At 45.5% G+C, this 72,089-nt stretch overlaps 2 protein-coding genes across 2 annotated transcripts; both read left to right on the plus strand.

The window, feature by feature from the left end:
- Positions 1 to 23,585: 23,585 nt before the first annotated feature.
- On the plus strand, positions 23,586 to 30,255 carry LOC133906704 (uncharacterized). Its single transcript, XM_062348678.1, has 3 exons — positions 23,586 to 24,280; positions 28,510 to 29,046; positions 29,707 to 30,255. Exons 1-2 carry the CDS (start codon positions 23,748 to 23,750, stop codon positions 28,769 to 28,771), a joined length of 795 nt encoding a protein of 264 aa, XP_062204662.1. The 5' UTR covers positions 23,586 to 23,747; the 3' UTR covers positions 28,772 to 29,046; positions 29,707 to 30,255.
- Positions 30,256 to 51,299: 21,044 nt separating this feature from the next.
- On the plus strand, positions 51,300 to 52,769 carry LOC133905948 (predicted GPI-anchored protein 58). The gene is made up of 3 exons (XM_062347767.1): positions 51,300 to 51,448; positions 51,531 to 51,804; positions 52,695 to 52,769. Exons 1-3 carry the CDS (start codon positions 51,300 to 51,302, stop codon positions 52,767 to 52,769), a joined length of 498 nt encoding a protein of 165 aa, XP_062203751.1.
- The last annotated feature ends 19,320 nt before the right edge of the window (positions 52,770 to 72,089 follow it).

The following is a 72,089-nucleotide window of genomic DNA, read 5'->3' on the forward strand; positions in this document are numbered from 1 at the left end:
CATCCAAGGCCTAGAGAGAGTTATTACCAATTATTGCTCCCTAGAGAGAGTTATTACCAATTATTGCTCCCTAGAGAGTGGACCAAGGAGTTCTCTTAGAGTGCACCAAGTGGTACGTCGGCACCTTAGAGTCTTGGTGACTCGTCGGCACATTAGGTCTTGGTGGCTCAAGCTTGTTAACCCTCTGACTTGGTGTGGAACAGTGGCAAGACTCTTGTACGGGGACACGGAGACCCTTGCTTTGGTGGCTCAAGCTTTGAAGTAAAGACGATGTCAACTGCCCGGAAGATAGGGTTGTGGTGAGACCTTGTCTTGGTGGCTCTACTCACTTGAGTCCTTGGTAGCTCAAGGGTCATGACCGGGTGCTGTCTAAGAGTATATCCTTGGTGAAGCTCTAACGTGGACTAGGAGTGATGTTTATGTCATCAATATCACAGGATAAAAATCTCTTGTGCCGAGTTTACTCTCTCTACCTTGTTTTTGTTTCCTCATTTAATTATTTGTAATTTACCTTTCTAGATATGTTGCAATATCTTTTGAATGGTAGAGTAGATACACTAGATAAATCTAGAGCATATTTAGATAGAAATTGATATCGGTATATCTTATAAAGTTTTTGGAGCATATTAGTTTGAAGTGTCCTAATTCACTCTTCTCTCTTAAGACGTCACCGACCCTTTCAATTAGTATCAGAGCCCCATGCTCTTGATAGATTTAACCGCCTAGAGTTATGACGTCCGGGTTGGGATAGATATCGGTAGGGCTCCACTTTTCGATGACACTAACTTCCCCCATTGAAAAACTCTAATTATTTGTCATTTGCAAGCTAAATGTTTAGATGTTTGAAGGGTCACCGAAGAAGGGATGAGACCGCGTATCACAAACAAGGAGAGATAATACGATGATGCTATTGCAAAGAGTATTCATTTATCATCTCTATGCATTGATACTTTTAATTGTGTTTATTATCTCATTAATGCACATGATATTTGTATTAGTCTCATTGAAATACATGAAGACACAAAAGATGTGCGCAATGAAAAATATAATATGCTAGTCTCTAAACTCAATAGTATAAAACAACTTGCCAATGAAAGTGCTAATGATATGTACTCACGTTTGAATATTCTTATCAATAAGATAAATGGGCTAGGTTTGACACAACTTGGAGACAATCAAGTGGTGAGAATGGTACTTCAAGCTCTTCTTCTAAAGTATAAATTGATAGTCTCGATCATTTATGATAAGAATGACATCAAGAAGATGACTTCAAGTCAAATAATCGACAAGATCACCACCCATGAGATGACAATGAACATGGAGGTGGAAGCTTCTTCCTCATTCAATATCAAGAACCTTACTCTCACAAGAAAGCAAGCATCCTGCTCACACATGAAATCAAAGATGAGGAGACAAGAGCAAAAGTCAAGCTCAAACGAAAATGATGGTGATGAAGATGAAGAGAGCGATGAAGAAGATGATCAAAGCACCTAAAGTGATGAAGAGATTGATACTAAGGTCATCAAGCTCATCTCACAAGTGAAGAAGAACAACAAGAGGATTAATGTCAAGATTGATCATCGAATCTCCATAAAATACTTGCTCAACATAATTGATCATATCAAAAAGGAGAAGAAGATCAAGAACAAGAGGGCGACAAGGAGAAGAGGCAAAGAATTTGCAAGCATATAAAGATAAGTGAGTGAAAATGAAGATTCAAGCTCAAGTGATGAGAGATTCACTATTCACTCCTCCAAGAGAAGCTCTTTCTCAAGGTCATCATTACATAAGTGCCTTATGGCCAATGTATGGAAAGCGATATAGGTGATGATGAGTTGGATGAGGATTCACCCTCTCAAAAAGAACTTCTTAAATTGATCAATGAGCAATAAAGAGTCTTAAAAAAACAATCTAAAGAACTTAAGACATTCCATTCAATACCCTTAATGATATTCATGTTGCATTTATGTCTAATTATAAATAATTATGGAGCAAATTTGAATTGATAAACAAGGAGTATGAAGATCTTAAGGCAAAATTTGAGTGCATTGATTCTCAATCTAATGTCCCTTTGAAGCAATCTACCTCTTTTTAATTTCAATCATAAGGTAGATGCTTCAACTTCTTATGATAATTTAATCGATTTATCTAGCTCACCTATTTGCAATGAGACATGTGTTGAGAATTTTATTGTAGAATCATCTAATAATCTCATTGCACAAGAAAATGATGAGCTCAAGCAAGAATTGGAGAAGCTCAAGAAGGACTTGGCAAGATTAAAGAGCAAGGGACATGTCCAACCTCTTTAAGATAACCGTGATACCATGGTGAAGAAGCTTGCGAAGGGGTCAACTGTGATATGCTTCAATTGTCATCAAGAAGACCATAAGTCATTCCAATGCAAGCAAGTCAAGAAGGAGACCAAGAAGAAGAAGAAGAAAATGAATCTCTCCAAAAAACCTCCAACCTCTACATCAAACCTAACTACAAGATCAAGACCAAAAGAAATCAGTACAAGCTCAAGAAGAAGGATAATGGCAAAGTGGTTGCGCACATGGTTGGAAAAAAAGATCAGAGATGGAACCAACCTATTTGGATTCCCAAGGAAGTCATCACAAACATGAAGGGGGACAAATCGATTTTAGTTCTAAAGGCTTGAAATCCACAGGTTGGCATGAGGATTTGGAGACTTGACGTACAGGATGAAGTGAAGGTTCAACTAAAGAAGCCAAGTATACAAGATTGGGCACATTGATGAAGACCTTAATCATCATATACCCAAATCCCATATCCAAAGATAAAAGAGGTAATGGTAGCTAGATTTTTGTTCATACATTTTGTTTTGCATCTTGTATCTTTGTCGTGTCTAGGATTGCATATGAATATTTCAATTTATTGCAATGTTTAATGTAAGTATTTCTTATGGTAGGTTGCTTGTGTTTCTCTCTAATCTATGAACAACCTACATGGTTTATTAGTTGTAGATTCTTTACATAGCATATTTCTTCAATTGATATTCTTTGTGTGCTATGAGTCCAATCTATAAGATAAATTCCTCATTGTTCTCAGTGACAAGTGTATATCTCTCAAAAGTATTCAACACTTGTCTGCACTCATTTAGGGGGAGCATATCCTATGGGTTGTGATTTTGAGACTAACATGTGTTACAAGTGATATCTTTTGTAGTCTTATGGAGTAATCTACATGTCTCCGGATGTATACAATACTTATTCATTAATTAGTATTATTGTTAATTCTTTCGTACATTTAAGCTACCTATATGCATAATATGACTTAAACTTCCTATCTCTTCATATTATCTAAGTTGGCCGCAAGCTTTATGAGCGGGAGGAGTGGCCCGTGCTAGAGTGGCAAAACAGTATCATAGTGAAGACGATGATGAGCATCTGGGAGAAGCCTAGTAGGAGGCCCATTTGCTAGTGAGGAGCTCTAACGGCTATCCTTGGAGTTATCCAACCGTAGAGTTTGGCCTTTGCGAAGGGCTCCAATGTGGACTAGGGGTGGACAACAATCCACAGATACTATGGGAAAAAGTCGTTATGCTGAGTGTTTGCATTCTCTTTACCCTTTACATTACGCACTTATTTTTTGCACTTACTATTTTGTATTTATCTTTCCTAGAATTGTCATCAAGATTATTGAGAAATTGGATAAGTATATGAAGAAAATCAAATTCAAGTGATATCCAATTTCAATCAATAACCTAGCCTTGAAAGCTAGAAAGCACAAGACGACTTGTTTTGAGTGTGGAGAAATTGAGCCATTCGCATTTGATTGTCCAAACAAGTCCAAGAAGAAGGCTAGGAGCGAGCTCAAGAAAGATAAGAAGGAAGAGAAAGGAAGGAGAAATGCCTATGCATACATAGTGAAATGGGTGGATGAAGATTCAAGATCAAGCTCAAGTGATGGTGAACACCGTGGCAAGATGGCCACCCTCTCCATCAAGAAGGAAACTTCATCTAGTTTATCATCATCACATAAGTGCCTCATGGCTAAATGTAATGAAACCAACGCAAGTGATAATGACTCCCATTCTGAATCTCCCACCTATGATGAGCAACAAAATACCTTAGGGAAACTAAACGAAAGGTTTGAGATCCTTAAAGAAACTCGTGCTCCATTTGTTGCTAATTATGAAGATTAATTAGCAAATATAACTTGCTTAACAAGGAGCATGAATAGTTTAGTGCAAAATTTAAGGATCTTGAGCTACAATCTAAGGCTTCAAAGAAGTCATCCATTTCTTTTTTTATATTAAATCTAAAACGGATGCTTCTACTTCTTATAATGATTTATTTGATATATCATGCTCATCCACTTGCAATGAAATTAGTTGTGTTGAGACTAACATTGCAAGGGAGAACAATGAGATAAAAAAAGAAGTGGAAAAGCTTAAAAAAGACTTGGTAGAAATAAAGCAAAGCAATGTCAAACCTCATCAAGATATTGCTGGACATGGGCACAAGTTTGAGTCAGCGATTCATTGTGATTGGCTTAAGGCAAGCGGAGAGGTCTATCAAGAAGAAGCTTGTGGAGGGAACAAATGTAATTTGCTATCTTTGCCATGAAGAAGTCCACAAGTCTTATCAATGCAAGCAAGTCAAGAAGGAGGAGGAGAAGAAGAATACCTCCAACACCTACACCAAGACCAACCACAAGAACAAGCACAAGGGAACCCCCTACATTCTCAAGAAGAAGATCAATGACAAGGTGGTGGGCTATAAGGTTGGCAAGAAAGACCAGGATAAAATCTGCTTATTTGAGTACCCAAGGACATCATCATCAATATGAAGGGGTCCCAAAAGATGTGGGTTCCAAAGAGGACTTTAATCTACGAAACTAGGGATGATTTAGAGACTTGACTCACAATATGAAGTGAACATTCAAGCTAAAGAAGCCAAGTACAAGAATAGGGTAACTATGCATGATTGCATGAGCATGCATATTCTTCTTGCTATGTGCATGTAATTGATGTATTTACAGTTTGACGTTCTTTTCCTTCATGCTATGCCTAGTTGTCTCACTTATATGGTAGGTTGCTATGCATAAATTCTTATTATTGAGCAATCTACATGCTTTATTAGTTGTAGGTTAGTTTGTGGCATATTTGCTTAATTCACATCCTTTTGTGCCATAAGTCTAAAATATAGGGTATAGTTTGCAATTTGTCATTCATGATAATATGCATGTCTCCTACAAGTAATACAAATACTTATACGCATAAATCTAGGACAGCCTATCCTATGTTTTGTGATTTTGAGACTATGCTAGCTTATATTTGCTTAGTCTCATGATGAAATGATGAGATCCCCGAAAGTATTCTATGCTTACAACTTTACAATTGATATTCTCTCTTTTGTATCATTTATCTAGCTATCTTCCATAATATAGCTTAAATTCCCCTCATTTGACTTAAATGTTAAATTGTGCATATAATTTGCCTTCCACTACATGCATACACAAATTTAGGGGGAGTTTAGTCTATAATACGTTGCTTCATGAATTTTGATCCACATGCCTTCAACATCCAAAGGATCATGATTTGTGAAGACCCCCCTTGGATTTTCCCTTTTAGGTGTTTGATTCCAAAGGGGGATAAATTTTAGGACCAAAGCAAGCCTAGGGCATAATCAAGTGGGGAGAAATCTTTGGGAACAAAGGGAGAGAAGAAATGGTCAATGGATTAAGGGGGGCCTTGCATTCATCATGGCTATGAAATAGGGATGAAGGTAAGGTAAGAGCAAGCTATGTACATTTTGAATTGGAAGCAGCTCCTCTTCTTCTTTTGTTTATATCTCAAGAAGAAACAAGTTGGAGTTTTGGTTCTGTTACAATAATGAGAAATTCAAATAGGAATTGGAATGTTTTGAATTGGATTATCAGGGGACTTAACAACAAAGGCAAATGGAGGGCAGTCAGGTTGAAAATAGAAGAGAGTTCATGTACTATTTTTTGTCCACAAGAAACTAAAAAGGATGTTGTAGACATCTCTTTCATGAAAGAATTGCACTAATAAGTTTGCTTATGCAGCAGCCGATGGAGCCTTATTTTAGTGGGTTGGAATGGCTTTGTTTTCTCTGGTCATGTAGATTTCATCTCCAAATTTGTGATCACCATCACATTCTCATCTCTCCTCAATACGAAAAATTGGATGTTGATGATGAGTAGTATACATCTACTATATACAATGATCTTATTCGTATACGAATCTCTAGGGCCTCCTACATAATCAGAGCATACAATTGTATCTAGGACATGAATCCTTGGATGTATGGAAACTATTCGCATGTATCAAGGTATCCCTTAAACAAGAAAGGTTATCCCTAAGTTTAAGTATGACAAAATTCTACTTGGAAAGGAGTCCGGGTGCCACATGGAAACCCCTCTATTTATGGAGCCAGGGGACCCTACAGAGAAGAACAATCCGATAATCAAAAGCACAATCAAGATCAAAATCATGATCTACATCGACAACTCGCCAGATAATGCGCAAGGAGCCTTCGACTAGATGCAGATTCCATCTAGGCTAGACACGACACCCCTTGTAATCTATCACGAGATCAATACAAGAACACGTGACGTATGATTTTTATTCTTCAGGAGGCCCGAACCTGTATAAATCTTCGTCTTTTGGAGCTTGATTTGGCACGAGGTACTATCCCCTATATTCATCACATATTCGTAAGATCAATGGTTCACTGATCGTTGACAGCTGGCGCCGTCCATGGGGATCATTACCAACGACGCCAACTCTTTGTTACCAACCTTCGCCGACTCCACCAAGGACCATGTCAAAATTCGGCTACTCAGAAGAAGGGTTCTATGACAACTTTGTCCCCTCGCCCGACAAAGATGCGATCACCGAACAGGTGGATCTAGGTGACACCATCCCTGATGATGAGTCTAGTGATGATGTAAATCATTTTATGGATGAGTATGCCAGGGCTCATGGTATCAAGCTTGAATCAGCCAAGAACCAAGACATTCGCGCAAGCAATGTATGCCACAAGTCTGGATCTTCCCTTGCAGCTTCCAACAACTCAGATTGTCAAAGATCTTTTTCCCGAAGATATCCTTCGAGGATAGGTCCATCATGGACATAGAGTCCTCTTCTAGCAGAGCATACCCCCAATAAATTTTTACCATCAGGGATGAAAGCAGTTCCCGGTCCAACCCTCTTCAGGATGATGGGTTGGTGGACCCAAATACCATCGTTGATTTGGCCGAGGGGAATTAGACTCTTCCCCCACTGATGAAAACACCTCATGATCAGGTGCAAAACCCTGGCATCTGGATCCTAATACCCCATAGCACCAACAAGGTGCCGGACGCTATAGATTTGAAACTGCTCAAAGGCTCTTAGGTGTCCAAAACCTACTCTGACAACCTCCCATGGAGGATCATTCTAGCCCCAAGGGAAAGAAGTTGCTCCATGATGTGGATGATGTCATTTGACAAGCACAGGTGCAGGCCAAGTCCTCCCATCTAGCGGCAACGGCCAATAGCTCCACTATAGGGAAGGCCCACACCAACCCTTCTCATGATGAATCAGATCAAGAAGGACAACATCCCTGGAATTAGATTCTTCGGGAAGTCGATTGACCTCTGCGTTGTCGTAGGGCCTCCTTGATCTGAAATCACCCTAACTCGGATCTACGTGATATCATTGATGAGCGAAGAAGCTCAAGGACCCCTCAAGACCGATCACCCTCTCCATGATGACCTAACTGGAGGACATCCCGACATCATAGTCATTCAGGTGATGGGCGCGGCCAATCTCCGACCCTTGCAAGTGGGGCGCCCATGGCCACTTAGTGTGCCATGAACGGGTGCCAGACTTTCTCGCTTGAGCTCAGGAGGGTCTATTGGCTGGTCCAGTTTCGAACCACATCATTAGAGAAGTACAATAGTACTACTAATCTCATTGAGTTCCTCCATATCTACACTATTGTTATACAAGTGGTTGGTGGGGATGAGAAGGTCATGGCTAACTACCTCTCCACCGCCCTTGAGGGTCTGTCTACGACTTGCCTGACCAACTTATAGATGGGGACGATCTATTCATCAGAGAAACTCTACAATCTATTCCAGGGAAACTTCCAAGGCATGTACATCAGACCCGGTAAGAACAACAATCTCTTCTGCCTCTTCTAGATATAGAAAGAGATCCTGCGCGAGTTCATCTGATGCTTCAACAGCACCCAGAATACTATCCCTAAGGTAACCAATGCTGATCTTATCCAAGCATTTTCCTGGGGTTGTAGGAACCATAGTGTGCCAAAGACAACGCCATTGCCGACCCCCAAATAGTCAAAGAGCTGATGGACATCACTGACAAGGCAGCCAATGCCGAGGAGGCCCTCTTTTTCATCAAAGAAAGGGATCAGGGCGTGCAATGCCCTCTACCCGGACTCGATGGTGACTCGACGAAGAACAAGCGCAAGAAGAAGCCCTCCAAGGAAGCCAATAGGAAGAAGCCTAAGACTGAGGAAGTCATGTCCAACCTTCCAGACAAGCGTCCCAAACCACCTCAGGGCAAGACCATGCAACCGGCCACCACCGAGCGTTCTGGCAAGACCTGGTAAGATATCTACTAATATGATGGCCACAACTTTCAGCAGTGCCATGTATTCCTAAAGAAACAAGGAAGGCTCCACAAGTCGCAAGTCAGAGTAGGAACTTCAATTCTAGCGATGACTCATATCATATGCCTTTTCAGAATGAAGCAAGAACTGTCGACCACATGTTCGGCGGCTTAGCTTCCTACGAGCCCAAGAGGCAGTACACGATTGTGGCCCATAAGGTATTAGCTACCATACCTAAGAGTCGCCAGGCGATCAAGTGCTCAAATGTTGAGATCTCCTTCAACCAAGGCAACTGTGCTGAGAACTTCGTGCAACCCATCCGCTTCCAAATCATGGTCGAGCCCACCATAAATAACTATGCGGTTTCTCAAGTGCTTATGGACGGAGGGAGTTGTCTGAATATTCTCTTCACCAGTGCACTTGGTGCGATGCAGATATCTTGATCTACCATCAAGCCAGTGTCTCAAGCGTTCCATGGCATAGTACCTGGATCCTCGGCCACACCAATTGGCTAGATCACGCTTCATGTCACCTTAGAGAGGCCGGATAATTTCCGAATGGAAAAACATTTGTTCAATGTGGTTGACTTTGAGATAGCATACAACGCCATCTTAGGATGACCGACTCTAGACAAGTTCATGGCTGCCGCGCACTAGGGAGTCATCATTGTTCGGGGTTATGCTAAGTTAGGCCTACACTGCGATAAGCGGAGTTTAGACATGGCGGAGTAGCATCAAACCAACAAGGAGACCAATAACTTGAGGCCCATGGTAGTTGTGAAATCTCATGGTGAAGTAAAGATGATTTCTCTGGACCCAGCGGATCCATCCAAGACTCTTCAGATTGGCTCCTACCTGAGCCAAAAACAGGAATTCAAGCTTATCACCATCCTCTGGGCAAAAGCTGACGTTTTTACATGGCATCAATCTAGCATGCTCGGGAACCCCAAGGAGGTTATTGGTCACAGGTTGGTTGTCAATCCTAATGCCAAGCCTGTCAAGCAAAAGATCTAGCGGTTCGCCCCTGACCAAAAAGAAGCAATCAATGTGAAAATCAAGAGGCTCTTGAAGGCAGGATTCATCGGAGAGGTGGAGCACCCCGAGTTGCTAGCTAACCCCATCATGGTTAGAAAGTCAAACGACAAGTGACACATGTGCGTGAACTTCACAAACCTCAACAAAACAAGCCCAAAAGACGCCTTCCTTCTACCTAGAATAGACAAGATGACTACATCTCTGGGTGTGACTATCTAAACCTTCTCGATTCTACTCTGGCTATCACCAGATTAGCATGTGTCTTGAAGATGAGGAGAAGACCTTATTTATAACCCCCTTTTGGGGTATTTTGCCATGTAAAGATATCATTCAGATTAAAAAGCGTTGACGCTATGTACTAGTGTGGTATACAAATAACTCTCCATGACTAGATTGGCCAAAGTATCAAGGCTTATGTCGATGATCTTGTTGTCAAGTGAAAAATGCAGGAGGACCTTACCTTCGACCTACAAGAAACCTTCAACAATCTACGCAAATATCGGGTCATGTCGAATCTAGAGAAGTGCACATTTGAAGTCGATACACTACTCAAGTTCCTGGTGTCGCACCATGGAATTGAGGTCAATCCCGAGAAGATAAAGACCATCAAGGAAATGTGGTCCCCTAGGTCAGTATGAGAAATTCAAAAGCCAAGTCACTTTATCTCCCAGCTCGAAGATCAGGGGCTTACCTTCTTCAAGCTACTGCGCAAACATGACGGGTTCGAGTGGTTGGAGGAGGCAGAAAAGATTTTTCCAGATTCTCAAATGGTATCTTTCACCCCCCTATGCTAGTCGCTCTCATCCTAGATGAGGAACTCATGATCTACATAGCAGGCAAACTATGGACAGTGAGTGGAGCATTGGTTGTAGAAAGAGAAGTGTCTAAAAAATGGGAGAAGATCCATAGACCGGTATATTACATCAGCAAAGTTCTTCATTGTTCGAAGGAACGCTACCCATAAGTGTAGAAATTGCTATATATAATATTGATGGTCTCCTATAAGTTAGGACACTACTTCCAGGATCACAAGATCACTATACTAACAACTTTTCCACTCTGAGAGATCCTCCACAACAGATATGCCATCAGAAGGATCGCAAAGTGCGTCATCAAACTTGGGGAGTTTGACATCCGTTTTGTCCCTCACACATCAATCAAGTCGCAAGTGCTTGTCAACTTCGTCGTTGAATGGACCGAGCTCGAGCAACCCCAGAATGCCCACAATGACATGCACGATGTATGAACTCCGTACTTTGACAGGTCGCTAATGCACAAAGGCTTGGGGGCTGGGATAATCCTTATCTCCCCAACTGGAGAACACCTGCAACATGCCCTATAGATTGAGTTTCCTTCCACAAAGGTTTGCTTGGCGGTCTTTGAGTATCTTCTACGCTTGGCATACGCTGCCTCCTCGTGAATGGGGATTCATAGCTGGTGTTGAAGCAAGTTAGCAAGGAATATCAAACCTCAGATAAGACCATATCAGACTACTTTGTGGAGGTGAGGAAGCTAGAAAAATTTCATCGTACTTGAGGTCAGGTACATCCCCGAGAAAGGACAACTGCCTCACTGATAGTCATGCCTGACTAGCCTCCTCACGATCTCCAGTACAACCTAGGATCTTCGTTGAAAGACTCTCAAAGCTGTCCGTGACACCAAAAAATGATACGGTCAAAGGAGTGGTTGTTCAAGAGGCCTATAACCAACTCGAGATGTCACCAGGAATCGACACTCCAAAAGGAGTTACGGGGGAACTTGTAGCTCCGCTCGAATACGAAGATACATGGATGGATCCAATATGCAAGTTTCTTTAGGATCTAGTTGAACACGAGGATGAGGCACTATCTGAGTAGGTTTCCCATAGGACCAGGATGTATACTCTGGTTGAGGGTATTCTCTATCGAACCAGGATGTATACTCTGGTTGAGGGTATTCTCTATCGAAGAGGTGCCCATGAAGTGCACATGAAGTGCATCTCTCGAAAGCAGGGTAGCGAACTACTCGAAGAAATTCATGGAGGGTGTGCGGAGCAAATGTTTCCTTCCGAACCCAGGTTGGAAAGGCCTTCAGACAATGTTCCTACTGGACTACGACTCTCCACGATGCGAGCAATATGGTTAAAAAATGCACTAAATACCAATTTCATAGCAGAATTGTTCACCAACCTGCTTAGGCTTTACAGACGATCCCCTTGTCATGGCCTTTCTTGACATGGTGACTGGACATTTTGTGGCCCTTCCTAGTAGCACATTGGGTCTTCAAGTACCTTTTTGTCACCAGTGATACCTTCACCAAGTGGATCGAAGTTGAGCTAGTCGGAAGGATCACCTTAGAAGCTGCCAAACAGTTCATCATGAAGAAAATCATGACAAGGTTCAGCATCCTGAGTAGGATCATCACCGACAATGCAACATAGATCACGAGTGCGACATTCATTGAGTGTTGTCAGGGGCTAGGTACCATGGTCTATTTCTCATCGGTTGCTCATCCATAGAGCAACGAACATGTGGAGTAGACCAACGACCTTGTGATACAATGAACCAAGACTCACATTTTTAACCACTTATCCACCCATTGTAAAGCCTAAGCGTCCGAGTTACCCTTCATACTTTGGGCACTCCAAATCACAACCAGTAGGGCGATGGGTGAAGCATCTTTCTTCCTAGTCTACGGGGTCAAAGCCATGCTTTCCTTTGAACTAAAGTTAAAATCTTCCCCTGTCGAGTTGTTCGTCGACGGGGATGAATCCCTCAAGGGAGAGGATGACCTCAACAACATCGAAGAAAAGAGAACTCAAGTTTTGATATGATCAACAAAATATCAACAATCCCTCCGGCGCTACTACGACTAGAACGTCCAAAAATGAACCCTCCATCCCAAGGACTTGTTCAGAACCAAGGTAACCACAAGAAGGTATCTGCAAAGTGGGAGGGTCCCTACACGATGATCGAGTCTACTCGCCCTGGGTCATTTAGGTTAGCAATGGAGAATTGATGAGTCCTCAATAATTCTCGGAATATCAACTAGTTTTGAAAGTTCTATATGTAACTAAGAGTATGCTCACATTAATAAATGTCATATTGCCCGTAAAGTTGCTTGAATCTCTTTGTTCCATTCTGTCTCCTCCACAACTCAACGTTTGGCACCCATACGAAGGTAACATTGGTGGTAAGCCGCTATTCGGGTACCTTTACCTAGCATGCGCACCCGGATACGCCTGGGCAAGAGTGACATAGGATCGACATTAGGTAACAAAAGTTTCTATGATAGAAAGGGGTAGTATGAGCGCTTACTTTTTTATCCCGATAGGCTAATTTCGAGTAGTCGGTCAGTTGTAGCGAAAATGACCCTATTATGCCATGATTGTGATTTTGATGATTAATGACAACATATTCATTGAGACTAACATGTTTGTCAAGAATATATGTTAGTAGGTCTCATGGATGCAATACATCAAGAAGCCACTGCAGCTGGGACAAAGTTTGATTGAATTGGAGAAGTCCTAGGAGAATTGACCTCACCGGATGATCTGGTACAGAGGAGTTTGCACTCATCGGAGTATTTTGTCTAGAGGCAAAGTGAAGGCTGATGACTTCACCGGATGATCCAATGCTCTGTATGTTGAACTCACGGGAGTATTTCTAACAAAGGGGGAGAATGCTAAGGACCTCACCGGATAGTCCAGTGATCTACACTAAATAACACCGAAGTATTTTCTGCAAAGAAGAATGCAAGTGCAGAAGAGTAAAGGTCAACCATCGGATGGTCTGATGCTTGGTTTATGCACACTGGAGTATAGCACCGAGGCATTTCTTGTAGAGGCGATTGCAAGTGTTAAAGAATACAAAACAATCCACCGGAAGGTCTGGTGCTCTGAAGATGAATGCACCAGAGCAATTTTACACAGAGAGGCTACAAAGGCTTGGATGACTCAAGATAACTCATCAGAAGGTCCGATGATAGATTTGAAGGCACACCGGAGTGTCTGGTGCCTCTGTGAACACCAGAGTGTCCGGTGTTCGGTGTTCACAGAGGCATTGAGTGGGGTTCCAATAGCTAGTTTCTGAGGTTGTACTCACCGAATGATCCGATGTTAGTACTATTATTCTCTCCGGGTCATCCGATGTTAACAACTTTTCTAAGCCGTTGGGAAAATGTCTAGTTGGCGGGTTTGAGGCTATAAATACCCCTCCACTCAGTCATTTGAAGGTGTTGCAAGCTACTGGAGTCTAGAGGAAGCTCATACACACTTGAGAAGACATCCAAGCCACAAAAGTACTTAAAGTGATTATCCAAGGCAATTAAGCACAAGATTAGAGAGAGTTTAGTGCTTATAGGCCTATAGTGAGTTGTAGCTAGGTGCTACAGCTTGAAGAAGGGATTAATGAGTGATCCTAACTTGTACCGAGTGATACATTGGTGCCTTAGAGTCTTGGTGACTCGTCAGCATCTTGGGTCTCGGTGGCTCCAGCTTGTTGACCCTCCGACTTGGTGTGGAGCAACTACAAAACACGTGTATGGGGATGCGAAGACCATTTCCTTGGTGACTCAAGCTCTGAAGTGATCACAACTGCAAGTGACCAGAAGAGAGACTAGTGGTGAGACATTACCTTGGTGGCTTGGTGGCTCAACGTACTTGAGACATTGCCTTGGTGACTTGGTAGCTCAAGAGCCGTGACAGGAAGTGTCGGTGAATCAGGAACCAGGGGTCCCCGAGTCCCGAGGCCAGATCAGCAATTTGCCACGTGGCGCCCTCCCGCGGGGATCATCTCCGCGAGGTACGAGAAGACTAAGTCTCGGGAGAGGGTGCTCGGGGCCATGAACAGTGGTCCCCGAGTACCCGAGTTCCCTGATGATCCGCGAAGACCAAGTGCCGGGAAGATAGCACTCGGGGCTGTGAACAGCGGCCCCCGAGCACTCGGTTCTCTGAGGATCTGAACAGTCAATTCCGGGAGAGAGTGCTCGGGGCTGTGAATAGTGGCCCCCGAGCACTCGGTTCCCCGAGGACCAAAAAAGGGCATATCCGGGAGAGAGTGCTTGGCGCTGTGAACAATGACCCCCGAGCACTCGGTTCCCCGACGACCTAAGAAGTCCTTCGCCGGTGGCCCCCACAGAGGTCCAGCGGTGAGGTGTCAACCAGTGAAAGGCCCGATGCCTCATTTAAGAGGGCGCGTGGTCTGTCACTTCCAACTGCTCCTGCCACGCTCGGTGTCAGTCCCTGCCACATTCTGGCAGGAGGGCATGGGGACATTTAATGCACGGGTCCCATCCCGCGTCATCCGACGCGCCTCGGGATAACGTCGCAAGGCCCAAGGCGCCCCGCCTGCCGCCCTGCTGTGTCAGGCGTACAAGACCGGGTGGGCACGCCGGGCCGCTTAGTGGCTACCCGGTGGGCCCTCTTCGCGGCGCCCGTTGCAGAACGACATCATGACGACCGAGACCGGGCGGGGGCGCATTTTCAACCCCCCGTCACTTCGTGTAGTAGCCCATGATGGCTGCTTTTCCATTTATAGTGCCTTGGAACTCGTGCCCTCCCTTTCTAGGCACACTACCGCCGGCGAGTATTTAAGAGGAGCCAGTGGACACGGAAAGGAAGACTCGGAGCCAAGTAGCAGATCGATCCGGATGAAGATCGAAGACAGAAGAACACTCCAGTACAAGCACAGAAGCTGAGATCACCGAAGAACAAGGAGCCCGAAGCTCTAGGATAGACAAATATTCTTGTAACCAGCAACATCCCTGAGAGACATTCTCAGTGCATTTATAGCATCCACACAGGAGTAGGGTATTACGCTCAGTGCGGCCTGAACCTGTCTAAAAACCTCCAGTGCATTTACTGCATTCTGCATCCGATCATTCCATTCCACTTGCCATCACATTTATGCTCATTTATTTCTCCCGCAAAACAGATTCAGAATCATCCCCCCGGCCGAATCTCAAAGGGGGTCCCTCTGGATCCCTACTTTAGGAGTTCACCCTCCGACAGGAAGAGACTTGGCGATCGAAAGCATATTCTTTGTAGAGCTCCAACATGGACCAAGGGTGAAATTCATGCCATCGATACCGCGGGATAAAAATCCCTTGCTAGAGTTTCCGTATTTATGTACTTGCAATTTACCTTGCTAGAGTAGGTTGCAATTCTCTTAAGTGGTAGAGTAGACACACTGATAAACCTAGAGCACATTTAGATAGAAATTGAGATAGATTTGTTTGTGAAGTTTCTGTAGTCAATTTGGTTTAGGTTTCTAAGTGTCATAATTTACCCTATCTTAGGACATCACTGTTCCTCACAGTCGGTAGCTATTTTCTTTTCTCTTTGACTGGCTATCAAGATTTCTTCCTAGATAGTCAATCGGGGGCTCGGCAGGTACAATATACTAAGAGCTAATGACAATTTATTGTGCATGTGCCAAAGCGGCTTCCTTCACAAATGGATGGTGTTCTAAGTTATGACATCATGGGGATGTGAAAAGGTTCCTTATCGCGTCTACCAGTACCTAGGGGCCACAGAGCCTCCCACTCACATCAGACCTAAGGCTAACCGACTAAGCTCCCCTAGTAGAAACGAAGTTCTCCTACCCTAGTCAGAGGGAGAGGCGAGTAGTACTAATCATATTGGGTTATCGTGATTCGCTCGTTATTAAGTTACCAAGAAGTTCTACCACTTCATTTACATACATGCATTTCAGATAACCCTTGTTTATTAACAAAAGATTAAGTTTGTTCCTAAGCATAGTTACAACAAAAAGAAAGAGATCCTAAGGGGATGTTGAGAAGGTCATCCCGTCTACATAACCCTTGGTCGTTATCGGAGGGTTAACTCTTGTCGCAGGGATCCTAAGGGCCCCCTTTTTAGAGATTCGGCCGGGGGGATGATTCTGAATAAGTTTACCGGAGAAACAAATGGATATGAATGTGATGGCTGGTGGGGTGGAATGATCTAGTGCGGAATGAAGTAAATGCACTGGGGGTTTAGACAGGTTCAGGCCGCACGGAGGCGTAACACCTACTCCTGTGTGGATGCTATAAATGTCCTGAGAATGTCTCTCAGGAATGTGCTAGTTACAAGAATGTCTGTCTATCCTAGAGCCTGTGGCTCCTTGTTCTTCGTCTTCTATGCTCGTACGAAGGTGTTCTTCGAGCTGTGTGTATCTGTTGGCTTTGGGTGCCCTTGGACTTCTCGATCTTCTCTACTTCCTTAACTTCTTCAACCGTGCAGAGCTTGTCGGGCTTTTTTAGCTTGCAAGACTTGTCTTTGTCCGTGCTGCCGGCCGCTTTAAATACCCGTCGGCAGTAGCGTGCCCCGAATGGGAGGGCACGAGTTCCAAGGCACCATAAATGGAAAGGGCGTCATCATAGCCTCTGTGCGAAGTGACGGGGGTTGAAAACGCGCCCCGCGCCCGGTCATCAGTCGTCATGATGGCGCTGGCAACGGGCGCCGTGGAGTGGGCCCACCGGGCAGCCACAGAGCGGCCCGGCGTGCCCGCCCTGTCTTATTCGCCTGCCACAGCAGCGCGGCAGATGAAACGCCTCGGGCCTTGCAACGTTATCCCGAGGCGCGCCGGATGGCACAGGATGGGACCCGTGCATTTAATGTCCTCACGCCCTTCTGCCAGAATATGGCAGGAACTGACACCGAGCGTGGCGGGAGCAGTTGGAGGTGACAGGCATGACCTCAGGATTCGGGGATCCCTGGTTCCTGATTCACTGACAGTCGTGCCCACCATCGCCTCCACCAGCTGGTTGGACTCCTCCTTAGTCTCCCCCGGGAAGTCTTCTTGGGGGACATTCATGTACGCCTCCTATGCACCTTTCCAGGCTTGGCGGGTGGTGTGCTCGGCAATCATCTGGTAGAAGCTATCGAAGACCCCGACTAGCTCCGCCATCCGATTGGCAAGGCTGACATTGTTGGTGTCCTCCATGGGTTTGACCTACAGCCCCACCCAGCTCAAAGCAGTGCAGAACAGATATAGGGCAGAGGCAAGGGTACTCTGGATGGAGGTCGTCCGGAACTCAACCTAGACCAAGGCATCCTAGGCCTCCGATAGCTCTACAACTGAGTCACTCGACTTGTCAGAAAGAGATACTATGCAAAAGTAACAATTTCCAGACATGGAGCACCTACCCTGGGACCGTTGTTCCCGATGCGGCAAGCTGCAAAACCACAGAGCTCGATAAGAAGGAAATCTATCAATCGATTACCATCATGGAAACCCCTCGTGTCATTGTTGATCTTATCGCCTACGTGAAGACTCCCCATTGTCTCTGGACGCTCAACTCTATTTGGCCTCAGCACCTTAGAGAAGAAGTGAGGATAAAGTTCTACAAGAACTGGTGCAAGAGTAAGAAGAAGGCTTTCACGAAGTATGCTCTTAAGTATGGCAGTGATGCTGGCAAGAAGAAAGTTGGAAGGGGGGAAACAGAACCCACAATGAAAGAAAGCATTGAAAACTACATCCTAGTTTGTGTCTAGGTTGGGGACCTTTGGCCTTTTGCCGTCGCGCATGAGACCAAGGCACGCAAGGGGATCACCTCGTCGCGCTCCAACCAGGCCAACATCTCCTCTGACATTTTCGATGCCACCTAGACCGGGATCGTAGAGTCAACAACACAGGAGGTTCGCTTTCCCATCTTCTTGCATCCCATGACAGAGGTCCAAGGAATGTGAGAGAAAAAGGGTATTGGAAGAACTCAAACAAAGGTTGTAGGCATAAGGGACGAGATGAAGAGGCCATAGCTCAAGGAAACAGATGATCGAGGAAGCCAAAGTATTGGTTGAGCCACCCCAGATCCCTTTTATAGAGGTGCTTGACCATTCTCTTACTCGGAGTCATGTTGTTGCGCCTAGGTGCTATCACATTTAATGCTCGAAATCTCTTTCGGCGCATGTGGGAGCAGTTGATGCAAAATCCCAGGAGAGCAGGCACACGTCCCTAATGAATGCGCTTCGATTTCCAAACTTCATCATGATCTTTTGCTAAAAACAGAGGAAATATTCTTTCACCACCACACGAAATCTCCACCACGATGATTCAAAATTTGAAAAATCCTCTAGATGGAGAGCCATGTTTCCCCATTTTTTTGGGATTTTGAGAATATGGGACGATATTTATCAGTTGACCTGGAGTTCCTATTCAGATGAGGTTTCTTCCTAGGGGTTCACAGAGCTACCCGAAAAAGGCCTAATATCCCAACTAGATGACTCGAGGACAACCAGGAACTCGATTAGATGTACATCCTACTCGGAGAGGCAACCTATCGAGATCTTTTCCTTAGCTGAGTTAAGTTTCTTGACCCGTCACATCCTCGTTTCACGTACAAATGGGAGGCTTGATGATGAGTAGTGTAAATCTATTGTATACGATGATCTTATCCATATACGAATCCTTAGAGGTCTCCTAGATACTCGGAGCATACAATTGTATTTGGGAAAGAAATCCCTAGACCTATAAAAACTACCTGCAGGTATCAGGATATCCCTTAAACAACTTTCCAGACAATACGTAAGGAGCCTTTGACTAGTTGTAGATCCCATCTAGGCTAGCCATGACCCTCTTGTAATCTATCTCAAGATCAATATAAAAACGCATGACGTGGGGTTATTATCCACCAGGAGGCCCAAACCTGTATAAATATCTATCTTTTGGTGCCTGATTCGGCACAAGGGACTATCCCCTATATTCACCATGTATTCGTAAGATCGATGAGTCATCGATAGTTGACAGAAGTTGACTGCAATCTATGGTCCTTGCCATGGGGAGCAAAGAGACAACTTTATCCAGTGGCTATATAATATTGATATTCATGTGGGCGAAGATTGGATGTTTATAGGAGATTTGTTTGCAATATAAATGACATGTTTATCTTCAATGAGATCATTAGCAATATGGGACTGATTGAGATTCCCTTAAAGAGTAGAAAGTTGACCTAGAGTAATATGCAGGAAGATCCTCCATTAGAACAATTAGATTGGTGCTTTACTTTGGTTAATTGGAGCACCAATTTCCCAAACACTTTGCTTATTCCCATGGTTAAACAAACTTCAGACCACATCCCTTGTTTTGCTCAATTGGCACCAACATTTTGAAAGCAAAAATTTCTAGGATTGAAAATTATTCAGTTTATCGACCAAGATTTGTTGAGATAGTTTAGAGTGCTTGGAACGCAAACATAAAAGCAAATAGCAGTGCAACAAGGTAGACTGCCAAGTTAAAACTTCTAAGAAGAATTATCAAAAGGTGGAGCCGATCTCTCTTGCATCTAAACAAAATTATTAAGGAGAACAATGAGATTCTTCAGATTATGGATAAGTTAGAAGAGCAAAGAACTCTATTTATTAAGAAAGCAACGATATCTTCAAGTGTCATATTCTGCATTTACTCAAGGCAAAAAATGAGTATTGGAAACAAAGGTATACAGTAAGACAGGTGCAATAGGGAAATGAAGATACTAAATTCTTTCACGCGACTGCCATAGAGAGGTACATAATCAATATCATTACGAGTCTGGGATCGGATGATGGAAGAGTGTTCATTGATCACAACGAGAAGACAGTGGTTATTTGGTAAGTTTATAGGAACAAAATGGGTATTTCAGGAGAGACTAATACGATGTTTGACTTAGAGAGTCTGGTCCAAGCGCAAGATAGCCTGGGATCGCTATCAGAGCCTTTTTCCAAAGAAGAGATTGATGACATAGTGAAAATAATTCCTTCAGATAAATTTCTAGGCCCTGATATATTCAATGGGTTATTTCTTAAAAAATGCCAGCACATCATCAAAGAAGACTTTTATCAACTAGTCGCTGATTTCTACAATGGTGGTTTGGATCTGCAGCCTTTAAACTCTTCTTTCATCACCCTGATTCCATAAGTAAATAATCCGGTGAATGTGAATGATTATAGACCCATTTCGTTATTAAATGTGGTGCTCAAGCTGCTGACCAAGCTCTTGTCAAACAGACTGCAAGTGAAGATTATAGATATTGAGATCAATTCAAGATTGACTTGGCTAGGCCTTTGAGTTTATTCATCAGTGTCATCAATCAAAATAAGAAATCATCATTCTGAAGCTAGGCTTTGAGAAAGCTTTTGACACTTTAGAGCACCAGGCGATTTTGCAAATGATGAAGTAGTTGGGCTCAGTGATAAGTGGAGGGGCTGAGTTCAGTCCATTCTTGGTTCAGGCTCTTCCTCCATCTTGCTAAATGGGGTGCCAGGCAATAATTTTCACTGCAAGAGAGGTGCAAGAGGGAAATCACTCATATCTTAAAATCAAGTTTATGCTCCAAAGAATAACGAAGGTCTGGGGGTGCTAAATCTTCAAATGCAAAATGAGACCCTCTGGTTAAGCATCTACTCAAGTTCTATAACAGATTGGACATTCCCTAAGTAAATTTGATCTGGAGCACTCATTTATGCTAATAGTCGTGTTCCTCACACGTCCATAATTATGGATATTTTTGGTGAAAAGATATTTTGAAATACATTGATCAGTTCCGTGGAATTGCTTTAGGAAACCCAGGAGATGGATCCACCATCCTCTTTTGACATGATATTTGGAATAGAAATTATCTTAAAATGCAACTTCCCAGACTGTATTCCTATGCTAAGCACAAAAACATCTCCATTGTACAATTCAGAAAAGACAGCACGCTACGGTTACACTTTCATATATACCGTTACCCATCCAGACATTTGAGGAGCTCCACAGCTTACTGGAGAAAATAGCTTCACACAAATACAATCGATTGAACTAGTTATGAACTTCATATCAATCGTAGTGGTAGTTGAAACAGAATACGGTTTTACGGCCTCCATGTGGCACGTAATATCTACGACAGAGGTTCAGACTTCTGAGCATGTGGTTTTGGTTGAACCATGGACGAATATGACCAAATCTAAACACTCAGTTCGATAGATGTGCTTTTGGTTCAGACTTCTGAGCAAGTGTTAAACATTGTTCGATAGATGTGTGTGTGTGTGTGTGTTTTTTTTTTTTTTTTTTTTTTTTTTTTTTTTTTTGCAATCAGTCAAAGTTGTCAGCTCCTGATTGCTCCAAGATTTGTGCCACCGTTCTTTTTCCTTAAGCTCTAGTTTTTCTTTTGTTTTTACATAGGACTAACAACCATGCACATATTACACACACATGACATCAATAATATTATGATGGAAGCAAAAAATTTCATAGAAAAAACTAATTAAAAAATAAAAAGCTAAGGATACATTGATTCTAGTTGTTGGATAAAGATGGAAGAAAATAATGTTTTATTAATACATTTTAACACTAATGACACCTATTAATTGGAGGTTCTTAAGCAATTGAGAGAGAGGAGGAGACGGAGGACCCGCTTAATTGTGAACCGCTTGATGATGTAAGTTGTATGGTGGAGATCGTTTAGATTCGTCATAACTCGTTAATTTTATAGGAGTATAAATGTAGATATACTTCATTTAGTCTAAATTAAGTGTTATTTTAGGTTACGTACAATCAACTATTTTAAACTTTGACTATAAATTATTTTTTATGTATTAAATTTGTATATTTGAAAACAACATAGGTAGATTTGTCTCGAAAAGTACTTTCATAATAATATATTTTTATTATATTTTAATAATATATTATAAAAAATAATAGTTAAAGAGAATCATATCGATATCTAAAATAATACTTACTTAGGATCGGAGGTAGTACATTCTTACAGCTTAGTGAATGCTGCCGTGATGGGCTACTTAGAGAGCTGCTTTGGGCCGACAATGAGATGCTAGAGGTGGCTGGACGGCATGATATTTGGAATGGAAATTATCTTAAAATGCTACTTTCCAGACTATTCCTATGCTGAGCACAAAAACATTTCCATTGCACAATTCAGAAAAGACAGCACGCCACGGTTACACTTTCATTTACCGTAAACCATCCATGCATTTGAGGAGCTCCACAGCTTACTGGAGAAAATAGCTTCACACAAATACAATCGGTTGAACTAGTTATGAACTTCATATCAATCGTAGCGGTAGTTGAAACAGAACACGGTTTTACGGCCTCCATGTGGCACGTAATATCTACGACAGAGCTTCAGACTTCTGAGCATGTGGTTCAACAACAAGCACAATGGAAGTGTTAAACAGTGTTCGATAGATGGTTTTTTTTTTTTGTGCAATCAGTCGAATCTGTCAGCTCCTGATTGCTCCAAGATTTGTGCCACCGTTCTTTTTCCTTAAGCTCTAGTTTTTCTTTTGTTTTTACATAGGACTAACCACCATGCACATATTACACACACATGACATAAATAATATTATGATGGGAGCAAAAAAATTTCATAGAAAAAACTAATTAAAAATTAAAAAGCTAAGGATGTATTGATTCTAGTTATTGAATAAAGATGGAAGGAAATAATGGTGTATTAATATATTTTAACACTAATGACACCTATTAATTAGAGGTTTGTGAATTAAACAATTGAGTGAGGAGGAGATGAGGGACCAACTTGATTGTGAACCGCTTGATGATGTAAGATGTGTAGTAGAGATCATTCAGATCAGTCATAATTCGTCTATTTTATAGGAGTATAGATATAGATATACTTCCTTCAGTCTAAAATAAGTGTTATTTTAAGTTACGTGTAGTCAACTATTTTAAACTTTGACTACAAATTATTTTTTATATATTGAGTTTGTATATTTGAAAATGATATGTGTAGATTTGTCTCGAAAAGTATTCTCATGATATAATTTTACTATATTTTATTAATATATTAAAAAATAATAATTAAAATTATATTTAAAGACCGTATCGATATCTAAAACAACATTTATTTCAGATTGGAGGGGTAGATTCTAGCTCTAGCGAATGCTGCTTTCATGAGCTACTTAGAGAGCTGCGTTGGGCCGGACCATGAGATGCTAGAGATGCGGCCTGATAAAAACCAGGCCGCGCTTAACCGGGCCCACCCGGGCCGAATTCGCTTCCAGGCCCGTTCTCTTCTGATCCTACTGTTCCTCTCCGGCTCTCTCCCGGCGCGGCGGCAACCTTCCGTTTCTGGTCCGCCGCCGCCTGCTTCAACCCTCTCCCCGAAACCCTAGCCGTGGAATACCCCCACCCATTCCATGGACGAGCCGCCGCTGGAGCTCGCTGGCGCGGTGCGCGACGCGGAGCTCCGCCTCTCCGCGGCGCTGTCCCGCGAGGAGGTCCTCTGCCGGCGCCGGAGCCGCCTGGTGCAGCTCTGCTCCCTCTACCGCGCCCAGTACTGGGCGCTCGCCGACGATCTCGCCGCAAGGCACTGCGAGTACTGGTGGGAGAACGGCGCCAGCCCCGTGCTCGACGAAGAGCCCGCGCCCGCGCCCGCCCTGCCTCCGCCTCCCCCTCCCCCTCTGCCGCTGCCGCTACCGCTGCAGGAGAATGGGGCCGGTGTCGGGCCCCTGGAGAATGGATGTTATGTTGGACAGCTGCAGAATGGCGGGCACGGCGTTGGGTACTGTAGTGCCGTCTCCCCTGCAGCCGCTGCGGTCGGGAGAGCGGGGTGCGCGGCCGTGAATTGCGACGCCAAGACGATGCCCCTGTCGCCTTACTGCTTCAGTCACATCCTCCTGGACTCCAAGCAGCAGCTCTACCAGCCCTGCGCCTTCGTCACTAAGAAAAGGTATACCAGGGGATTCCAGGATACGCCGGGTGGTAAAATTTCTCAATTCTGTTATTCTATATTTGTTTTGTGTGGTGTTCATTTTGTTTGTGGTCGTTTGGTAGACTTTGTGCTGTGGGTGATCACGATGATGAGGAATTTGCTTGTGAGTTGGCTGTTTATGGATGAATTTTGTATGCTTTTAGTGATAGTTGTTTGTACGAGAAAACTTGTTTAAGCTGAATAATTTGGTGGCTCTGTTGATAGACGTTTGCTAACACGCAGATTGAAATAATGACACTATATTTATCGGTATGTTTGCCTGTTGATTCTGGTGTGCTTTGACCAAGGCTCACATTTCTAGTAGGAATAAGCTGGTTCCCGCGAGATTCGTAAAGGGGCCAATGGATAGTACTTAAAACTATGTACCTGCTACCCCCCCTTTAATTGAGAAACAGATGCTGCGTGATAAATATGTACTGAATAAATTCAATTATTAATGCCAGCACATAATTGGTAAATATGGATAGGGGTATAGCTTCAGATATAAAATCTTAAAGCTTAAAGGATGACATGAATGTAGCATGAATTCTTGAACTCGTGGCTTTTGTTGGTATTTCATCCTTCAATCCTTCTATCCATATCTATAAGGACTGTTTTTGGTTGATCAAATTATGCAATCATATGTCGAGAAAGCTGCATAGGAATTTCAAGTTATACCTCACAACTTCCCGTAACTTTTCGTGGTTGCCAAGTTAACCAACACTCATCAACAAAAAATGTCTTTATTTGCCTCCTGATTGAACCCCACTCATCAAAACTCTATCCATCCATTTGTTCCCCGCAACCCATGGGATGTGTTACCATTTTCTTTTCCTGGAATGCTCATGCATTGCTATGGGTGAAAAAATAACCATGTTACCCTATACCGTGCCCTCAGATCCACCGTGTGCCTAATTGATCTCTTCCCTTCCTAACGTCCTTGGTTCCACCACTAAACCTGCCGTGGGCCCGTGGCATACAATGCTCGGCTTGCACTGCAAGCTTAAACCCACTGGATGCTTGGCTTGCTTCGCAATCCTCACGTTGTGCCAATGTTATGTGAAACGGATGCGGATGTCTGAACCCAACTTGGATTTGGGTATCCGATTCAGCAAATGGATATCGGACACTTCAAATGTTACTTGGACATGGACAAGGTGTCCGGTTCAGAATAATTTTCTTCGGGCTCATTAGGACTGGGAAAAGCAATCTTACTCGGCCTAGCCTCATTTTGTGATGACAATGGGGAGTCATGAAAAGGTTACTTGTGAGATGGAGGAAATGTTGACAAGGGTTTCATCTCCATAAGGAAAATGTTGACATGATCAAAGTAAAATTTAATAGATGTTAAATTGTTTGTTGGGATGCTGTTTTTCTGGTTTATATAGAGTTATTATTTAGGGAGGTGGAAGTGGAAAGTGAGAGGGGATTACCGATGACGTGCAATCACTCACCAAAGATAGTCCACAGATGTGTTCCCTTTTGCTCCATACTTTTGTCCCACTTTCATACTCTGTTGGTCTGCTTCTCTTCTTTCATTCAATCGACATTAGGCTTATAGTACACACAACATTTTGCTTCCTACGATTTCCCATTTCAACGCACAGAGTATTGTTCCTATCTTCAGCTTCCAACTAACACTACGATGAGCAGTCCCTTATAAATAGTGCTGCTACAATAATTTCACGCAACTGCTGATGCTGGTGGAGCCAACGTCCACGACATGAGTTAACTCTGTGAACCGACATGCAAATTAGCTTGTGTTGTGGATGTATTTGTAGCGAAACAATATAGGCGCCAGAGCCGTAAGGCCGATCCATCGGTCCAGCAAGAAGCTGAACCGATAGGTGACAGCAGCAGCAACGTAATCTACAGAATAAGGAGAGATAGGAGATACAGTCATTTTTTGCAAGATTTGATTAGCTTCTGTAATTTTAGATATTACTTGTTGTGCACTAATCCATTATATAAGGATGTCGTGACAGATCTTTTATCCTTAAGGAAAAATTATTCTTCTCAGCTCCACTCTTCTACCTTCCCTGTGCTTCCCTTGTCAAACCCCACCACCAGCTGTACCGTCTGGCCTTCAATGCGGCACCACCCTGCTGGTTAGTGCTTTGGCCTTACCCTCCCATCAGCCATAACTACAGTCTCCGAAATTGGGTTCATATCAGCTTGGGTGTTTATTTTTTCATGAGGGTGCCATTTAATATTTGAACAATCATGTAGAACCTACTTTTATCTGTCCATACCGTAGATCCCTACTTATCACCTTTATTACTGATACCAAATCAGTGAGTGGTACAGTGAAGTAACTTGTTCAGTCATTCATTAGTTTGACCAGCATTTCAACAGTTCGACTAGAGGTACAAAAATATTAGTTATAGAAGTTGAATTACATTGAATCAATTTACCTAGTATATCATGTTCTGTCGAGATGGGCAAGTCCCCCGGTTGTTTTGGGCCTCATGTGTGTGGTGGAGTGGAGTGTGGGGGTTTGAGCTTCCACTCTGCATGTGAACAAAATATATGTTTTTAACCAATACTGCATGGTGGCAAATAACTTTTTACCAATGCTGCATGTTAAGAAATAATTTTTACCAGTTTGTTCTCAAAAAGATCCTACAGAAAAATGGACAGGACCAGGCTTTGGTTCTGATTTTGTTGGTCGAACTGCTCGTCCATCCGATCTCAATTGCTGTGCTTATCACACGTGCCTGTTAATTGATCGGCAAATGAGGAATGTTGCTGGATTTTTCATTTAAAAGCAACAAATTATGCAATTATACTGTCAGATACATGTTTCATGATTTTGAGGGGTTATTAGAATATTTATTATGTTGTTATTTTATACAAAAAAGGCATTGTTTATTTTCTGGCTTGCTGAATAGAATGCTTGGGGTTAGCTGCATTTCTGACATAGTTCACATTTGTTTCCAGGAAAGACTGGTAAAACAGTAATTTAATTTTTACGCAACCATTTTTTGCTATTACTAGTACATTTATTATCATTATTGTTTTCTCATCATCTTTTTAGTTGGATCTTGTGGGTTTCATCTCTAGCCTACCCCAACTTGCTTGGGACAAAGGCTTTATTGTTGTTGTTGTTGCAATAAATAAATATTGTTCGAGATAAAAGATTTTCCAGAATTAGATATGTAACTAAAAGGTGATGTGTCCATGCCTTTTATTATATTTTATATGTTCTGTCTGAAAATGGCATTCTATCTCTGCTAAAAAGTTGCCCCCAAATGCTTTACGTGAAGTAGCTGCCATCATTTATTGTGATCATCTTCTAACCTACTGTTGCTAACCTGTAAATTGGATCAAAAGCAGCATATTGCCAAAATATTCCTCATGTTTTAATTCTCAGCTTTTGAAGTTTTTCCTGGCAATTCTCCATACTGATTGCTATAATGGAAATAGCACTATAGCAGAACATTGAATGTGAGCTACCATATGGAGGGAGATTTGTCAATTGGTTTATTATTTGCATGTTGCAAAGTTGCTTGTCAATTTGGAACTGCAATGTGTGCAGTTCCTTGTAATCCCTGGGTAATTGAGATACCCCCATATTGATTGTTCTTTGATTATGACATTATAACAATGCTTTGTCACTCTAGACTCTATTGCATAAATCTGTGAATAGTTTTTTTTTTACTACCTAGAGGTTACATAGCTAGAATGTCTGAGCTTAGGTCTTTTCCTCATATACATGACATTTTGGTCATTATTTCTTGTTCTTTTGTGAAATTCAGTATGGTTACAACAAATTTTGTGTCCTATTGGATTAGGTAGGTGTGTACTGAATTTAGAATTTGATTGTTTTATACACATGAAGTTTTGCTACTCTTTACATGATTACATGTTTATTTTTTTTTCTGTTAACTACTACTGATTGCTTATAATTTTGGTTCTATCACTTATTGCACTATTGGATTTTTCTTAAAATACTTGGTCCAAATAATTCTTGTTTTACGCATACTATGGATTTGAATATTTGGTCCAAGGAACTATATCTATTGATCCAGACTATACTTGGGTCTTAGAAACAGGGATGGGCATTTGTGAAACGTTTATGATAATACTATTCAATAGAATGAATTTCTTTAATGCCAATTTACTTTTCTAAGATTGATCTTTCATCTCATGCTTACGAAGCATTCCTGTATATATCTAAAACTGTTTACTCTGATGATTTTCTACAGTGGTACGCCAAATGGTGAAGCAACTTGTGGAAAACCTGTTCTGAGAGGCATCACTCCTTTGCGATGTGCTGACCATGATCCAAAATCTCAGAAACTCATCATAGAAGCTTTGAAAAATGCAGGAATTGACCTGCCCTTGACAAGTAAGAGTGTTCCAAAATTGAGTCTCTTGATTTCTGAAACAGTCCGCGAAATTCAGATGAAAAGAAAGCTATCCATGAAAGGTGCAATGACTGCAACTTCTGATCAGTTATTGAAATGATTTGTTTGGACTAGCCTATGATCTCTTTGTACATGATGGCCCTACAGTGATGGAGATGTTCCATTGTAAATATCAGGTGTCAATGTGCACCTAATCTTCAAAAGAAGAAATATTGAACCGTAAGACTATTGGATGTTATGTTATAGTGCAGAAAATCCTGCAGAGAAGAATGCTGTGCAGATTTAGAAAAAAATGGCTGCCTGTAAGCTACCCTCTTCAATCCTTGAAAGGAAGAAATCAAATTTTGGACTTCGAGCTTTCAACAGGCACATGAGGTATGCGAAGTCACAACTAGATCACTGTTTGCTCTTTGACTTGTTAATGTATAAATGTTGGTAAACATATTTGTTCAAAATAAGGGTTCTTTCGCAAATTTACAATAGTCAAAATACGTTTGCATAACAAGATACACGGATAAAAAGTTAATTTGGTTTACCTTTTAGCTTCATGAATGAAAATGCCTTTATTCCTTGTAGCGTTGTGATAATTCCCTGCTTCATCGTTGATACTTGTGAAAAATAACTTGTGGCTTCTATATGCTAGGTTTGGTCCATGCACTGTTTACGCTACACATTTGATTTGTCTAATAGGTCATAGAAATGAATCTGTATCATATGGAAACTGTTACTTGCTAGTGGAAGAAATGTCCAGAACTAGATACAGAACAATGTTACACTTGATACAGTGCTGGTACGTAGGTGGGCAGATTGTTAAGAAACTCATAGATGAAATGAAAATAATTTTTTTAGTCCCGAGTGTTTAGATTTGGTCATATTCAGTGTTTGCATCCTATACATAGTGAGAACGCTTTTGTAGACTGTTATTTAGATATTACGGTGCATCAGCACAGTGATACAACAGCCTTGTATGTGCGTATAATGCAATTATATATCATGCTCTGCTAACATTCATCGCTACACTAAATTTTGTGACAGGAATGTCAAATAAAGTTCAAGGAATTGGAGGGTTGCATTCAGTCTTGGATGATCAGTCAGGCTACCGTGATGAGTTGAAGAAGACTTGTTACAGTTTCCTTCTCTTTAGTCTTCACCCTTTTGGGGGAATGTTCAGCCTGGAAGTTTGTTTATCTATATGTTGTAGTTGCTCAGTATTAGACCGGTATTAACTTATGTTCAATCTTGCTTGTGTTTTACACCAGAAATGTTCGTACATATGGTCTTAAATTGTTGTTATTATGGTTTCAGGGTATAGTAATTTATATTTGGGGTTGGACCTGAGCATTGGGAGCTAGCGGTCATTTGGGGGTTAATCTTGCTTGCAAACCCTGAACCCAAGGTTGATTGGATTCGGGTTACTAGCGATGTCTATTCTTGAGTCGTGGTAGAATTGTTTTGTTAGGTTAGTGCGTAACTCATTGTCCAGTTGCAACGTGTATATTGACAAACTGATGTCTTGATGGAAGGTTACTATACCATGGACAATTTTGGACGTGGTGCATCATGTTGCACAAATGATTTACTGCTTGTCCACTCCAATGCTGGATTGCATCGGCAATCTTTCATTCTCTTAGCATCTGTGAGTTCATGCTGCAGACAGCATATTGTCGACAAAGTTCCATCTTTTTAGACGTAGCATAAGACATGACTTCTACATTGCATCTGATAACTCATCCCACAACAGTATACTCGTGATAATGTTCATCCTCTTATAAGAGCATGTTCATGCAATCTTCTAGTAAGAGGAGATTCGTGCAATCTTATACTCTGGTCGGACATGACTTTCTTCTACATATCATCTGTAAGCTCATCCTGCGAAAAGTTCTTTGCCTGATTTCATCTATTTTGGTCGAGTTTCAAATCTTTACTCAAAGGTGCACCTACTTAGCGTAGCTTACAGTAGTGTAAGATCCAGGACACATGCAAAAAGAACAATGTTTGCGGTAGATATGCATACTTATCAACCACCAAATTTGAAACAACTTGATCGAGGGAACCAACCCAAACTACTAACCGAACATGTGAGACAATTTCAAATTTTATGTCGCCGGTGCGTTTAAAAAATTCGAATGCGTGTTTGCATCGGGTAATATATTGTGTTCCTCTCAACACGTCAAGCTTTTGTTACTCTTGCTCGCCCTATGTCACTCCATCGACTCCACTCAGCGATGATCGTGCCTCCGTTGTTGTGCATCATGCTATTATGTTTCAATAAGGGTACCACTATGATCCTCTTTCTAATAAGCAAGGGCACCATTATTATGTTTAAAAGAGCGACTGTAGTTATAGTTTTTGTTAATCCGCCCCATTCGTTGGAGTCCATTTATGAGAGATGAGTCTAGTGTAGGGGACATGAACTGTAATCGGTCATACCAATGGAAAAACCACCTGTTGGCCTGGCCTAGTCTTTGTACTTTGACATGGAAAATATTAAATATGCAATATGCATGCTTGTGCTTACCACAAATCACGTGGTCCCACTCCACGTCTAATGAATTTTTGTTGTATATCCCGCGAAACTTATGGCGTCAATGCAAATTATTGTGATACTATTATTGTAAAGTTATGAGTCCTTAGTAGGAGCCATTAATACGGTTAATTATGACATTATTAATGGTCAAATGTTGCTCATTGTCGGTGAAAAATAGTGAAAAATGCTCCGCTCCTAAATCCGGCTCTAAATCCCCACTAGGATGAGAGGAATGCGTGAAAGTGAATCCATTCTATTACTACCATAAATACCTTAAGAGAAAGGATCACATTCTAGTTGATCATTAGAAAGGTGAGCCCAGCAGAACCCAAAAGACTACTTTCACAACACATACTTGTATCATACTATTTCCTCTCTGGGCTATATTTTTTTCAGCAGCTACATTTTTCTAATGGCTACTTCTTCCAACTCTACATATTCCCGATCAGTCCCCTGGTTGCCATTCACCAAGTCTCACTCCCTTATAGTTTCCTCTCTGGTCAAAATGAGTCATCATTTTCTCTTGGATTCATCGTCGTCGTCGGAGGATGATGACGACAAACTCATCCTTGCTACACTACACCAAGCACACACTCAATATAAGCTTATGAATGCTGCACGACCTAGCGGTTTTGTGCTTGGACGTCAGTATATCAACCGCAACAGAGAAGATGGGCATTGGAGGCTATACGAAGACTACTTTTCAAGATGCTCCTACCTACGGTCTAGCTTTCTTTCATCGTAGGTTTGTAAATGGTCTATTTTTATTTGTTCATCATTTTTGTTTATCCTCTTGGGTTTGGCTGATTCTTATTACTTTCTTCAAGTTTAGAATGACTCGTTCTCTATTTCTTCGCATACTGCAGGCTATAGAACAACATGATGAATATTTTGTGCAGAAAAGACAGGAATAGACGTCTTGGGTTATCTCCTTTGCAGAAGATAACCGTAGAATTTAGGATGTTAATTTATGGAGTAGCAGTAGATGCTACTGATGATTATATTCGGATTAGAGAAAGTACTGCTATAGAGAGTCTTAAGAGGTTTGTGAAAGCTATTGTTGAAGTCTTCGGTGATAAGTATCTGAGATCCCCAAATGATAATGATACAGCTAGATTACTTGCAATTAGAGAGCAAAAGGATTTTCTCGGTATGCTTAGGAGCATAGATTGCATGCATTGGAAGTGGAAGAATTACCTTGCAGCATGGCAAGGTCAGTTTATCGGCCATGTACACGAGCCCACCATTATTCTAGAAGTCATTGCTTCACATGATATTTGGATTTGGCATGCCTTCTTTGGTTTACCAGGGTCTCACAATGATATTAATATTCTTCACCATTCTAATCTATTTGCAAAGCTAACTGAAGGGCACGCTCTAGAAGTGAACTACACCATCAATGGTCATAATTATACAATGAGGGTATTACCTTGTAGATGACATATATCCTCTATGGGCCACATTTGTTAAGCCGATACCATCTCCATAAGGGAATAAGAGGAAATATTTTATGAAAGCACAAGCAGTGGTCAGGAAGGAGGTGGAACGAGCATTTGGAGTCCTGCAAGCTCGTTTTGCCATTGTTCATGGGCCAGCACGATTTTGGGATCAAGACACACTAGGAAAAATCACAACAATTTATATCATCATGCATAATATGATTGTTGACGATGAGCAAGATGCAGAAGGTGACCAGCATTTTGAAGGGATGGGAGAAGTTATGACAGTTTCTCATCATCCTATGGCTGAACTGCATGCATTTCTTTGAACTCATCAAGCCATTACTAACAGGGAAACTCATTCACAGCTTTGCAATGATCTAGTTGAGCACCTGTGGGAAAAATATATAGGGGTGTAGTGTATGTAGTTGGCCCATTCTTCTCAGTCTCAAGAAGCCACCTAGAAGAAAAGGAACAACTTAAGACATGGAAAAAGGAGGTCGTGCTTTAATTGCGGTCAGTTTGGGCACTTTGCCCAAGTTTGTCCCCATGCAAAGCAAGATGGTGTGGTAAATACCCCAATTATGCCATCACTTCTTGGTTCACAAAAGATCCTAGCTCTGAAGCAAGGGAATATTAACATCGCCACCATTGAGGATGCCCAGAAAGAGATTGATGTGCTCTTGAGTATGCTCCCTGTCAACTCTCACCCAATGACAGTGCTCTTTGATTCTGGAGCGTCTCATTGCTTTGTCTAGCGGAGTTGTGCCATGACCCATGCCTTTGCCATACAAGTCATGCCTACTCCCTATATCATATCATCAACCGGTGTGAAGATGCTCACGAAGGCTATAGTTCGACATGCTTGGATTCTCATAAATGGGGTAGCCTTCCAAGCTAATTTGATTGTGATGGACGTGATGGGCTTGAATGTTATCTTAGGGATAAATTGGTTGACCCAAAATGATGCGGTCATCAAGTGTGCACCGAGGTCCATTTCTCTTGCAAGTCCTTCTAGTGGTCGTGTCACCTTATGCCTTGATGAGAGTAGTCCACATTTTGTGCAATGAATGTTGTTGTCTCCGTGGATCTTGCTCATATTCCTGTGGTGTGTGATTACCCGAATGTCTTTCCGGATGAGCTACCCAGGATGCCACCTGATCGGGAAGTCGAGTTTGCCATTGAGCTCGTGCTTGGAACATCTCCAGTATTTAAGTGTTCATACCAGATGCCATCAAATGAGTTAGCAAAGCTGAAGAAGCAAATTCAAGAGTTACTAGCGAAGGGTTTCATTCGTCCGGGCTCCTCACCTTGGGGATTCCCGGTGCTCTTTGTGAAGAAGAAGGATCAGTCTTTGTGGATGTGTATCGATTACCATCCGTTGAATGCGTTCACTATCAAGAACAAGTACCCGCTCCCTCGGATTGATATTCTTTTCGATCAGTTGACCAGTGCTCAGGTATTCTCCAAAATTGATTTGAGGTCAAGCTATCATCAGATAAAAATCCGACTAGAGGACATTCCAAAGATAGCTTTCTCTTCTCACTATGGACTGTATGAGTTCACGGTTATGTCCTTCGGCCTAACCAATGCACTGGCATATTTCATGTACTTTATGAACACAATTTTCATGGAAGAGCTTGACCGGTTTCTCATGGTTTTCATAAAAAAACATTCTCATTTAATCCAAGACCGAAGAAGAACATGCCGATCATCTCCATGTCGTTCTTGAGAGACTTAGGGAACATCGCCTCTATGACAAACTCAGCAAGTGTGATTTCTGGCTAAAGGAAGTCTCTTTTCTCGGACATGTTGATTCTGAAGGTGGCGTCGCCGTTGACATGAGTAAGGTGCATGATGTACTCAATTGGGTGCAACCTCGGAGTGTCACTGACATCCGGAGTTTTCTCAGACTTGCGGTTATTACCGCTAGTTCATCGAGAATTTCTCCAAGATTGCAAAGCAGATGACTGAGTTGTTGAAGAAGAATGTCAAATTCGATTGGTCCGATGAGTGTGAAGTGGCTTTCCAGACTTTGAAGTCCCGCCTCACTACAGCTCCAGTTCTAACACAATCGAATATTCACAAGAGCTTTGATGTGTATTGCGATGCCTCTCGCATTGGGCTCGGTTGTGTTCTTTTGAAAGAGGGCCAAGTGGTTTCTTATGCTTCATGCTAGTTGAAGCAAAATTCCATAATCACGTGATTAAGCTTAATCATGCATCATTAGCGTTATAACTAAATTTGTGGTAAATTATTTTAGCACACTAGAGCACTTCGTTCTGAGTCATTTGGATGAGAGAAAGAAATTCGAGAGAGAAAAGAATAGAAATCACAGTTAAAATGTACTCTTTCTCTAGCATGTGGGCCCCAGATGTGGACCAACCACCCCAACCACCCCTTGGGCAGCACCACCTGCCCCTCCCTCAACTCACTCTCTCCGTCACCGTGCTCCCCACCGGCCACAACAGCAGGGAGCTCTCTCTCTCACTCTCTCTCAAGCTCCTTCTCTCTTTCTCCCTCACAATCCGACCTCAAGACTTAGAATCGAGGTATGCATGTGGTACTCACATGTTCCTTAGCTCCTAAGCTTATCATCCATCCAATTCATTTTTGTTTTCCCGGAAGATTCAAGCCGGTTTTGACTCGTTTTGGTGTTTAGGGTTGAAACAAGAGGAACACCGGATTTCTTCCCCTCCCGAGCGTTTCACTCTGTTTTCTTCATCACCCGACGGTCCTCAACCTCCACAAGCATCGTGGGTAAGTCCCTTACGCTTCCCTTGGCATGAATTCATGATTTGGTTGGTCGATTTCGAGATGGAGTGAAGTTCATGAGTTCGTGAGGTTTTGGACCAAATTAAAGGATTTGGAGAGATTTGAGTTATGAATCGTGTTGCTAGGTTGATGAGTGAATTCTAGACTCTCTAAACTATCTCAAACATGTCTCTCTTTGGATTGAGAAGCTCGCAAATTAAATTGGCCATTTTTCCCCACGAAGAACAACTGTTCTGGAAAGTCCGGAGACTCCGCAGTCTGGAGACTCCGTAGTTAGTGTTCATCAGGCGAGTTGAGGCTTGTAAAATTCATAGTAAATTCTCTGTAGCTTCAAAAATTATGAAACCAATTTTGTTGAATCCCCAGCCATTATATGACTAATTAAAAATATCCCTAGCCATTATATGATTAATTAACGTTTTGAGATGAATTAATTAGGTTAAGGCTTCATTAATTCATCGTTAATTCTTTGCAAGTCCAAAATTGGTGAATCAAATTTTTCTAGTCTTATTATGACTTGTTCTAGCTAGGAGAAGGGTTTTCATGCAATATAATGCATAATTTCATAGCATTTCATCATATGCTTATTGCGGTGTATTCTTTTCTTTGGTGATCATCGTACCGGAGAGTGACGGGTTTCCGCGGGAAGGTTTTGTGGTTGATCTTGTTTTGAAGAAGAGCAGCAAGGCAAGAATCTAAGCATACTCTACCTACTACTTTGGGTCTCATATGATATAATTGATAAATAATACCGTATGTATGTTTGTATAATTAGAGTTCCAGAGTCAGGTGATATAGGTAGAACCTATGTTGATTTGTATTGCCTCTACCTTGAATTATTTTTGATCCATGTCCTTGTACCCTGGGTTTAATGCTATGTTGTCTAACTTAAAAGTGATACGAGATGCTTAGCAATGCATTAGGTTATCGGTAGAAGTCAAGTGGTGAAATATTTCATCATTTGCCAGCATAGGCTTTAATTAATATAACAAATTATAATATTGTTGGGTTGATGATGTTGGTTGGATGACTTGTGAGTATGAGGCAAGATGTGGGCGGTGTTAGGGGTATCTTTTGCCCCAGAGGAGTTCCTCAGGGTAGTTCGAGAGAGGAGCCCGAATGCCATAGACCGCTTGCATCGTTTAAAGCCGCCTGTCAGTGCAGTTGGCTTTAGCACTTATTTGTACATACCACATGTCGCATATGGGAATGATAAGCTAAGTACCGTAAGTCACCACGTTCATTTGACTCATGCACCCGAGATGTGAGCAATGGCTTGTAGGGGCACCTGGGATTTGCCAATAAGACGTCGAACGCTTGGCGTCTTAGGTGGCCTCCACATACATCGGGCATGGGTACAAAGGTTCGGGGTGGGTACGTGAAAGGCTGATACGTGAATCATCACTCGCAACTGACGGGTTGTGTGGGCTGTGGTCTCGTGTCGTGTCGGTCCAGGAGTACTCCCCTGCAGGGTGTAAAATCAATTCAAATTGCCACGCTCTCGGTTATCGAGCAAGCTTCTGTTCATTTGCATCGGTCGTAGAGTCACAAATATGGGATGATATGTGGTGGTTTGGTATGTCAGACATGGCGGTTATGGTTCTGTCTTACACTTATGTTTATATTGGTTCCAGTTACATTTAGGTTCTAGATGTTGTCTACATGCTAGTTTTGGTTTAGGCACTCTAGGGTAGATGCTCACATGTTTATGTCAAAAGTTTGCTTTCACTTATGAAGTTACTTAACCATATGTCCATTTTCTTGCTATCAATCAAATGCATAATACTTGGAGTCAGTCTATGTATATGTGACCTTTATGGATTAAGTCTTGCCAGTACCTTTATACTCATGTCTACGCTTTCAGGTTCTGGTGAGGTAGAGGCAGTGTTTGGCTGCTTTGTGCTTGTCGATACTAGTGGTGGGTAAGAGTAGTGCATCCTACTCTTGAAGGTCGAGCTTTTGGGAATGGGGTCTAAGGGCATATGACTCAATTTCCTCTTTTGTTGTATAAGTTTAATTTTCCGCTGCGTAGTTATCTCTTTTGTTGTAAATTATTGAAAATGGTTAAATGCTTCCAAATGTAAAGATTCCAAATGTAAAGATCATAAATGAGTACAAAGTCTTACCACATTGCTTGGATGCATATTCTTACCACTTAGTCCCCCTTTGTTGTGGCTCCCCCTTTCTCCATTGCCACTTTCTCCCTTGATTTGACCTATGCAAGAGCTTCTCCCTCTCTGTTAACCTTCATGTATCTTGTATTTGCTACAATCTCCCCCCATTGTTCATCTTACATTCCTTGCTTTGGTCATCAAACTTCTACCCCTTTGTCAACAATCTTCCAATAAGGACTATATGCACATGTTGAACTTAAAGGGAAAAACATTAGAGCACATGGGAGAGAGCTTCACAAATCATGGTCCAATTAAAAATGATACCAATTGTAATGATACCAACGGAAAGGGCTAAAAGCACATGGATCATAATTCATGAAACTCACATAATAAAACTCCCCTTATATATGTGCATACACATGATGAGGAGGAAACATATGCACAACTAGACAATATGTCAAGATAGGAAGTTTAAGCTATATTATGCATGGAGGTAGCTTAAAAAGAACAAAGATTTGACAATAATATCAATTGAAGCGTTTGAGCATTGCATACCTCCGAGAACATGTTGATTGCTCCATGAGACTACAAGAGATACAACTTGCAACACATGTTAGTCTCAAAATCACAACCTATAGGATATACTCCCAGTAAATGTGTGCATATAAGTGTTGAATACTTGTGAGATATATGCACTTGTTATTGATAACAATGATGATTTGTCATATAGATTGGATCATAGCACATAAAAGATATCAAATATAAAACTAGTGCCATAAAAGAAACCTACCACTAATAAACCATGTAGGTTGCTCTTGGATAAGAAAGAAATACAAGCAACCTACCATATGAAAACCTACACTAGGTATTGCAATAAATTAAAATAAGCACATGCAATCCTATACAAGGCAAATGAGCTAGAAGCAAAAGAAAATGCATAAACAAGAATCTAGCTACACTTACCTCATTTACCTTTGGATGAGGATTTGGGTATGTGATGATCATAATCTTCATCAATGCATCCATCTTGTACACTTGGCTTCTTTATTTGAATCTTCACTTCATCTTGTAAGCCAAGCCTCTAAATCCCCATAACTGCCTCAGGATTCAAGTTTTCTTTGGAACCCAAACCGATTGAGGCCCCTTCATATTGGTGATAACTTCCTTGGGCTCCCAAATGGGTTGGTTCCACCTCCGATCCTTCTTCCCAACCATGTGTTCCCAACTACCTTGCCATTTTCCTTCTTCTTGAGCTTGTAGTGGTTGCTCTTTATCTTGTTCTTGTAGTTGGGCTTGGTGTAGAGGTTGGAGGTCTTGTTGGAGAGGTTTGCCATCTTCTTCTTTTCCTTGATCTCCTTATTCACTTGCTTGCATTGGAATAACTTGTGGCCTTCTTGATGGCATTTGAAGCATGTCATGGTCGACCCCTCCGCAAACTTCTTCACCATGAAAGCACGGTTATCTTGAGGAGGTTGGATATATCATTTGCCCTTCAATCTCGCCAAGTCTGCCTTGAGCTTCTCCACTTCTTTCTTGAGCTCATCATTCTCTTGTGCAATGTGTTCATTAGATTATTCTACAACAACATTCTCAATAAAAATCTCATTGCAAAGGGGTAAGCTAGATAAAACATATAAATCATCACAAAAAGTGGAAGCATCTACCTTATGATTTTAATTAAAAGGAGAGGTAGATTGCTTCAAAGGGACCTTAGTTTGAGATTCAATACACTCAAATTTAGCTTTAAGCACTATGCTCCTTATTTAGCAAATTGAATTTGCACAATAATTATTCATAATTAGAAACAAAGGTAGCATGAATGTCATTAAGTGCATTGAACTTCTTAATCTCTTTTGATTGTTTCTTAAGGGCCCTTTGTTGCTCATTGATCAAATGAAGGAGTTCATCATAGGAAGGAGAATCCTCAACGGATTCATCATCACTTACATCGCTATTCATACCTTTGGCCATAAGGCACTTGTGGGATGGCTTGCGAGACGACTTGTGTGATGATGACCTTGAGAAAGAGCTTCTCTTTGAGGAGTGGATAGTGATGCTTTCATCACTTGAGCTTGAATCTTTATCATAACTCACCTATCTTCCTATGCTTGTGAATGCTTTGACTCTTCCCCTTGTCTCTCTCTTGTTCTTGGTCTTTTTCTTCTCCTTTTTAATATGATCAATTATTTTGACCAAGTCCTTCATGGAGATTTGGTAATCAATCTTGACATTAATCTTCTTGATGTTCTTCTCCATTTATGAGATAATCTTGGCGATTTCAGGATCCATCTCTTCATCACTTGAAGTGCTTTGCTCATCTTCTTCATAACTCTCTTCATCTTTATATTCATCATCTTCACTTGAGCTTGACTCTTGCTCTTGTCTCCTCATCCTTACCTTCATGTGTTGACATTGAGCTTGTTTGCTTGCTTGTGAGAGAAAGGTTCTTGACGTCGGATGAGGAATAAGCTTCCACCCGCATGTTCATTGTCATCTCATGGGCGTTGATCTTGCCGAACACTTGACTTGGAGTCATCTTCTTGATGTCATTGTTGTCGTAGATAATGGAGACTATCAACTTATACTTTGGAAGAAGAATTTGAAGTATTCTTCTCACCTATTGATCATCTTCAATTGGCGTCAAATCTAACTCATTGAAAAGAATATTCAAATGTGAGTACATGTCATTAGCACTTTCATGGGGTAGTTGCTTGATGCCATTAAGCTTAGTAACAAACACATGACATTTCTCATTACACACATCCTTTGTGCTTTCATGTATTTCAATGAGACTATTCCAAATATCATGTGCATTGGTGAGAGAATAAACATGATTGAATGCATCAACACATATAGATGATAAAAGGATACTCTTTTCCAATGCATCTAATTGCCACTCCTTGTTGGTGGTGCGAGGTTTCATCCCTTCCTCGGAGACTCTCCAAACATCTAAGCCTCTAGCTTGCAAATAACAAGACATTAGAATTTTTCAACGCGGGAAATTTGTGCTATCGAAAAGTGGAGCACAATGAGAATCCATCCCAACCCCGGACGTCACAACTCTAGGATTTTAAGCTTATCAAGAGCACAAGGCTCTGATACCAATTGTAGGATCGGTGACGTCCTAAGGGGGGCGAATTAGGACACTTAAAACTATTTCGGAAAAATAACACCAGATAAACCTATATCAATTTCTATCTAAATGTGCTCTAGGTTTATCTAGTGTGTCTACTCTACTGATCAAAGCGCTTACAACCTATCTAAGAAGGTAAATTGCAAGTAAGTAAATGCGGAAACGTAAATAAGGTAGAGAGACCAAACTCGGCACAAGGATTTCTCCTATAGTATCGATGGCATGAATGCCACCTCTAGTCCACGTTGGAGCTCCCACAAATGATATGCTCCCAGTCGACACCCAGTCATGGCCGTTGAGCCACCGAGTCACAAAGATAAGGCCTCCACCCGGATGAGCCACCAAGCCACAAAGGCAAGATCTCACCACTAGCCTCTCTTCCGGTTCCTCGCCGCCGTGATCACTTCGGAGCTTGAGCCACAAAGGTAAGGGTCTCTGCGTCACCTCACAATCGCCTTGCCGCCGCTCCACACCAAGTCGAAGGGTCAACAAGCTTTCCGACGAATCACCAAGACTCCAAGGTGCCGGCGTACCAAAAGGTATACTGTTGGATCACTCCTTGATCCACTCTCTAGGCAGCAATCACCTAGCAACTCACTCTCTAGGCCTATAAGCACTAATCACTCACTAATCATGTGCTTAATCACCTTGGATGATCACTTTAAGCATGTTGGTGGCTTGGATGTCTTCTTAGGTGTATATGGACTGCTCTGGACTCCAGCCCACTCAAATGACTGAGTAGAGGGGTATTTATAGCCTCAAACTCGCACACTAGCTGTTAACCTAATGAGTCTAAAAAGCCGTTAACACTGGATGATCAGGTGAGAATAGTAGTACTAACACCGGATCATCCAGTGAGTACCTCCTCAGAAACTAGCTGTTGGAACCCTACTCAAACCTCTGTGAACACCGGATACTCCGGTGTATACTCCACTTTCATCACCAGACTATCTGGTGAGTTATCCTGAGCCATCCAAGCCTTTCCTTCTTCTCTATGTAAATTGCTCCGGTGTAAACATTCGGTGCACATCACTTCATCACCGGACTATCCGGTGGGTTAATCTTCCTTCTTCAGCACTTGGAACCTTCTTTGCTAAAATTACTCCAGTGTGTATCTCCTCTGGTCATTGGACCATCCGGTGGGTTCAACTTCTTCTGTTCTGCTACAAATCCCACCGGACAATGAACAGTGCCAAACACCGGACTATCTGGTGAGTTCATCTTCATTTTCCAGCACTTGAATTCTTCTTTGCGTGAATTAGTCCAGTGAGCACATTTGCTTATAACCAGACCATCCGGTAGGTCTTCAGCCCTGTTTTCCCTTTTATTAGAAATGCTCCGGTGAGTTCAACAGAGTGAACATCGGACCATCCGGTGAAGCCATTTTTCCTGGGACTTCTCCAATTCAACCAAACTGTTTCCCGGCTTTGGTAGCTTCTTTATGTATTACATCCATGAGACCTACTAATATATATTCTTGACAAACATGTTAGTCCCATTGACTATGTTGTCATTAATCACCAAAATCACAATCATAGCCTAATATGGCTATTTTCGCTACAATGTGTATGTTGGAAAGGCATGTGTTCTGATCTTGGGCACAAAACACATACCGTGACTACCAGGATGGTATTTTGGTTAATCATTGAGATTGTGATTATGTTTAATGATCCTCCTGATGATTAATTAGAATACCGTTTGGATGGTTCCTCACATTCTCTCCCAGCCGGCCTCCCTCCCTCTCTGGCCCTCTCTCTCTCTCTCCCAATCGGCCTTCCTCTCCCTCGGCCCTCTCTCGCTCAGATCTCAAGGCGAGGGTACTGGAGGACTGGGGCCAATAGCGCGGGTGACCAAGGGGGCTGGCAACGCGGGTGGCCAAGGGGGCCGCGACGTGGTACAAGCGAAGGAGCATGCAGCACGGGGCAAAGTGGAGGAGCCGGCAGTGCGGGGCAAGCGGAGGAGCCAGCACGGGGCAAGCGTACCTGGTGTCGTCACCAGAAATGTCTGTGGTGGGAAGGAGCAGCGGGAAGGAGAAGTCGTTGATGGATATGGGGCTGGCGGTGGTTCCTAAATGTGAGGGCCGAGAGAGGTGAAGTAGGGAGCCCTAAAAAATGAGGAGGCTGATGAGGGATCAGTTGTAGAGCGTTTGAGCATTTTTTCCTAAAAATAGGGTGAGGGGTGAGATGAAGCCTCGGATGGAGATGCTCTTAGCCCCCATTGGATGAGGAAGCTCTCGAGCAACGACACGACACCAAGGATGCAAAAGACAATCACGCTGCCGATGGACTCATGCCGGCGGACACCTCGCTGTAGAAGAACTCGAGTAGGCCGACGAAGGACGTGACGTCCAAGACACTGAGATGGAAGAACTACCATGTAAGCCAGAACACTGGCATCGGTGGGGTGGCTGTGGAGGCGCTGCTCCTTCAGCGCCCCTCCACCATGGGTGTTATAAATAAAGCATGGCAGGATAGACCACGAGATATGATTTTTACATGAAAAATCTTTGCGGGAAAAAACCACGGGTGTCAATTGACAATCTTCACTGTATCAAAGATATGTAAAACTCAAAGGATTACAATATGTATATCAACTCACTACTATAGATAGTGCTATCACTGTTAGCTCCAAAACTCCCTTCACTGCCGGTTTTGGAGCTGGCGGTGGGCAATGAGCAGTGATAGTTCCTGACTATCATTTTCAGCCTTAGGAACCGACAGTGAAGGGGGTTATCACTGTCAGCTCAAGGCTTGAGCCAGCAGTAATACCCCGGAATCACTGCCGGCTGGTGGTTTCGGCTGGTAGCGATACCCGTATAATCATGACCGGCTAAATCCTTGAGCCGGCAGTGTTCCTCTCCTCTCTCTCCTACATCTCTATCTCTCCTCTCTATCCTCTCCTCTCTCTCGCCTCTATGTCCTCTCCTCTCCGCGTCTCTCTCTCCTTCTCAATGCATCCATACAATGAGACACATATTGAATGTAAATCAATAATAAAGATACATTCATAAATACATAGTAATTCATGACCTTCATTAATACATAGTAATTTATATCCTTCATTAATATGAAAATAGTTTGGATTAACGATATATACGTTGTCTAACCCTTGGTAGATTTTTTTCCTTGTCGCATACTCTCTACTGGAAGGTATGTTGTCATCTGAAGGCCTCTCACGTGTCAATGGCACAATCGTTTCATGAAACTTGCCATTTGGGTTGATAACATGTTCGATAAAGAACCTGACAATCTATTCTTGAATGACATGTATTTTCACCAGGAGTAATGCACTTGTGCGTTGTTTGAAGCATTGTATTTTAAGAATCGAAAGAATTAGTCCTTGAACACATATAAAAATTGAAAAAAACATCGATATGTAATTTCATACCTCAACATCATTAAACATGACAACATCTCCGTCTCTGCTGAATGCGTGTATGAAAGTAAGAACATAGAACCCACAAATATTATTGCCGGCTGGCTACCTCATATACTTCAAGAGTAAAAGATTCGTTAGTGGAATGAATTGAACCTTTTCATTTAGTAGGAAATGTAAGACATGAATATTCCCTACGTACCAAAAAGTCAGTTTTTACATCATACTGCTTCCTGTACGGATGGTAGACAACACACTTTTTGCAGTATCTTATATACATCCTGCACGTGAATATGAATACCAATTAAACTTAGATGCAATTGATATGAAGATTAAATGATTGAGTTTACCTATTTAGCATATTGATGATGTCTTGGTAAGTTGACTTATCTCTCTTTTGTGAGTCCAAGATAATAATCTTCCTTAAGTCTGGGTGGATGACAAGGAGGATGTAATGAAAATTGCATAAATATGTCACATCATTGAAAATTAGTACTAGAATCGAGTTGCTCATAAAAACAGAATGCCCTAGCGTGCAAATAGGTACTCAAAGCTGTAGGGTAATAGTACGAAGGTCTTGTGTTGGTGGTGAAATATACACTTCAATAAGTAGTCCTCAGTGAAGTTTGGATTCTTCTTTACAAGTTTCTCATTGATAAGCCCAGGATCGATGAATCCTACTTTATTATCTAATTCTTGTCTGCATGCATGGATCTTCATTCTACGGAAGAGAGAAGTTAGCCATACAATTTCAAGGTATGAGAACATATAACATGAATTATATGCATAAGTCACTTACAGAGTCCATGCTTTGACTATGACAACGTCGAGGGCATCTTCCTTATATAGTTCATACAAGTATTCGAATTTCACCCAGAAGGAGCCGCCCCGGTTGAGGAAATATTCATCTCTGTATCTTATGGAGAACACCTCTATACCTTGCCTGTACTACTTCAAGTACCACAAATGTAATCGACGCATTTGAGTTGTAAGGTTATTTTCTATATCTTGTTTGATCAAAGGTTTGCCCAACTCAAATGGCCATGTAACATTCAACTTTGGGATTTCCCCTCCCACAACAATTCCTGCTAGTTCCTCTACTGTTAATCTTGAATCAGCCATGAAGTCCCAAATGCTTGGAGCATCCTAAATGATTGGACATAGTTTGCTCTTAGCCTGCTCCTTGTTGATGCGTTCGTAGTCAATCGGTGGATTACTTGAAGCTGCCCCTGTCTGTTTAACTTTTGCTATATTCATGAAAAATTTCACGGTATCTTCAGGCACAACAGGCTTTGGTGGAGGAGCTAGAGGATGGAAATGAGCTGTTATACTGGCATCCACAATCTTTTTGGTTTTCTCAGGAGTAAGTGAATAGACATCCTTAGGTTTTGCCAACTTCTTAGATGGCACCGACTTCTTATATGATGTTGTATTCTTGGATGCTGCGGAACCTGATCATGTTTTCCAAGATGATGACTGACTTCTTGATGGTGCTGGCTTCTTGAGTGGTGGACTTCTTTGAGGCAATGGCTGAGGAGGTGGACTTCTTCTAGGAGATGGACGAGGAGAGAGAGATCTATGAGGCGATGATGGTCCAGGGTGTCGTGGAGAGTAGAGGTTCTCGGGAGCTATCCCTGGTGGAAACACTATGTAGACCTTCTCCCATGTGATGAATGTTTGCTCATTCTCTCCTATAGTATTCTCTCCCTCCTGTAAAGGGTTGTCCACCTCAACATAACGATAATGGTTAACTACCTCGTCTATTTCGACCATGGCATAGCCCTCCAGTATCAGACGTCTGTACAAAAGTTCATGGGCACCACGGGAATAAGACACGCTGAAAGCCACTTTGATGGTAATATTCTTAGCACCAATGTGTAGTTCACACGATGTCGGTGCTATGATGTGATCGACAAACATTAGGAGACGATGCCGGTTGTTCCAGTTGTATACAAATTGTGAGGAATGGTAATGTCCTAAGAGGGGGGTGAATTAGGAAACTTAGAAACTAATAGCTCCCAAAACTTCATAAGATAAAACTATCTCAGTTTCTATCTAAATGTGCTCTAAGTTTATCTAATGTGTCTACTCTACTGCTCAAGAGGATTGCAACCTACTCTAGCAAGGTAAATTATAAGTATGTAAATGCAGAAATGTAAATAGGGTAGAGAGACAAACTTGGCAAAGGAATTTTTATCCAGTGGTATCGATGGCATGAATGTCACCCCTAGTCCACGTTGGAGCTCCACAAAGGATATGCTCTCGGTCGCCATATCTCTTTCAGTCACGGCTCTTGAGCTACCAAGTCACCAAGACAAGATCTCAAGCACGATGAGCCACCAAGACACTAAGGCAAGGTCTCACCACTAGCCTCTCTTCCGTTCACTTGCCATTGTGATCACTTCGGAGCTTGAGCCACCAAAGCAAGGGTCTTCGTGTCCCTGTACACATGTCTTGTGGCTGCTCTACACCAAGTCGAAGGGTCAACAAGCTTGAGCCATCGAGGCCCAAGATGCCGGCGAGTCACCAAGATAGCAAGGTGTCACCGTACCACTTGGTACAATTTAGGATCACTTCTTGATCCCTTCTTCAAGCTGCATCACCTAGCTACAACTCACTCTAGGCCTATAAGCACTAAACACTCTCTAATCTTATGCTTAATCGCCTTGGACAATCACTTTAAGCACTTTTATGGCTTGGATGTATTCTCAAGTGTATATGAGCTTCCTCTAGACTCCAGCAACATGCCACACCTTCAAATGACCGAGTAGAGGGATATTTATAGCTTTAAACCTGTCAACTAGCCATTTTCCCAATGGTTTAGAAAATCTGTAACACCGGATGATCCGGTGAGAACAGTAGTACTAACACCGGATCATTTGGTGAGTACAACCTCAGAAACTAGCCGTTGGAACCCCACTCAAAGCCTCTGTGAACACTGGACACTCTAGCGTACCTTTAAATCCATCATTGGACCTTCTGGTTGATTATCTTTAGTCATCCGAGCCTTTGTAGCCTTTCTGTGTAAAATGCTCCGGTGCATTCATCTTTAGAGTGCCGGAGCTTCCGGTGGGTTGTTCTTCATTCTTCAACACTTGCAGTTGCCTCTTCAAGAAATGCTCCGGTGGTATAATCCAGTGTGTACAAACCAAGCACCGGACCATCCAGTGGATTGATCTTCAGTCTTCTGCACTTGCATTCTTCTCTACAGAAAATACTCTAGTGTTACCTAGTGTAGATCATCGAACTATCCGGTAAGGTCCTCAGCCTTCTCCCCCTTTGTTAAAAATACTCCATTGAGTTCAATACATAGAGCACTGGACCATCCGGTGAAGTCATCAGCCTTCACTTTGCCTCTGGACAAATATTCCAGTGTGTTCAACCCCTGAACATTGGATCATTCGGTGAGGTCAATTCTCTTGGGACTTCTCCAATTCAATCAAACTTTGTCCCGATTGCGGTGGCTTCTTATTGTATTGCATTCATGAGACCTACTAACATATATTCTTGAAAAACATGTTAGTCCTAATGAGTATGTTGTCATTAATCACCAAAATTACAATCATTGCCCAATAGGGCCATTTTCGCTACATTCTTCCCCTTTTTGATGATTGATGACAACACACCAAAGCAAGTGACAAATAATAAATGATTCCAATCGTAAAGAGTACAAAACCTTACCACATTGCTTGGATGCATGTTCTTACCATTTAGTCCTCCTTTGTTGTGTCTCCCCCTTTCTCCATTGACACTGCTCCCTTTATTGGCCCATGCAAGAACTTCTCCCCCTTTGCCAACCTAGGTGCCTCATCTTGCTTCTTGTATCTTCTTCTTCTCCCCCTTTGTCAACTTCTTCATACCTAGACATCTTGTATCTGGCTTCTTACTTTAGTCATCAAACTTCTCCCCCTTTGGCAACAATCTCAAAAAGGGCTATAAACATATGTTGAACTCGAGGAAAAGCGTTAGAGAACATAGGAGAGAGCTTTATAAATCATGATCCAATGAAATGATACCAATTAAAAAGATATACTGTCGGAGGATTAACTCCTATCGCAGGGGTCCCGAGAGACCCCTTTTTAGAGATTCGGCCGGGGGGATGATCCTGAATAAGTTCGTCGGAGAAATGAATGAGAGTAAATGCAACAGCCGGTGGTGGGGGCGATGATCTGGTGCAGAAAGAATTAAATGCACCGGAATTTAGACAGGTTTGGGCCGCACGGGGGCGTAATACCCTACTCCTGTATGGATGTAATAATTGTCCTGAGGAAGTCCCTCAAGGATGTTGCTGGTTACAAGAATATTTGTCTAACTAAGAGCTTTGAGGCTCCTTGTTCTTGGGCAGGGACTGTGCCTTGGGTTGGTCTATGGTTTGGTTCTTGATGCTCGCGTGCTTGTCCCTTCGATCCTTGGATTGTTGCTCTCTTTTTCCTCTTCTGTGTTGCCGGTCCTTTTAAGCACTCGCTGGTTGCGACATGCCCCGAACGGGAAGGAGGGGGGCACAAGTTCCAAGACACCATGACTGGGAAACGTGTCATCATTTCGTCTGGGTGAAGTGATCGGGGGGTGGAAAAAACGCCGCACGCCCGGTCACCTGTCACCATAAACGCCCTGGCAACGGGCGCCGTAGAGAGGGCCCACCGGGTAGCCGCAGAGCAACCCGGCGTGCCCGCCCTGTCTTGTTCCTCTGCCACAGAAGGGCGGCAGACGGAACGCCTTGATCCTTGCGATGTTATCCCGAGACATGCCGGATGATACGGGACGGGACCTGTGCAGTTAATAGCCTCACGCCTCTCTGCCAAAACATGGCAGGAACTGACACCGCGGCGGGAGCAGTTGGGGATGTCAGGCCACGCACGCTCATTAAATGCAGCCTCAGACCTCTGACTGATTGACACCTCATCAGCGGGTCCCTCGGGGGTCTTTCTGGGTTGTCGGGGCACCGAGTGCTCGGGGGTAGTATTCACCTCCCTGAGCAATCTCTCCCGAGAATGCCTATCCTTGTCCTAGGGATACCGGGTGCTCGGGGGTATTGTTCACCTCCTCGAGCACTCTCTCCCGAGCACTCTGACTTGATCCTTCGGGGAACCGAGTGCTCGGGGGTCGCCACGTGCAGCCCCGAGCACTCTCTCCCGAGCACTCTTACGTGGATCCTCGGGGAACCGAGCGCTCGGGAGCTGCCACACGCGGTCCCGAGCACTCTCTCCCGGAACTTAGCTCTTCTGATCATCGGGGGACTAGGGTGCTCGGGGGTGACCGGGCACCTCCCCGACCACTTTCTTCCCGGTACTTAGACTCTGTGGATCATCCGGGAACTGGGGTGCTCGGGGACCAGCGACTGTGGCCCCGAGCACCTTCTCCCGGGACTTGCGCTTTACCCACCCCACAGGAGGGACCTCCCGGGATGGTACCATGTGGCGGATGGCTGGCCTGGTCTCGTGACTCAGGGACCCCCGGTTCTTGATGCACCGATAGTAGCCCCCGGGCCTATTGGCAGGCGATGGCATGGAGACTGCGGATGGGCCCTTCGTCGTGAACGATGCCGAGGCTGGTGTGGACGCCACGTGGCAAGCCTTCAAAAGATGGCCCTTCTGATCCGGGCCTTTGGTACGGCCCAACGGGGAGATGAGTGGACGCGCGTCCACACAACTCCCGAAGGGTATGACAACGGGACGGGCGGCACGCGCGGCTGCCGCGCAGATCGAGGAAAATACGCCTGGCAGCCGCTGACACCGCACGACCAGTGGGAGATTCACCTGGTAGTTGCGTCGATCGAGGAAACCGTCCCGCCGAGCGCGCCATGGCAGGAGGCATTTGAATTCTCTGAAGTATAAAAGGGGAAGGGGAGCGATCCGCCCCCCTCTTTACGCCATTTGCGATCCTGCTCTTGCTTCCTTCGCTCTCCTGAGCCCTTAGAATCCCTCAGGTGATCAGAGCACTTCTCTCTCTCTCTCTCCCTCTCCACCACCCAGACACCCTCCCCCTCCGACGAGATGCCAAGAGCCGGGGGAAACCGCCGCGACAGGACTCCGGACAGCATACTGCCGGAGTCTCGCTTGAGGAGTGAGGAGGCGGCAGAGAGGGTCAGGAAGCTGCTGGTCCCCGAGGGCCAGCAGGGGGCCCTGAAGGTGACGCCGGTGAGCTTCCCGCCGGCGACGACCATCCCCGGGCGCATCATCCTGTTTACGTCCTTTGTGGCGGCGGGACTGGTGCCGCCATTTTCAACATTCTTCCTCAAAGTTCTCGACACCTACGGCGTGCAGTTGGTGCATCTGAGCCCCAACTCCGTCGTCGTGCTGGCGGTGTTTGCGCACTTCTGCGAGATGTTCGTGGGAGTGGCGCCGTCGGTAACGCTTCTTCGGCACTTCTTCGCCCTACGGTCGGCAGGGAAGAAGAGAGGGTACTCCACGGCGGACGTCGCGGGCTGCTGCAACCTTCGGCTGCGGGACGGCATGGGGGAGTAGTACATCCTCCAGGTGCTGTGAAGCAAATGGGAGGAGTGGCGGCGGGACTAGTTCTACATTGACGTCGACCCCCACGACCGCCTCGCCCTGCCAGAGGTGGCGGCGGAGCCCCAGAAGTCGACATGGGAGGCGCCACCGCTGGAGGACGCGAGGTTGGAGCCGGTGTTCGAGCGCATCAGGTTCCTACGCGACGCCGGGCTGACCTCGGTGATGGTGGTGGCGGACTTCCTGCGTCGCCACCTGGGGCCCCTGCGGGAGCGGGCTCGGACCTACTGGCTCTACACCGGGCCCGAAGACATCACCTGGACCCAAATTGGCGCAAGCTGGGACCTAGGCCCGGCGGAGCTAGGGGGCATGATCCAGGTGGTCACTAGCGTGGAGGACATGAGCCGGGCGGAGCTCCCGTGGAGGGAAATGGCGCTCTGCGCCAACCCCGAGCGCGCGGCGATCCAGGCGAAGCTCCCGGAATTTGACGCCCAGGGGCTCGTCGACCTGCCGAGGAGCCGGAGCCCCGAGGCCCCCGAGCTCCCTGGGTTGGATGAGGCGGCCAGCGAGGGGGCCGCGAGCAGTCTGGTGCAGGCCGGAGGCCCGGGCGCCGCGAGCGGTGAGCCGCAGGCCAGTGGTGGAGCCGCTGCGGGCAGCAGCCGTCACGCCAGAGGAGGAGGCACCGCCGACAGCGGAGCGGCGGCGGCGCCGGAGGACCGGGGGAAGTGCCCCTGGCTCTACATTCCTATGCCGGAGTCTCCGCCGTCGCCATCGGCGGCGGCGGCGTTCCCAGTCCTGGAGCCATGCCTCGTTCGGATGGGGCCTGATCCGGTGCCTGGAGACCGCGCGGCGGCCCCACCGAGTCCCCGGTGGAAGAGGATGAGGGAGGACTCCGGGCCGGCGCTATCGGGCCCGGAGTTCAGGATCCCGACGGCTAAATGGCAATACAGAGGGACCAAGACAGCGTAAGTTTTTGTCCTTAACTCTTTCTTGGGCGTGCTTCGCTCGAACTAAGCTTCAATTTTGATCTTTGTTTTTCCCCTGCAGGTCGCCTACGGGTGCAGCTGAGGGCCAGGGGCGGCTGGAGGCGCTGAGGCCGGCGCCAACCCCTGAGCCAAGCGTGCCGGCGGAGCCAGAGCTGGCAAGCGCGGCGGCCGGGCCGAGGCCAGCGGACGCGGCGACGGAGGCGGGGCAGACAGACGAGGCGGCGGCGCCGGAACTAGCGGATGCGGCGGCAGAGCCAGAAACGGCGGGCGCGCCGAACTCGCTGGGACCGGCGGACGCGGCAGCCGAGAGGGTGCCGGCAAACGCGATGGCCGAGGTAGAGACGCAGCCGTCCCCCGACCACTCAGCGCTGGTCGAACCTACCCCAGGCGTGCCGAGCCCGGGGCGGATGATGGCGTTGCAACCTTTGGGGACCCCGAACCCCCCGGAGGAGGCCTGCGGGGAACCCAGCGCCCAACCGGCGCCCGGCCAGCCTGCCGACCCCCTCCCGGTCGCAATCGAGAGTGTCCGGGTGGCGGTCGAGTGGCTGGGTGCGGCGGTGGATGGGGAGGTGGCGCAGCTTGAGGCGGAGCGCGCCACGCTGGCTACGGAGAGGGCGCGGCTTACGACGTCTTGGCGCTCCTTCGAAGCCCGGCTCGTCGCAGCGCGCGCCGCCAACGAGGAAGAACAAAGCGCCATGGAGGAGGCCCGCGCGGCGGCCGCGCGGGAGCAGAAGCTTTTGGAGGATACCCGCGCGGAGATCGCGCGGGAGCGGGAAGTTTTGGAGACAGCCCGCGCAGAAGCTGCGCGAGAGCGAGAAGACGCCGCCCGCCTGGCTGAGGCGTCGCGGCAGAAGGCTGCTGAGGCCCTTGCCAGGGAGAGGCAGGTGCAGGAGCGGGAGGAGGCGGTCGTGGGCCGCGAGAGGGCGGCGGAGGACCTCTAGGCTGACCTGACCCGTCGGGAGGGCGAGACTGACCGGGCTCACGCCGATTTCCAGCGTTGGGCAGCGGAGCTCCAGAACACCGAAGGGGATCTCCGACACTGGGAGGAGGACGTCGCCATCCGGGAGTTCGACACCGAGATTACGGCGGCGGACCTGGGCGCCCGGGAGGACTTGTTGACCCGCTGGAAAGGTGAGGCTGCCGAGGCGGCAGCGGCCACCGCTGCCAGGGAGGAGCAGATTGCTAAGCACGAGGCGAGTGGGCTCTGTCTGAACTGGTGACGCAGGTGAAGCAGGCCGCCGGCCCTGCAGCCGACGCCGGCTCTTCTGGCGCGGCCGGGGGCCAGGGTCTCGAGGAGTAGCTGTGGACCGCGAAGGAGAAGCTCGAGGCCGCCTTTGTCGCGCGGGCTAACCTGCAGCAGATGTTGGAGGACACACTCCGGCGGATGTGGCGGTCCATGGAGAGGGCCGGCCTTGGGTGACTCGTCGTGGAGAAGAAGGGCGACGCCCCCGGACGATACGTCCTGGGACTCCAGCAAGTCTGCGAACGCCTCGAGGCGCTGCCCTGGGCCGTCCAGGAGCTTGCCGCCCGGGAAGGGCGCGGCTTGGCCCAAGCGGTGGCCGAGCACGTCCTGGCCTGCTACTGGAGCAGAGTCTCGAACTTCCCACTGGAGCCAGCTTGGGAAGGAGTAGTCGAAGCCGAGGGAGAGGCCGCCCGGGAAGCGGTTCAGAGCACTGCTGCCGAGGTGGCGGCCGGCTTCACACGGGGGCTTGGTTCTCTCAGCCAAGGTGCCCGAGCACTAAAGGGCGCGCGAGGAGCCTGGGGTTGGGTGATCTCGACCACTCATGCTTAAGCGGTAGGACCACCCGAGGTCCCTTGGGGCTGAGCAGTGACCAAGACATCGAGGCCCTCGCGGTCGAGCTGCTTTTGCTTTGATTGTCGATCTGTGACTTAAGAGAAAATGGAGAAAATCCTTGTTTGGTGAACTCTGTTAGTGCGGTACTTGTTATAGACTGCTCTCATTTTTGACCCGAGACCTCTCGAATACCCAGACCGACGGACAAGAGCAGGTAGAAGGCATAACCCAGAGGTTGTATGGTTCGGTGGCGCCCGGGTATGACAGACTAGACCGAGCACCGACAGCCCGCCCCTGGGGCCTGGGCTCCGGACTACTCGAGCAGCTCGAGTGATAGGATTACCTAGGGGATCTGCCACGACACCGAACACCACAGCCTACCACATCGGACGTAGGTCAGCGGCAACTGCCCGCGCGCATACCGATCGGGATTCTTTTATCAGCGGGGAAAATGAGAGAGCGAACTTTTCTCGCAGAATCGAGCATCTCACCAGACAGATTAAACATATGGGATCCAGAAAAACAAAATTGACATATGATCGCATTTCAACATTCATACTGAATTGACAATTTTTTACAAGGTTGGGTGACTTACCCAGTTAGTGGTAGCCCCCGGTCAACTTGGGCAGGGGGAAGCCCCCTGCCTGGTTGACCTGAGCCGCAAGCATGGCCATCTACGGGTAGAACTTGCGCAGGTGCTCGATGTTCCACGGGTTGGGGAGCGGTTGCCCGTCTTCTGCAGCCAGCCTGAAAGAACCTTCTCGCGGGACCCCGATCACGGTGAATGGACCTTCCCACACAGGGGATAGCTTATTCCTTCCTTCGCGTGACTGGACACGTCGGAGAACTAGGTCCCCCACCTCAAGAGACTGGGCCCGAACATGGCGCTGATGGTAGCGCCGCAGACTTTGCTGGTAACAAGCCGCCCGGACGGCGGCACGCCGCCGGCACTCCTCCAAGTAGTCGACGTCGTCGCGCCTCTGTTGCTCCTGTTCCCCTTCAGAATAGGCATGCACCCGAGGGGTGCCTAGGGTGAGCTCGGAGGGGAGGACTGCCTCAGCGCCATACACGAGGAAGAATGGAGTCTCCCCGGTGGCGCGGCTTGGCGTGGTCCGATTAGCCCATAGCACGGTGGGCAGCTCGTCCACCCATCCCTTCCCGTGCTTTGCGAGCACGTTATAGGTCCGGGTTTTGAGGCCCTTCAGTATCTCCGCGTTGGTGCGCTCAACTTGCCCGTTACTCCGAGGATGAGCTACGGAGGCGAAGCAGAGCTTGATGCCGAGGTCTTCGCAGTAGTCCCCGAACAGGGCACTTGTGAACTGGGTGCCATTGTCGGTGATGACTCGGTTCGGGACATCGAAGCGACTGGTGATGCCACGGATAAACTGGAGCGCCGTGTTCTTGGTCACCTTGACGACTGGGACCGCCTCCAGCCATTTGGTGAATTTGTCAATGGCGACGTAGAGGTACTCATAGCCCCCGATTGCTTGGGGGAATGGACCCAGAATGTCCAGCCCCCAGACCGCGAAGGGCCATGATAGGGGGATGGTGTGAAGAGCCTGAGCTGGCTGGTGAATCTGCTTTGCATGGAACTGGCACGCCCTGCAGCGCCGAACCAGCTCGGAAGCATCCTGGAGGGCTGTAGGCCAGTAGAAACCTTGCCGGAAGGCCTTCCCGACCAGCGTGCGAAATGATGCATGGCCACCGCACTCGCCCTCGTGGATCTCAGCGAGAAGCTCACCGCCTTCTGCCCAGGAGATGCATTTCAGAGAACACCGCCTGCGCTACGCTGGTAGAGATCCCCATCTACTATGGCATTGTGTTTGGACTGCCGAGCAACTCTTTCGGCAGACGCCTCATCCCCGGGAAGGAACTTTTCCTTCAAGTACCCTCGGATGTCGTCCATCCACGAGGCATCTTGAGAACATTCAGCAAGTGCAGCGCACTCACCGGACGGTGGCACCCTGACGGGGCTTCCCACTGAGGGCACCGACGGGGTCCCCTGAATTGAGTTCGAGGTTTCCCCTTCGTCCTGTTCGGCAGGCAGGACGAAAGGCCGTGTGAGTCTTTCTTCAAAGACTCCGGCAGGGACACGCACACGGGAGGAGGCCAGGCGGGAGAGCTCGTCAGCCAGAGCGTTGTCGCGGCGAGGGATGTGCCGCAGCTCCATCGAAGCGCTTCTCCAGCTTCTTGACTGCTGCCACGTACGCCGCCATTTGAGGATCCGTGCACTGGTACTCTTTGGATACCTGGTTGACTACCAGCTGGGAATCTCCCTTGACCAGGAGGCGACGAATCCCGAGACCCACCGTGGCCCGGAGGCCAGCGATGAGACCTTCATATTCCGTCATGTTGTTGGATGCGCGGAACTGCAGCAGCACGACGTACCGGAGTTCTTCACCTGTTGGGGAGGTGAGAACCACTCCGGCCCCCGCGCCTTTTAGCGAGAGGGAACCGTTGAAGTGCATGATCCAATACCCAGGCGCATCGTGCCCGGGATATGCAGAAATCTCTTCTGGGATGACCTCGGGGACAGGTGTCCACTCTGCCACGAAGTCAGAGAGTGCCTGGCTTTTGATCGCCTGGCGACTGACAAAGTGCAGGTCAAACTCCACCAGCTCCACTGCCCACTTGACTACACGCCCAGTGCCTTCTCGGTTCCGGAGGATGGGTCCCAGTGGGTACGTGGTAACCACCGAGACCTTGTGCGCTTGGAAGTTGTGGCGCAGCTTTCGGGATGCAATGAGCACGGTGTAGAGCAGCTTCTGAGCCTGGGGATACCTTGTTTTGGCCTCCCGGAGGACTTCACTGTCGAAGTACACCGGTCGTTGTACCCGGTGGGCCCGGACGGCGGCCTCACTCGAGGTGCTGTCGCAGCCCCCAGGCTCGGCGGCGTGGTCAGGGCTGACCGGGTGCTCGGGCTCTACTCCCTGGTCGGGAGGAGCCCAGTGCTCGGGCTCGACACCCTGCTCGGGGGGAGCCAAGAACTCGGGCTTGACCCCCTGCTCGGGGGGAGCCGAGAGCTCGTGTGAGTGCCCGGGGGCGGCCGGGAGCTGGGACCCAGCACCTGGCCCCACGCACTCGTCGTGCTCCACCACCAGCACCATGCTTACGACCTGAGGAGTGGCCGATACGTAGAGTAGTAGTGGCTCACCTTCGGATGGGGCCACTAGCACGGGCGGTGAGGTGAGGTACTTCTTCAGATCGCGGAAGGCCTGCTCGGCCTCCGGCGTCCAGTCAAAGCGACCGGTCTTCTTCAGAAGCTTGAAGAGGTGGAGCCCCCGCTCCCCAAGTTTGGAGATGAAGCGCCCGAGGGCCGCCATGCAGCCGGCGAGACGCTGAACCTCCTTGAGTCGAGCCGGGGGTCGCATCTGCTCGATGGCCCGGATTTTCTCCGGATTGGCCTCGATTCCTCGGCTGGAAACCAAGAAACCGAGGAGCTTGCCCGCGGGTACCCCGAAGACACACTTCTCGGGGTTGAGCTTTAGGCGGGTAGTAAGGAGACTGTTGAAAGTCTCGGCAAGGTCATCGAGCAGGGTGGCGCGGTCTTGGGACTTGACCACGAGATCATCGATGTAGGCCTCGACGTTGCGGCCAACCTGCGAATCAAGGGTGATGCGAATGGCGCGCTGGAAAGAAGATCCAGCATTGCGCAAACCAAAAGGCATTGACATATAACAATAAGTCCCCACCGGGGTGGTAAAAGCAGTGTTTTCCTCGTCCTCTACGGCCATGCGAATCTGGTGATACCCAGAGTTTGCATCTAAAAAACATAAAAGATCACATCCCGCAGTTGCATCTACAATTTGATCTATGCGGGGCAAGGGAAAAGGATCTTTAGGGCAAGCCTTATTTAGGTCGGTGTAGTCCACACACATGCAGAGCTTGCCGTTGGCCTTCGGGACAATAACTGGATTCGCCAGCCACTTGGGGTGGAGGACTTCTCGGATAAATCTGGCATCGAGGAGCTTGCCGACTTGCTCCCGGATGAACTCCTGGCGCTCAGGCGCTTGCCGCCGGACCTTCTGCTTCACCAGACGTGCGTCCGGGCGCACAGCCAAGTGGTGCTCGATCACCTCCCTAGGGATCCCGGGCATGTCGGACGGTTGCCATGCAAACACGTCGGCGTTAGCTCGGAGGAAGGTGACGAGCGCGCTTTCCTATTTGCTGTCCAGGTCACCGCCGATGCGGATGACCTGGGAGGCGTCTTCGCCCACCACGACCTCCTTCGTAGGAACAGAGGCGTCGGTGGCGAGTCGGGGTTTGGATGAAGAGGGTCCCGGGCCCCCTGTGCAGCCTTCGACCTCGGCCTTGGCTGAGACCAAAGCCATGTACGACTGCTCGGCGCAGGAAACGGCGCCGCCGGAGTCGGTGGTCATGGAGATGGGGCCTGCTGGGCCTGGCATCTTGACCGTGAGATACGCGTAGTGCGCAGCCACCATGAATTTGGCGAGCGCCGAACGCCCAAGGATGGCGTTGTAGGGAAGGGGGAGCTCCGCGACGTCAAAGAAGACGTTTTCCGTGCGGAAGTTGTCCCGACTCCCAAAGGTTACGGGTAGCTCGACCTGCCCGAGGGGCAGGGAGTGCCCGGGTGTCACTCTGCAGAATGGAAGCGATGGCTTTAGGCGCCTGGAGGACACCTGCAGCTTTTCGAAGGCCTCCTTGGAGAGGAGGTTGAGGCCTGCGCCCCCATCGATCAGCACTCTGTCGACCTTGACATTGCAGATGGTGGGGGACACTACCAAAGGTAGTCGCCCCACGCCTGCAATACTGGAGGGGTGGTCGGCTATACTGAACGTGATCAGAGCGTCCGACCACCTCAGGGGCCTGGCGGCCTCTTCGCTCGGGGTTGTTGAGCATACCTCGTGCCGCATGGTCTTGATGCCACGCCGCGAGGAAGGCGTGTAAGCGCCTCCGTCGATGAAGGCGACGGTATGCTCGGGTTCCTGGAAGCCGAGCTCGGCGTTGCCGGGGGCGGCCTCAGCGTTGCCTCCCCCGCGGGACTCGTCGCGCTCCCGCTGGCGCTGCTCGACGAGGCCTTTGACCGTACGACACTCTGTGAGATCGTGCCATCTGGTCTGGTGGATGGGGCACCATTTGCTTGGCTCGGGCCCCGCGGGAGCGGGGGCCCTCGCTGGAGCAGGAGCCTGGGTGGGTGCTGGGGCTCTTGCGGGTGCTGGGGCTCTTGCGGGTGCTGGCGCCCTTGCAGGCGCCGGGGCCCTCGAGGGAGCCGGAGCTGGAGCCCTAGGAAGGGCCCTGGCTAGGGCCCTCGCGGGCGCGGGCCGTCTGTCGGCGGCCGCCCGGCGTTCTTACTGGCGATCAGGCTCTTGGGCCGGCCTATGGGCAGGGCCCTGGGCCGGTTCGACAGGAGCGGCCTCGCGCTTTCTTCTCTTTTTCTTTTCCTGCCTGTCGGAGCGGGAAGAACTCGGTTGGTCGGCGGCGGGGCGCGGAGCGTGCCACGCCCGGGTCTCCGCCGCCTTGGCGCACTTGTCGGCTAGTGCGAAGAGTTCCGTAGTGGTTTTGATTTCATGCGTACCTAGCTTTTCGAGCATCCGCTCGTTGCGGACGCCCTGCCGAAAGGCGACGATGACAGCGTGGGGGGCTATCCGCGGGATTGTATTGCAGACCTTGCTGAAGCGCTGAATGAAGCACCGCAGCGTCTCCCCCTCCTGTTGCTTGACGGCGTGGAGGTCGTACTCCAAGCCGGGGCGCGTGAACGTGCCCTGAAAATTAGCCACAAACTGGTGGCAGCGGTCATCCCAGGAGCTAATAGATCCTGGGGGTAAGTTCATGAGCCAAGAACGGGCGGAGCCCCTCAAGGCAACATGGAAATAATTTGTCATCACCTTTTCACTGCCACCGGCCGCCTGGACGGCCGTAGTGTATATTTGGAGGAACTCGACGGGGTCGATGGACCCGTCGTACTTCTCCGGCAGCTCAGGGCGGAACTTGGAGGGCCATTTGACCCGTCGGAGCTCACTAGAGAAAGCACGGTAGCCGGTGCCGTACCCCATGGCGTGGGTGGCGTTCCTCGGCGGTGAACGCTGGTGAGCCGGGGAATCCTGGCGATCGTGGGCCGGAAAAGAGGAAGCCTGGTCCTCAGCCTCGGCCTCCTGCTGGGTCTCCCGCTGGCGCTCGAGAGTGACGCGCGCATCTTCGTGGCCCATCCGCTCGTTGAGACGCAAGCGGAGGTCCTGGGCTTCGGACATAGCCAAGGGGGTGGCGCTCCGCCTGGAGGCCCCCCGGCCCGTGCGAACGTTGCCCGTTGATGGGCCGATTCTGGCGGCGCCACACTGGGTGGTGGCGCGAGAACTTTTGGCCAGCACCTAGCGGCGAGCAGTGCCGACCAGGGCAGCAACTTCTTGGATCCAGTGGCCCTCCGGGGTTTCCAGGGTCGCCCGAACAGGTGGATGCTTGAGGAGAGCGTGCGCCGCAAGCAGCGCGCTCCCGGGGCTGGCCTCGCTGAAAGCGAGCCTATGCCGGAGAGGCACCCGGCGCTGTCCAGAGGCGGACCTGGCGGCCGGAGTTTCGACCCCCAGCTGGGGGTCGGATGGTGCACCGGCGGCGATGGCGGCGGCCCTGCTGGGCCCAGCGCCTTGGTCCCCTTGGGAAGGAAATGCCGCGCGTGCAGATCGTGGCTGCTGCTGGGACGCAGCAGCGGCTAGGGCCTCCTGTTCGAGGGGCTGCATTTCCTCGCTGGAACTGGAGCCGGAATGCTGGAGGCGGTGTCCACCGGCCATTTTTTCTGTGGAAGAAAACAAACAAACAGATTCAGGGATGTTCCCCTCTACCTGGCGCGCCAGCTGTCGGAGGATTAACTCCTGTCGCAGGGATCCCGAGAGATCCATTTTTAGAGATTCGGCCGGGGGGATAATCCTGAATAAGTTCGTCGGAGAAATGAATGAGAGTAAATGCAACGGCCGGTGGTGGGGGCGATGATCTGGTGCAGAAAGAAGTAAATGCACTGGAATTTAGACAGGTTCGGGCCGCACGGGGGCGTAATACGCTACTCCTGTATGGATGTAATAACTGTCCTGAGGAAGACCCTCAAGGATGTTGCTGGTTACAAGAATATTTGTCTAACTAAGAGCTTTGAGGCTCCTTGTTCTTGGGCAGGGACTGTGCCTTGGGTTGGACTATGCTTCGGTTCTTGATGCTTGGGTGCTTGTCCCTTCGATCCTTGGATTGTTGCTCTCTTTTTCCTCTTCTGTGTTGCCGGTCTTTTTAAGCACTCGCCGGCTGCGACATGCCCCGAACGGGAAGGAGGGGGGCACAAGTTCCAAGACACCATGACTGGGAAAGGCGTTATCATTTCGTCTGGGTGAAGTGACCGGGGGGTGGAAAAAACGCCGCACGCCCAGTCACCTGTCACCATAAACGCCTTGGCAACGGGCGCCGTAGAGAGGGCCCACCCGGCAGCCGCAGAGCAACCCGGCGTGCCTGCCCTGTCTTGTTCCTCTGCCACAGCAGGGCGGCAGACAGAACGCCTTGATCCTTGCGATGTTATCCCGAGACACGCCGGATGATACGGGACGGGACCCGTGCAGTTAATAGCCTCACGCCTCTCTGCCAAAACATGGCAGGAACTGACACCGCGGCGGGAGCAGTTGGGGATGTCAGGCCACGCACGCTCATTAAATGCGGCCTCAGACCTCTGACTGATTGACACCTCATCGGCGGGTCCCTCGGGGGTCTTTCTGGGTCGTCGGGGCACCGAGTGCTCGGGGGTACTGTTCACCTCCCCGAGCACTCTCTCCCGAGAATGCCTATCCTTATCCTTGGGATACCGGGTGCTTGAGGGTATTGTTCACCTCCCCGAGCACTCTCTCCCGAGCACTCTGACTCGATCCTTCGGGGAACAGAGTGCTCGGGGGCCGCCACGTGCAGCCCCGAGCACTCTTACGCGGATCCTCGGGGAACCGAGTGCTCGGGAGCTGCCACACGAGGTACCGAGCACTCTCTCCCAGAACTTAGCTCTTCTGATCATCGGGGGACTAGGGTGCTCGGGGGTGACCGGGCACCTCCCCGAGCACTTTCTTCCCGGTACTTAGACTCTGTGGATCATCGGGGAACTGGGGTGCTCGGGAACCAGCGACTGTGGCCCCGAGCACCTTCTCCCGGGACTTGAGCTTTACCCACCCCACAGGAGGGACCTTGCGGGATGGCGCCATGTGGCGGATGGCTGGCCTGGTCTCGGGACTCAGGGACCCCTGGTTCTTGATGCACCGACATATACCAATTGTGAGGATAGGATGCATTGATGTCAATTGAAAAGACAAACAAGGATCATAATTCATGAAACTCACTTAATATGATTTAAACCCCTCTATATGTGTGCATACATATGATAAGCGAGAGACATATGCACAACTAGACAATATGTCAAGGTGGAAGTTTAAGCCATATCATACATGGAGGTATCTTAAATGAACAAATGAATTGACAATGATACCAAATAAAGCCTTTAAGCATTTCATACCTCCGGGCGTTGATTTTTCCATGAGACTATGAAAGATATATTTCGCAATACATGTTAATCTCAAAATCACAACCCATAAGATATACTCCCCTAAAATATGTACATATAAGTTTTGAATACTTGCGAGGCATATGTACTTATTATTAATAACAATGGGAAGGGTACCCTATAGATTGGTTCATAAAACATAAAGATACCAATTGTGAAACTAGTACCATGAAAGAAACTTACAACTAATAAACCATGTAGGTTGCTCGTAAGAAAGAGAGAAATACAAGCAACCTATCATATGAAAACCTACACTAGGCATTGCAATCAATTTAAATAAACATATGCAATCCTAGACAAGGCAAATGAGCTACAACAATTGAAAGATTTTGCATCTAGCTCTATTACCTTTGCCTTATTGACCTTTGGATAGGGATTTGGGTAAATTATGATCATAATCTTCATCAAAATGTCCAATCTTATACACTTGACTTCTTTGCTTGAACCTTTATTTTGTGAGCCAAGTCTCCAAATCCCCATAGCCGTCTCAGGCTTTAAGTCTTCATTAAAACCCAAACCGATTGGGGCCTCTACATGTTGGTGATAACTTCCTTGGGCACCCAAATAGGTTTATTTCACCTCCAATTCTTTCTTCCAACCATATGTGCAATCACTTTGCCATTGTTCTTCTTCTTTAGCTTATAGTGGTTGCTCTTGATCTTGGTTTTATAGTTGGGCTTGGTGTAGATGTTGGAGGCCTTGTTGAAGAGGTTCATTACTATCTTCTTCTTCTTGGTTTCCTTGATATGCTTGCATTGGAAGGACTTTTGGCCTTCTTGATGACATTTGAAGCATGTCATGGTGGACTCCTCCGCAAGCTTATTCACCATGGTTGCACAGTTACCTTGAGGTGGTTGGACATGATTCTTGCCCTTTAATCTTAAGTCATTTTTTAGCTTTTCCACTTCTTGTTTGAGCTCATCATTTTCTTGTGCAATGAGTTCATTAGATGATTCTACAAGAACATTCTTAACACATATCTCAAGGGGTGAGCTAGATAGATCAATTAGATCATCACAAAAAGTACAAGCATCTACCTTAGGATTAAAATTAAATAGAGAGATAGATTGCTCCAAAGGGGCCTTAAATTGAGATTCAATGTACTCAAATTTTGTGTTAATCTCATCATGCTCTTTATTTAGCAAATTGAATTTGCTCAATAATTGTTCATAATTAGAAACAAAGGTAACATGAATGTCACTAAGTGCATTGAATTTCTTAATCTCTTTTGATTATTTCTTAAGGGTCCTTTATTTCTCATTGAACAATTGAAGGAGTTTATCATAGGAGGGAGAATCCTCATTGGATTCATCACCATTTACATCACTTTCCATACCTTTGTCCATAAGGCACTTGTGTGATGATGGCTTGCGTGCTAACGACCTCAAGGAAGAGCTTCTCATGGAGGAGTAGGTGGCGAACCTCTCCTCACTTGAGCTTGAATCTTCATCTTCACTCACCCATCTTCACATGCTTGAAAATGCTTTGGCTCTTCCCCTTATCTCTTTCTTGCTCTTGGTCTTCTTCTCCTTCTTGATGTGATCAATAGTTTTGACCAAGTCTTTCATGGAGATTTAATGATCAATCTTGGCATTGATCTTCTTGATGTTCTTCTCCACTTCAGAGATGAGCTTGGTGATTTCGGAGTCCATTTCTTTATCACTTGATGTACTTTGCTCATCATCTTTATTGCTCTATTCATCTTCATCTTCATCTCCATCATCTTCGCTTGAGCTTGACTCTTGCTCTTGCCTCCTCATATTCACCTTCATGTGTAGGCATGGTGCTTGCTTACTTATGAGAGCAAGGTTCTTGGCGTTGGATGAGGAAGAGGCTTCCACCCCCATATTCATAGTCATCTCATGGGTGGTGATCTTGTTGAGCACTTGGCATGAAGTCATCTTCTTGATGTCGTTGTTGTCGTAGATGATGGAGATTACCAACTTGTACTTTGGGATAAGAGCTTGAAATATTCTTCTCACCACTTAATCATCATCAATTGGCATTAAACCTAGCCATTGATCTCATTGACAAGAATATTCAACGTGAGTATATGTCATTAGCACTTTCATGGGCAAATCATTTGATGTTATTGAGCTTAGTAACAAACACATGATATTTCTCATTATGCACATCATTTGTGCCTTCATGTATTTCAATGAGACTAGTTCAAATATCATGTGCATTGGTGAGAGAGTAAACATGATTAAATGCATCAACATTGAAAGATGATAAAAGGATACTCTTCGCTAATGCATCTAATTGCCTCTCCTTGTTGGTGATGTGAGGTCTTATTCATTCCTTGGTGACTCTCCAAATATCTAGACCCTGGCTTGCAAATAACAAGACATTAGAATTTTCCAATATAGGAAATTTGTGCCATCGAAAAGTGAAGCGCTATGGTATCCATCCTAACGCCGGACGTCACAACTTTAGGATGTTAAGCCTATCAAGAGCATGGGGCTCTGGTACCAATTATGAGGAACGGTAACGTCCTAAGAGGGGGTGAATTATGACACTTAAAACTTAATTGGCTCCAAAAACTTTATAAGATAAATCTATCTCAATTTCTGTCTAAATGTGCTCTAGATTTATCTAGTGTCTCTACTCTACTGCTCAAGAGGATTGCAACCTACTCTAGCAAGGTAAATTGCAAGTATGTAAATGCAGAAATGTAAATAGGGTAGAGAGAAAAACTTGGCAAAGGGATTTTTATTCCATGGTATTGATGGCATTAATATCACCCCTAGTCCACGTTGGAGCTTCACAAAGGATATGCTCTCAGTTGCCAAGTCTCTTCTAGTCACTGCTCTTAAGCTACCAAGTCACCTAGACAGGGTCTCAAGCATGATGAGCCACCAAGCCACCAAGGAAATGTCTCACCACTAGCCTTTCTTTCGGTCACTTGCCGCCGTGATCACTTCGGAGCTTGAGCCACCAAGGCAAGGGTCTCCGCGTCCCTGTGCACTAAGTCGGAGGGTCAACAAGTTTAAGCCACCAAGGACCAAGATGCCAACAAGTCACCAAGACTCCAAGGCATGGACGTACCACTCAGTACAAGCTAGAATCACTCCTTGATCCCTTCTTCAAGCTGTAGCACCTAGCTACAACTCACTGTAGGCCTATTAAGCACTAAACACTCTCTAATCTTGTTCTTAATCGCTTTGGATAATCACTTTAAGCACTTTAGTGGCTTGAATATCTTCTCAAGTGTATATAAGCTTTCTCTAGACTCCAACAACATGCCACACCATCAAATGACTGAGTGGAGGGGTATTTATAGCCTCAAACCCACCAACTAGCCGTTTTCCCAATGGCTTAGCAAAGAGGTTAACACCGGATGATTTGGTGAGAATAGTAGTACTAACACCAAATCATCCAATGAGTACAACCTCAGAAACTAGCTATTGGACTTCCACTCAAAGCCTCTGTGAACACTGAATACTGCGGCATACCTTCAAATCTACTACCGGACCTTCTAGTGAATTATCTTTAGCTATCCGAGCCTTTGCAACCTCTCTATGTAAAATACTCTGGTGCATTCATCTTCAGAGCGCCGGACCTTCTGGTTGGTTGTTCTTTATTCTTCAACACTTGTAGTCGCCTCTACAAGAAATGCTCCGGTGCTATAATCTGGTGTGCACAAACCAAGCACCAAACCATTTGTTGGGTTGATCTTTAGTCTTCTGCACTTGCATTCTTCTCTACAGGAAATACTCTGATGTTACCTAGTGCAGATCACTGGGCTATCCGATGAGGTCCTTAGCCTTTTCCCCCTTTGTCAGAAATACTCTGATGAAGTCATCAGCTTGCACTTTTCCTCTGGACAAAATACTCCCGTGAGTTTAACCCTGAACACTGGACCATCTAGTGAGGTCAATTCTCCTAGTACTTCTCCAATATAATCAAACTTTGTCCCAACTGTAGTGGCTTCTTGATGTATTGCATCCAGCGGACCTACTAACATAGATTTTTGACAAACATGTTAGTCCCAATGACTATTTTATCATTAATCATCAAAATCACAATCATAGCCTAATAGGGCCATTTTCTCTACACCAATGACACCCTGTTCAAGCCTGATGGCTTCCTATACTGCTTGTTTTATTTTTACGTCATCTCTTCCCTCTCACATTGTAGTGCAAGTTCTAACATGTTCATCATCCTAGCTCGTTCCACCTCTTATTCTGCATCTTGCTCTTCTTGGAGATCTCTTTCGACTCTTTTAACTATCGATGACATCTGGGAATCCATATTTCTAACCCATCACACCAACGCCTCATGTGCAACCACCATGCTCCTTATTTCCTAGGGCCAACATGAGCTCATCCCTATCCCTATTTGGCTTGAAAGAGCCTTGTGCAGACTGCATGTGGGAGTGCGCAAGTCCTTTTTCAAGAGTTTGCACCACTTCCTGGTCTTTAGAGGTTGTAAAGCATAAGCTTTCATCAGTCGAGTAAGAAGCACCCCTCCCCTGAAGGAAGTGCGTCGATCGTTCACTCTAGTCCTCCGTCTCAGGTGTGACACCTCTCTCTTGCAGCTCATCTAGCTCTTGTTGCCACTACCGTTCTTTCCTCATGTACCCATCACTGCCGACCTTGTGAGGGTAAAGGTTCTTCTTCGGGTTTGCTTTGTTCACCTTACTCAACTTTTGTGCTTCTTTTGATAACTTGTACTCTGCAAAGGTTTGCCAATGATCTTCTATTTTTGACCATTTGCTAAAATCTGGTGTTGTGCCTTTCTGCACATAGGATCTGTTCAGTGTGCCATTCCAATTGTTAAATGAAAGGCTCATGATCATTAGCATCTTATGCTTAACTACTTTCATATTTCTCTCTTCAGGGAACTCGAACTTCCCCATTATGATGGGCCAGAAGATATCATTTTTGATTTAATCAGGAACCATGTGCGGATCACCTGGTTCGCCAGTCCACAATCTGTAGCTGTTGGGCACATGATTCTTGACAGCTATCCCACAAAGTGACTTGTATGACCCTAGAACTTTCTCTAGTGCAGTTGGCTCCCCAGCTGGTGACACCTTCGTGATGACAAATCATCCCCCAAGCATCTTCGAGGGATATAGGATTGATCATTGTTGTGACCCTCTGGAGGGTCAGGCATCTTCAGATAAGTGAAAAAAGTATTGAGAATCTATACGATCATATGTACAACATATGCATTCATCTACTTATGAATTATCTCATTGCCTCCACTGGCGTCTCTTTGGTACATGTTGAGGTAGATGCTCAGGCTACCTTCTTCAATGTTTGATGGCAGCACATCTCCTTCTTGCACCTAGGTCGGATCAAAGGAGCCACCTTCTTGAGTGTTCTGCATATGATGGCAATGAGCGGTTTGTGATGCCATCCCTTCCTGAGAGTTCTACATATGATGGCGACAATTGGTTGAGTATTCTATAGATAGATAGCTAAGGAAGGAAGGAGATAGAGAGAAAGCAGACGAGGGAGGAAGAGATGCTATTGAAAGAGTGCGATAACTGGGAGGGAGTCAATAGATAGAATGCATACAAGAACAATATTATGGCCATATTTAACAAAAAAAGTCACATCTTGCATAGCAAAATAGGCACAAATAGGCATAAATGTACTGACAAGTGACACATTGATCTTACAAATCACATCATCTTACATAATAAAATAATGATGATTACAACTAGAACTAGGATTATGACATCTTTACATATGAAATCACACTTCTTCTCTTTATTTTCAAAGTTAGCCAATTTTAGCTCGGCTTGAATGACTTGACTATTGTATGTTGCAACAGCTTTATGTTTACACTTGTATCCTTTGTTGCTCCTTTGAATCCATTAACTTGTGCGTGGCATGCCCCCCAACTGGAGAATACTCTACTTTGCTGACCACGATGGACAACATAACATGTCATAGCAGTCCTAAGTTTCAAAAAATATGGAAAAATGATTAGCAAAAAAACTTGTAGCATCCAATTGTCATGTTTTTAAGCAAAATTATATTGATATACCACAAATCACACTAAAGATATAACCAATAGTGCACGTATAGTTCTATAAAGGGGAAAATCTAAATTGCAAAGGTCAACAAGCACAAACATGTTAAATTATGCTTTCATTTCTTGCATGACTCAGCCCAACAGGTATCTCATTTTAAAATTGTGGCACTAATCTTGGCAAAATGAAACCTATGATCTAAGATATGATCAAATTCACTAAAGCACAAATCATGCAGTCATACAGGGAGATAAGTGAACACCCAAGGTGAACTTGTTACTCTTTTGAACATAGCATGATAACAATAATTTGATCAATATTGTATATTTTCACATGCAGAGCACTGGAGCTAGAGGGTGAAAAGTTTTTACATTTATAGATATTTGTTATGTAGGGACTCCACCAGGTAACACTAGGAGGCAAAATAATGATGCAAATTTTGATCAATGCATTATTTGGTATGCCGGTTTAAAAATCATTATCTCATAGCAATGCTTGAAGTATACAATTTGAAAACTGAAAAAGGAGCAATCATAACTAATGGGCAAACGGTTCATAAATATGTATTGAATGTAGCAGCTTTCTAGGATTTGATGATTTGATCTCCAAGCAAAATAAAGTATTAGAGACACAAATAGTTAAGAAGAGAGATTATGACCAAAAATGTTACTGAACAGCAGGTAATGAGCCAACAGATTGAGGTGAAGACAGTTCACTGTATATATATATATCATAGCTAACATTATCTTTTGTGTATACATTAATAGTTTATGTCAAACAAGATAGCTTCAAGTCTCATGTAATTTCAACAAACACTACACTCAAACATGTAAAACTTGCAAAAAACTACAAGACAAAAACCTTCCATTATTCCAGAAAATGTTAAAAGCTAGATTTCATTTGAGTTGTTATTTCAATGTTAGAACACCATATTTTTCTGTTTCTAATTTCTGAACAAAACTCCAACAGATATTCCATATGATATTGTGAGCCTCATTTGTTAACTAAATCTGACCATATCACTTATGAAATATAAATTGTTAGACCCTTAACTTGGTTCATCAATTTCACATCTATCCTTCTCTTGGAGTATGTAGATGGATTGCCTAAAGATTGAAGTTCTCATTCAAAAATATGCATACGTGAAGGATGGTACAGGGGATAAGTTCAATGTATATGACATTGTACCAATTCAGATGTCAGTTATCCTTCACCATAGACCATACTAGACCAATCAGAGCATCTTAGGTACTTTTGGCACAAGGCATATATCAATTTTTATTTGAATTGTTTTTTTATGAATGATATACTAACAAATGAAAGTGATTGCCCAATCAATATAGCATGATGTTATAATGGGACATCCAACATGGTAGGAATAATCGACTAAGCATTTTCTTAGGTACTTAGCTGCTGAGATCAGGATTCGAGAAGAGGAAGGGTATTTGCATAAGTAGATTCTGAAAGCTGCAAAACTACAACCTTAACTGAAAGAAAAAAAATTCAGAGTCGAATCAGATATAGATCATAGCTAACATTATCTTTTATGTATACATTAGTAGTTTATGTCAAACAAGAAAGCTTCAAGTCTCATGTAATTTCAACAAACACTACACTCAAACATATAAAACTCCAAAGGGTAATAAAACCACCACAAAATCATGTCAGGAGGCATGAGCTATTGTGTAATCTTAACCAATTACATCTCAACATTACAGAAGGAGATGGAGGCAGTGGCATACCTGGGCGAGGGAAGAGGGAGAGACAGTGAGGGTGGGCTTGGGCTTTACAGCGCGGACAATGGGCTCGATGGAGATGAGGACATCAGGTGGTCCCTTAGATGGGGTCCCTTGTCCTCTATCAGGCGGGTGAGGATGACAGCGGCGAAGACGTGAGGAGGTGAGGGCTCGACAGCAACGGCGAGGAGGAGGGCTCGATGATGACGGTGAGGGGGCAAGGAGGCGGCGAGACGGAGATGGCGTGGGGAGCGCACGTGACAAAGCCTCGGGATCGATGGTATTGTGGTCCTCGACATCGGGGTGGGCGAGACCATGGTGGTGGCGGTGAAAAGGAAGGGTGATCTGTTGGAGAGAGTGAAGGGGGCAGGTAGTGGTACCCTTATATAGTGATAAGGTATCACTGCCGCATAGAAACACGACCTGGCAGTGATACACTATCACTATCAGCTGGAGAACATAACTAGCAATGGTATTTTACTATCACTGCAAACTCAATTTACAAACTGGTAGTGATAGTTGACCATCACTGCTAGCTCAATTTACAAACCGGCAGTGATAGTGCTCAGTCTGACCACATGGTGATTGAGCCCGACCACGTGGATGGTGAGCCCGACCACGTGATGCAGGGTTGGGAGTGATATTTTTATTTGCAGAATATAATTTATATGACATTTTTTGTTTTCAATTAGTATTAAATAAAATGTTAATATGGTATATTGAAGCATAAGTATATTATATTAATTGCACCATGTTAAATAAAATTTAAAAATGTATAATTAATAGAAATTAACATGGTATTTAATTAATACAAACTAAAGCAATCCTTAATTAATATATTTACAACAGCTCCTTAATTAAAACAAATTACATCACATCATTAGTTAATACAAATTAAAGCATGTCCTTAGTTAATACAAATTAATAACTAATACAATTTAGCTACTTTGCCTTAACGATTCGCCCTTCATGATGATCATAGCGTATGTAGGGAGGTTCCTCAATGTCTTTCGTAAGACCTAGGTTGACGTCCTCTTTGCAAAGAGGTAGAGTGTCAAATTGATTGTAGTCTTCCTCGTCGATGATATTCTCCACTCTCACAATCTTTCTTTTTCCTTGAAGAACCACGTGACACTCTTCCTTGTTAGATGGGTCCGGGTCCTTTACATAGAAGACTTGCATAATATCTTTCATAAGTACGAATGGTTCTTCTCTGTATCCGATGAGTTTTTGGTCCACTGCAGTCATACCGTACTTGTCGATCTTCATGCCCCTGGGAGTCTGACCCATTGGCACCGGAAAAGAGGAACCTTTAACACTCCATAGTCGAGCTCCTAGATCTCCTCTATGAATCCATAGTAGGTCTCCCTACTGCCATTGCAGTCGTATGCATCTATACGGATACCACTATTTTGGTTGGCGCTCTTATTATCTTGTGCTCACTTATAAAATGTAGAGCCATTTATGTTATATCCTTGGAATGTGAGAATTGTAGTTGACGGTCCATAAGCCAGCACATTCAACTGAGCACACTCTATCTGCTTATCCATCACCTATCTATGTAACCAGGTGCCAAAATAATCTCGGTACTCTTGTTGCGATCCATACATCAGACTTTCCTAATTTTTTGGTGCGTAGTATCTTCTGGTGTTCTTCGACATATGGGCCCACTACAACTGATTGTTGCAGAACTATGAAATGTGCTTACGTGAATAATACGAGGTAGTTAGTGCTGAATGAGTTTGCACGTATCGTCCCTTTCCCCTGTAGCCTCCCCTCATGGTAAGATATAGGCACACCAATTGATTTGAGATTCATGTAGTCGATGCATAAATGAATGACCTCCTCAGTCCCCCATCCCTTAGCCATCAACTTTTGGCCAATTTTGATTATGCACATATTTCTTCAGAACTCCCATGAACCTCTCGAAAGGGTACATCTGATGTAAAAACATGGGGTCAAGAATCCGTATCTCTTTTACATTATAAATAATTAGATGCACCATGATATAAAAAATGATGGAGGGAAACAAGGCTCAAGCTGGGATAGAGTCTCAACCATGTCTTCCAGCAGCTTATCTAGCTTGGTCAGATCGATGTCCTTTTGTGATATCGTGTTGAAGAATGAACACAACTTTATGGTTGTGTTTCGGACCTTCGGCGACAGAATATCACTAATTGCAATTGGAAGTATCCGTGTCATCATCACATGACAATCATGAGACTTTATGCCTGTTAATTTCAAATCTTTCATGTTTACTAGTCTCTTTATGTTGGTGAAGTAACCGGATGGAACTTTGATTCGATGCAAGCACTTGCACATTGCAATTTTCTTCACCTTGCACAGACTGTAGCTAGCAAGACAAAGATATTTGTCGCCTTCTTCCATATCTTTGGGATGTAGATCCTATCTTAATTTCAAACATTCCAGGTCTTTTGATGCTTGGAGTGTATCATTTGTTTTGCCAGGTATGTCTAGTAATGTAACAATCAAGCTATCACACACATTCTTCTCAATGTGCATGACATCAATTGCGTTTCGAACCACCAAATTTGACTAATAAGCTAAATCAT

Source organism: Phragmites australis, chromosome 23 (assembly GCF_958298935.1).
Source record: "Phragmites australis chromosome 23, lpPhrAust1.1, whole genome shotgun sequence".
Classification (NCBI taxonomy): domain Eukaryota; kingdom Viridiplantae; phylum Streptophyta; class Magnoliopsida; order Poales; family Poaceae; genus Phragmites; species Phragmites australis.

Coding starts and splice junctions, on each gene's coding strand:
- LOC133906704 (XM_062348678.1), top strand. CDS start 23,748: ATGGACGAGCCGCCGCTGGAGCTCGCTGGCGCGGTGCGCGACGCGGAG. Junction 24,281..28,509: donor GCCTTCGTCACTAAGAAAAG/GTATACCAGGGG, acceptor GATTTTCTACAG/TGGTACGCCAAATGGTGAAG.
- LOC133905948 (XM_062347767.1), top strand. CDS start 51,300: ATGGGGCCTGATCCGGTGCCTGGAGACCGCGCGGCGGCCCCACCGAGT. Junction 51,449..51,530: donor TACAGAGGGACCAAGACAGC/GTAAGTTTTTGT, acceptor TTTCCCCTGCAG/GTCGCCTACGGGTGCAGCTG. Junction 51,805..52,694: donor CGGCAAACGCGATGGCCGAG/GTAGAGACGCAG, acceptor CTGGTGACGCAG/GTGAAGCAGGCCGCCGGCCC.